Genomic DNA, 71,644 nt, shown 5'->3' on the forward strand with positions numbered 1-71,644 from the left:
TTGGATCAACAAAACCTTCGGGCTATATCATATACACGTCCTCATCCAAATTTCCATTTAGAAAGGCTGTTTTAACATCCATCTACCATATCTCATAATCGAAATAAGCAGCTATTGCTAGAATGATCCGGATAGATTTAAGCATCGCTACTGGCGAGAATGTCTCATCGTAGTCAATTCCTTGAACTTGCCAAAAACCCTTTGCAACAAGTCGAGCTTTATAGATGTGAACGTTTCCATCCATATCCTTTTTCTTTTTATAGAGCCATTTGCACTCTATGGGTCTAACCCCATCAGGCGGGTCAACCAAGTTCCAAACTTGATTGTTTCCCATGGAATCTATCTCGGATCTCATGGCACTTTGCCATTTCTCAAAATCTAGGTCCATCATTGCTTCCGCATAAGTTGCAGGTTCATCATTGTCTAACAATAACAAATCCCCATGCAACTCACGGATTCTTGCCGACCTTCGTGGTTGTGGCGGTGTTTCTATTGCCACGGGTATCTCAACTTGTTCTGCTACATTAGCATCACTCGTAGAGTCCTTCCCAACTGGCTCATCTTGAACTTCTTCAAGATACACCTTCTATCCACTTTTCTCTCTTTTGAGAAACTCTTTCTCTAAGAAAACACCGTTCTGAGCAACAAACACTTTGTCCTCTGATCGGTTGTAGAAGTAATACCCTAAAGTTTCCTTTGGATATCCCACGAAAAAACATTTGTCTAATTTGGGTGTTAGTTTATCTATCATAAGTTGTTTGACATAAACTTCACAACCCTAAATCTTCAAAAAAGACAAACTGGGACTCTTACCAGTCCACATCTCATGTGGTGTCTTAACTACTGACTTAGATGGTACCCTATTCAATGTGAAAGCGGTTGTTTCTAGAGCGTATCCCCAAAATGATAATGGTAGGTCTGACTGGCTCATCATAGACCAAACCATATCCAACAAAGTCTGATTACGTCGCTCGGACATGCCATTTCTCTAAGGCGTTCCAGGTGGCATGAGCTGTGGAACAATTCCGCAACTCTTTAGATGATTGCTAAACTCGTGGCTCAAATATTCGCCTCCACGATTAGATCGCAAAGCCTTAATTTTCTTGCCACGTTGATTCTCTACTTCACTCTAAAACTCCTTGAACTTTTCAAATGTCTCAGACTTATGTTTCATTAAGTAGACATAGCCATATCTACTAAAGTCATCAGTGAATGTTATGAAGTATTGGAATCTGCCTCTTGCTATCATACTCATTGGTCCACACACATCAATATGTATGAGTTCCAGCAAGTCTGCCGTCCTCTCAGGAAAACCTGTGAAAGGCGTCTTGGTCATCTTGCCTAGTAGGCAAGCCTCACATGTCTCGTATGATTCAAAATCAAACGAAGTTAAAAGCCCATCAGAATGGAGCCTCTTCATGCGATTCTCACTTATATGACCTAAATGACAATGCCACATATAGGTAGGACTTAACTCATTAAGCTGAGGCTTTTTAGCACTTATATTATAGACAGGAGCATCTTCAAGATTTAAAATAAATAACCCATTCACAATGGATGCAGAAGCCACAAACATGTCATTTTTAGAGATCACACAACCATTGTCTTTACTCTCAAATGAATAACCATCCTTCATCAAACATGAAGGTGACACAATGTTTCAACTTAAACTAGGAACAAAATAACAATTATTCAACTTCATAATAAATCCTGATGGGAGGTGGAGTTGCATCGTCCCGACGTTCAACGCAGCAACTCTTGCATTATTGCCCACGCAGAAATCAACTTCTCCCTTTTCCATGCTTCTACTTCTTAGGTTATGGCTGTTTTACTGAACATCACTTTTTCTTGCACCCCGACGCCCGGCAGTAGATCCAATCTATCACCGTTGTGCATCACATGCGCTCGGCACTTGACTTAGGTTTGATTCGATCAATCTGATTGATCTCCATCTTGCCATGACTGGATTTGCATGTATCACTTAACTCGGATGGCAAAATTCTGACCGGTACGAGTAGATCGTTACAAGACCAACACGGTAAAATCACGAACCATGATCAGAGACTCATCTACAACCGCGCATATCTCCATACGCACTCATCTAAACCTATAACAACACAATAACAGCTTTGATACCACTATAGGGTTATGAGGATGCTACGCTAGCCAGAAAACAAAAATTCAACCTCATAAACTAGGATCTACTGCTAGTTATAGATCATGGGATTACCACTAGACACGCAGGTGCAGCGGAAGCAACTTGATGTAGTCGAACACGTCGTAGCAATGCCATGCAGTTGCAAGGTCATCCGTCCGTCCATCCGTCCCCTTCATGCGGTTCATCCTTGTGCTCTAGATGCAGCACCTCTGAGGTATCCACACGTACAGGGAGGAAGCGTCGCACCTCCGGACTGCTAGGTCCGCGAGGAGCAACAGGCATGGGCGTAGGATGGGCGGCGGCGGCTGCCAAAAGACATGGATTGCTTAGCCCCGTTGCTCACCCCACATATTTATAGGCGTCCCAAATGAGCTCCCAAGTAGGAGGCCCATTAGTAACCCTAAGCCTTGTCTAACTTGGATCCAATCCGAATTAGGTTTCCAGCCCCTTAAGCGTGCGACCCTATGGGTTCACGCACACATAGACATGGCCTGAGTACTTCTTGAAAGCATCTAGGCCCCTTGTTGGGTTTTGGTGATTAATGACAATACAAGATTACTATGACTAACGTGTGTTTTGAAGAGGCAATTAAGTTAGGTCATGGTAATGGAGATCAATTGGGCAATCAAGGTTGTCATGCCCCTACGATGGAAATCGTTTTGGTTTTTAAAGGATGGACAACAAGGTTAAGAATGACTAGTTCTAAGTGTTGATTGGAGTTAGAGTGACACTTAAAGTAGTTTAGGACTTTGTTTTTCCTTTGGCCGTACTATTAAGGGGGGTATGGACGGGTAGCTTGACCTAGATGAGTCTAGTGAGTTAGGTGTGGTGCACACTTGTTAAAACTAGCACTAGATAGCTCCACAATAGCCCTATGATCCTATGGAGCAAACTTCATTCACATATGTTCGAGAGTCGGAAGTGAATAGAGGGTCAAATGCAGACCGGACGCTAGCTTCGGTGCGACTGGACGCTGGCCACACGGTCCGGTCAGTTCATTTGATCAAGAGACTGTGTTTGGTGCGACCGGATGCTAGAGTGGTCAAGTGACCGGACGCTAGGAGGCAGCGTCCGGTTGACTCCAGTAAGGTTCCAGAGAAGGAAATCTGCGACCGGACCCTGAGGATCCAGCGTCCGGTCGAGTACAGTAAGCATCCAGTGAGGGTTTAATGCGACCGGACATGTCCGGTCAGTGGTGATCGGACCATGCCAGCGTCCGGTCAACACTTAAACACTGGAATGTGGGTTGAACTGACCGGAGCATCCGGTCAACATGACCAGAGCGTTCGATCACCCCGCAGAAGCTCATAACGGTTCGTTTTTTAGGCTGCCTTATAAATAGAAGCTCCACTCATGTGTGGAGTCACTTTTGCTCATTCCAACAGCTGCGAAACATGTTTGTGAGTGCTAAGAAGAGCAAAGTCCTAGTGAGGTGATTGAGATTCGTGAATCCAAGAGAGTAGCCTCATTAGTGAATCAAGAGTAGCAAAGTGTGCATCCACCATTCTTATTAGGCTTCGTGTGGTCAAGTGAGAGTTTATGCTTGTTACTCTTAGTGATCACCATCACCTAGATGGATTGGTGGTGATTGAGAGCTTGGTGATCACCCGACGGAGCTTGTGGGTGACCCATCTCAAGTTGTGAGCGGTTTTGGGTGATTTGCCGCGATGGAGTGTCGAAGAATCAACCCGTAGAGAGCACTTGATCCTTGCGTGGATCAAGGGGGAGCTACACCCTTGCGCGGGTGCTCCAACAAGGATTAGTGGGGAGTGGCGACTCTCCGATACCTCGGCAAAACATCGCCACGTTCCTCTCTCTCTATTTACTTTGAGCAATTCAATACTTGTCTTTACATTCATAGAATTGCCATGCTAGAGTAAGTTTAGAACATAGGTTGCAAGTCCGTTGTGCATTAGATTAATAGAAACACTTTTCTAGGCACAAGGGGTTAATTGGGCTAACCGTAGGATTTGATTATTGCAAGAAAATTTAGAATTACCCCAATTCACCCCCCCTCTTGGGCATCTTGATCTTTTTAATTGGTATCAGAGCCTCGTGCTCACGTTTTTAAGCTTAACCGCTTAGAGCAAGATGTCTCACGGGGATGGACCTCCTTCTATCTTTGAGGGAGATGACTTTCCATATTGGAAAATCTGTATGGAGGCATACTTAGAAGCTCTAGACGTTGGTATTCTTAGAGCCGCCTCACAAGGCTTTCCAAAACCTCAGGATGCTACTAACTTACAAGGCGATGAGGTTAATTATGAAAAGTAGAATGCAAAGGCTCAAAACACCATCTTTAGAGGCCTTTGCAAAGATGTGTTCAACCACGTAAGAAACCATAAAGACGCCCATGCACTATGGTCGGACGTTTGTGCGCTCTATGAGGGAACCAAGAGTGAGCGTGAGGAACGCTATCATCTTGTGATTAAAAAGCTAAATTCATTTGAGATGCTTCCCAAAGAATGTGCTAATGAGATGTATTCACATTTAAATGTTCTTGTAGAGGAAGTCAATGGGCTTGGACTTACTCAAATGTCACCATCCAATGTTGTGAGAAAAATCTTGAGTGTCCTCCCCATTGACAAATATGGGCATATTGTGACCGTGTTACACCAAGGTGATCTTTCCACCGCTACACCAACACAAATCTTGGGAAAGATCAATGCTCATGAGATGTACATGCACATCACGCCACAAGATGGCTCATCCTCTACCAAGAAGAAAGAGAAGGACTTAGCATTCAAAGCTAGCCAAGACAAGGGCAAAGCAAGACTTGAGTATGAGAGCTCAAGTGATGAAGAAGATGAAGATAAAAATCTTGCTCTCATGGTGAAGAAAGCCACCAAGATGCTAAAGAAACTAAATAAGAGTGGCATCAAGTTCGACGGCAAGAAGAAGAAGTTCTTCACAAGCTCTAGAAGAAAGCTAATCTCCAAAATGGATTGCTTCAATTGTGGTGAACTTGGTCATCTAGCACATCAATGCCCCAAGCCCAAGAAAGACAAGTTCAAGAACAAGAACAAGGGTAAGAAAGATGACTCAAGTAATGAAGATGAAGATGAGAAGAAGAAGAACAAACCATACAAGAAGAGAGATGACAAAAAGAGGGACTTCCAAAAGAAGAAGAAGAGTGGAAAGGCCTACATCATCGGTGATTGGCTCACGGACATTGATTCATCTAGTGGATCATCTGATGATGATAGTGACAATGAGAAGGTGGCCACCATTGCTATTGATCTTCCATCTTCACCGCCACCATCACCATCATCCTCTACACACCTATGCCTTATGGCCAAGGGTGAATGCAAGGTAACTAATAATGATGATGAGCAAGCTAGTGATGATGATAGAGATAGCGATGATGATGATTCACCTTCATATGATGATCTTGTCAAAATACTAAGAAAATACACTAAGATCATTAGAAAGAGTAGAGCTAAAAATGAAAAGCTTGATGCTAAAAATGATTCACTCTTAGCAAAGTGCGATACATTGGAAAAGGCTAATGATGAGCTTAGAGAAACAAATGATGCTATATCATCCAAACTCAAGGAGCTCAAATCTTCTAAGAAAGAGCTTAAAGATAAACATGATAAACTTGAGTGGGTGCACAATGAGCTCATCACTAGCCACAACAAGCTAAAAGATGAATATACCACTCTTAAGATCAATCATGATACTCTTGTTATTGTTCAAGAATTTTTACCAAATGAGCCACATGATGCTACTAACCATGTTGTTAAGATAGATATAGCTACATCATGTGATGATTTAATTGATGAGAGCATTGAGCAAGGATCTAGTGGCAAAGGCAAGCAAGTGGTTGAGTGCAATGACTATGATGAATATGTCAAGCTCAAGAACACAAATGAAAAGCTCATGAAAGATCTTGAAGAAATGAAAATCCACAACACCATTGTGCTAGAAACTCTTGATCATGACAAAGAGTTGATCCTTGAGAATGAGAAGCTCAAAGAAGAAAACAAGAAGCTCAAGAAAGAGAAGCAAGATGATGCTCTAAAGGAAGAAAATAAGAAGCTCAAGTTGGAGAAAGAGCATCTCAAGATTGGGTTGAGCAAGTTTGCTAGAGGCAAGCACCTCCAAAGTGAGCTACTCATGAACACCATCATGAAGATGGATAGAGGTGGCATTGGATATGTGGCAAGTGTAGAGAAGAAGAAGGCTCAAGTTCAACAACAACAATCAAAGCCAAAGCCAAAGCTAAAGAGATGTTTTGAGTGTGGACAAGAATGCCATTTTGCTCATGAGTGCCAAACTCCACTGCCACAACCCTTGCCCAAGCAAGCTAGACCCTTTGCCTTCAGTGCTCACTACATGCTTAGAAAGGATTCTAGTGGAAAGATGAAAGTCATGTTCTTAGGCCCCCCTAACAAGAATAGGCCTAAGAAGATTTGAGTGGCTAAGTCACTTGTTGAGAAGGTGAAGGGCCCTCAACAAGTTTGGATTCCTAAAGCTTGAATCTCTTGTATGTAGGTGAACTACAAGACCGGTGGAAGTCATTGGGTTATTGATAGTGGTTGCACTCAACATATAACTGGTGATCCTCGTATGTTCACCTCACTAGATGAAGAGGTAGATGGACAAGAGAAAATAACATTTGGAGATAACTCAAAAGGCAAGGTTAAAGGATTGGGCAAAGTGGCAATATCAAATGATCATTCCATCTCCAATGTGCTATATGTTGCCTCATTGAGCTTCAACTTGCTATCCGTTGGACAATTATGTGATCTTGGCTTCCAATGCTTGTTCACCAAGAAGGAGGTTGTTGTATCCAAGGTAGATGATAATCAAGTGATATTCAATGGATTTAGATACAACAACTTATATCTAGTGGACTTCACCTCCGAAGATGCAAATTTGAAGACTTGCCTATTTACCAAAACAACACTTGGGTGGCTATGGCATAGAAGACTTGCTCATATTGGTATGAGTTCACTCAAGAAGCTTATGAAGAATGATTTGGTGAGAGGGTTGAAGGACGTGAAGTTTGAAAATGATAAGCTTTGTAGTGCATGTCAAGCCGGCAAGCAAGTTGCAAATACTCATCCAACCAAAGCTTTCATGTCAACCACAAGAGTGCTAGAACTCCTACACATGGATTTATTTGGACCAACAACATACAAGAGTTTGGGAGAGAATCTCTATTGTCTTGTGATTATTGATGACTATTCAAGGTATACATGGGTATTCTTCCTTCATGACAAATTCAAAGTTGCATCTTGCTTCAAGAAGTTTGCCAAGAGAGCTCAAAATGAATTTGAAGTGAAGCTCAAGAAGATAAGAAGTGACAATGGAAAAGAATTTGACAACACAAACATTGAAGCTTATTGTGATAAAGTTGGGATCAAGCATGAAGTCTCCGCAACTTATACTTCTCAACAAAATGGTATAGTTGAGAGGAAGAACCGGACTTTGATCACTCTTGTAAGGACAATGCTAGATGAGTACAACACCCCCAAATCTCTATGGGCGGAAGCAATCAACACCGCATGCTATGCATCAAACCGCCTATTCCTTCAAAAGTTCCTTGGCAAGACACCTTATGAGTTGCTCAATGGGAAGAAGTCGGACGTCTCCTTCTTTAGGGTGTTTGGTTGCAAAAGCTACATCTACAAGAAGTGGCAACACATAGGGAAGTTCCAAAGACGTTGTGATATTGGTTTTCTTATTGGTTACTCATCAAAGTCCAAAGCATATAGAGTATTTAATCATGCCACCGGCTTGATTGAAGAAACATATGATGTGGAATTTGATGAATCTAACAGTTCCCAAGGAGCACATGAGAATCTTGATGATGTAGGTGATGAGCCATTGAGGGAGGCTATGAAGAACATTTTGGTTGGAGACATCAAGCCTAAAGATGATGAAGATGATGTACAAGTGATAAATCCACCCTCTTCATCAAGTGTGTCACAAGATGGTGAAAAAGATGGGAGAGTAGAAAATGAAGATACTCATATCTCCCATGAGCAAATGGTGGTACAAGCACAAGATGTTGATGCTCCACAACCTCCTCCTCAAGTGGTCAATAGAAGAAATATACCTCTCCTACAAGATTATCCACAAGATCTCATCATAGGGAGTCCATCAAAGGGTGTAATGACTCGATCTCAAGAACTTGCTTCATTTATTGCTCATCACTCTTTTGTCTCTTGCTATGAGCCTACCAAGGTAGAAGAAGCTCTTAAAGATCCAGATTGGATCAATGCCATGCATGAAGAGTTGAATAACTTCACTCGCAATGAAGTTTGGACTCTTGAAGAGCGACCAAAAGGTGCAAGAGTCATTGGAACAAAGTGGGTGTTCCGCAACAAGCAAGATGATCAAGGTGTTGTTGTGAGGAACAAGGCAAGACTAGTTGCAAAGGAGTTCTCTCAAGTTGAAGGTTTGGATTTTGGAGAGACCTTTGCACCGGTTGCAAGATTAGAAGCCATCCGTATCCTTCTTGCATATGCATCACATCATGAAATGAAACTATATCAAATGGATGTGAAAAGTGCATTTTTAAATGGTTTTATTAATGAACTAGTCTATGTTGATCAACCTCCCGGGTTTAAAGACCCTAGATATCCTAATCATATTTATAGGTTGTCCAAGGCACTATATAGGCTTAAGTAAGCCCTAAGAGCTTGGTATGAGCGCCTTCGAGACTTCCTCATTGAGAAGGGCTTCACCATTGGGAAGGTCGACACCACACTATTCATCAAGAAGCTTGATGGGCATATCTTCATTTGTCAAGTATATGTTGATGATATCATCTTTGGATCATCAAATGATGACTCATGCAAAGAATTTGGTGAATTGATGTCGAAAGAGTTCGAGGTGTCCATGATTGGTGAGCTTACATTCTTTCTTGGTTTTCAAGTCAAGCAAATGAAAGAAGGCATCTTCATCTCTCAAGAGAAATACACAAAAGATCTTCTCAAGAGATTCAAGATGGATGAATGTAAGCCAATCAAGACACCAATGCCTACCAATGGACATCTCGACCTAGATGAGGGAGGTAACCCGGTTGATCAAACTCTCTACCGTTCTATGATTGGTAGCTTGTTATATTTAACCGCGTCTAGGCCCGACATCATGTTTAGTGTATGTATGTGTGCTAGATTTCAAGCTAATTCTAAGGAAACACATTTCATTACCGTAAAAAGAATCCTTAGGTATCTTAAGCACACACCAAGCATTGGCCTTTGGTATCCCAAAGGAGCTATATTTGAATTAGTTGGCTATTCCAATTCGGATTATGCTGGTTGCAAAGTTGATAGAAAGAGCACATCCGGAGGGTGCCATTTGCTTGGTAGATCACTTGTGTCTTGGTCCTCCAAAAAACAAAATAGTGTGGCTTTGTCCACCGCTGAAGAGGAATACATTGCCACGGATGCTTGTTGTGCACAAATTTTATACATGAAACAAACTTTGCTAGACTATGGTGTAGTTCTAGAAAAGGTACCTCTTTTGTGCGACAATGAAAGTGCGGTAAAACTTGCAAATAATTCGGTTCAACACTCTCGTACCAAGCACATAGATATCCACCATCACTTTCTAAGAGATCATGTTGCTAAAAATGATATATCACTAGAAGGTGTAAGAACCGAAGATCAATTAGCGGATATCTTCACTAAACCGCTAGATGAGGCTACATTTTGTAGATTGCGTAATGAGCTCAATGTGCTTGACTTTAGCAACTTCACTAAAAATTGAGCTTGTGTTGTCCCTTGCATTCATTGTAATATACAACATGTTTGATTTTTGGTAATGCATATAGGGCTTGTCTAACATGGTTAAGATAACCACCAAAAAGCATGTGAAGAAGCTTAACCTTGGATCAAACTTGACAAGCAACTAGATTTACTTACAAAGTATTGCATATGCATAAATGTTGTTTTATCGTTTTGTTCCATTTGCCCTCTTATTGCCTATTTTCTTAAAAAGAATTATAGCCTAAGGCAAAATATTTTGAAAAATATGAGGGTTTGAGAGAGGTCACTCACATCAGTCCCAATTGGTGTTTATTTAGATCTTATTCATGTTGGGACTTGATTGGGAACAGGCAGCACGGAGGAACATTGAAGATTTGCTGGAAAAGAGTGACCGGACGCTGCACCGGACTCTGTAGTCCAGCGTCTGGTCAGTTCACAGGAGGTGAACAGAAGCTGAAGGAGTGATCGGACTCTGTGTTTGTGCGTCCAATCAAGAAGGGTTCTAGCGTCTAGTTGATCTACATGGCGTTGAAGGCAACTGACCAGACCCTGTCTGCGTCCGGTCATGGACCACCGGACGCGTCTGGTCGTGATTTCAGAGGATCTGGACCTCTCTGGAATCGATTGGACCCTGAGTGGTAGCGTCCAGTCGCTACTACCAGAGCATCCGGTCAATAGATCTCGTGCAGCATCAGGTCTCTTATCTCTATTTCCATTTCTGTCATGAGGGGGACCCTCATATAACCCGATTCATCTCACGTCGTTGACCTAACCCTACGCCGCCGTGCTCAAATCGACCAGTCTTCCTCATTCCATGCCGCCACACACCCTTATCATCGGAGTGTAGCCCGCGCTCGCCCCTGCTCCACGACCGAGCGCCACTGCAGCCATGTGCCACCATAGTCGCTCACCACTGTCTGCCCTGCTCTTGCCCGCGCCAAGCACCGAGCACCACTGAGTCACCATGCAGAGCACCACGGCCGTCCACTTCTCGCACGCTTGCCGTGCTCCCTTGCTGCCGAGTCACTGCAAAGCTCTCACAGCGTCGGTAAGGCCATGCCCTAGCATCCTTTTTGCTTCATCTAGATCATTTTCAATGCATTGACCTAAATCACATCTAGGGCCACCGATTCATCGAAGTGCTTCGCAAACCCTAACCCTAGCTGGTTCCAAAGGTTCCACGCGTGACGTCGCTCCTTTTCTTTTCATCGGATCGTCGGTTCATCAGGTAGCAAGCCAGTAATTTCAATTTCACATCTAAATTGCTTGCTCTCATAGGGTCTCATATCTCTTAGATATATCGTATTTACTCATATATCCATCTATTCCATCGTGCAGTGAGTTGGCGTTGTTGAGGTGTCAGTGGTAGTTGACAGTCAACTCGGAGCCAAGCTCACGAGTACGGATCGAGGCCAAGCCTTGAGAGTGTTAGTGGATAGTTGGTCTTGTCAGCGATAGTTTTTCTCTTATCAGATCAGATGGCTCGCACAAGGAAGGTTGGTGGTGGTCCAAGAGATGACGATCGGAGGCCCCCGCCTCGCTTGCCCACAGGAACCAAAGGTAAGGCGATGAAGCAGGTTACATCTAATAAGCAGAAGTACCCCAACACAGAGACAACGAGAGCAGCAGCAGTTGCTGAGGCTACAGAGCATGCCGAGAGAGGCGGTGCTCGTAGTGGTGTTGTCATTATAGATCAGCAGCTTACACCAGCACAGAGGGCAGCAATTGAGGAGGCTGAGCATCATCATGGTGGTCCACCTAGGACTGTCATGATGGCAGGATGTTGTCTGGCTATTGAGAAGCCTCAGCCTCAGGGAGAGTCCTAGCAGGAGCCATAGAATCAGCCCCCACCAGCAGAGCTTTAGCCAGCTCAGGAGACTCAGGAGGGCTAGCAGGCCGAGGAGGCCGAGGAGACCGAGCAGGCACCCCAGCTACGCCGCTTTGGTCATACCCATGTTCCAGTCTCACCGAGGCTGCCAACACAGCGGAGGGGATCGCGTCCACCGCCTAGACCATAGGGTCTGCCTCCAGTGGTACATCTTGACTTGAGGGTCGCCATGGCCAGGCAGGTTCGGCAGCTAAGATTTGTAGAGTTTGAGGTGTGGTTTCCTCCGAGGAGGGATGAGAGAGCAGCAGAGGGTTTCTACACGCCACTGCAGGAGGATTTCTACAACGCTTATTTCAACAGTGGGGCAGTGTTTAGATCTCAGAGAGTCTGTAGTATTGAGGCTATTATGGCAGCAGCCGGAGAGCATATCCGTCCCTACTTATCATATTTGTTGAGGCTGATAGATCTGATTGGCTAGACTGGACTGTATGTACCATCTTGGGTTTGGTAGTTTTATGCTTCGCTCTACGTTGACCCACAGCATAACTTCATACACTTTGCATTCAGAGGCAAAGACTACAGGGTGATGAGTTTTAGGGCCAAGGAGATACTGAGGCTACAGGAGTAGCCTGTCAGATTACATGAGATATGTTATGGACAGCAGGAGCCTCCTAGGCGTCCTCATGGAGGTATGGTGCCCCCTATAGATCTTGTGCGCTATTGCTTCAAGGAGCCCTTTGGTGAGGGGTCGAGGAGGAACCCTAGTGACCTTACTCCTACAGCTCGTGTGCTAGAGGCTATCATCAGGAGGACACTACTTCCTAGGTTGGGATATAGAGAGGGTCTGACTTGCCTACAGCTCTGGCTCCTCAATGCCCTGATGCAGCAGACCGTGTTCGACATTTGGGACCTCCTTCTATCAGAGATGGAGGATACTATAGCTGAGGGCTTCAAGGGTCATAGGCAGCTTCCATATGCACATTGGATCACTTTCCTGATGCTTAAGGCTATGCAGGTTAGGACCCCTGAGATGGTTGCAGAGTACAAAGGTACCACCACTGAGTTTCTAGCTTATAACATGGCACATAGGATCAGGTATAGCACACCATAGGCTCCCACTTAGCCTTGCTGTCATCTAGATGTACCAGAGTCAGTAGCTCAGTAGGATAAGATTATCAGAGGCATAGCCGCTACTGAAGAGGAGCAGCTTGAGGCTCAGGAGGAGAGGACCGAGTCTAGTGATAGTTTGGATGATGACTATCGGCTGATTCCTCAGATACCTCTACGCAAACATGATGCAGAGGCCGGCAGTTCTAGCTTAGCTCCACATGCACCGCAGACGGACCCCGCCTTGATTGCTATTCTTGAGAGAATGCAGTAGGATTAGGCACGATAGGCTCAGGAGACAGCTGCAAACTTTGCACAGTTTCAGGCTCGTCAGGACGAGTTCCAGCGATAGCAGCAGATCCTCCAGCAGCATCAGTAGCAGTTACTCATGTAGCAGCAACTTATGGGATTTATGCAGCATGTAGTAACAGCACTTAGGGCTCCACTACCACAGCCTTCACCCTAGCTTGCTTAGCCTACCACCACTTCGACGACTCCTGCAGTACAGCCCAGTGGGCTTCAGAGTCAGGGATAGCCTCTAGCTCTGTTTGCCTCCCCCACAGTATAGGTGTCCTAGTGGTTATCCTCGCTAGTGGTAGCTCCACAGTTCACACCATATCATACGGGATTCTCACGGGATCAGTCATCCTCGCTATTTGTGCCTGACACGTCAGTCTCTAGGAGTCTTGGAGCATCCTTCAGTGAGTTGATAGGCATGCCTACACCACCACATATGCATACCGCCGGTCCTTCTACAGCAGCCCCTGTCGCCATGACTACTTAGAGGCTCCCTTCATCTGTCGCCTCTTCAGATCCTACGATAGACGTACCAGCAGCATCCCAGGCCGCACCTGTCCTAGCTCAGACCCAGACCGCTTTAGTGACACTTCCAGCCATAGAGGGTCAGTTAGTATAGAGCTCAGGGTTAGATGATGATGGTGCCTAGTTTCATCTTGCTCCTCGTACCTTAGCGCCCAGCTCATCCGCTGCAGCCCCGCCGACCGACCCTTAGGTTTTGGTGTTTGACGCCAAAGGGGGAGAGGGTTTGAGTATGTAGACTTAGGGGGAGCGACATTTAGGGGGAGCTAGTTATCTAGTATTAGCTTATTATATACATTTGGAGTTTTATTTGTGTGATACACTATTACTATTATGCATTTGTGTGTTACTTTCATGCATATTATTATATCTATGTGATAGTGATATCTACGTGATTGTGATACATGACATGTGTGCTCTCTACTTTGTATTCATTGGTATGTCATATCACTTGTGTTATGCTCATTTGCTTTGCTTCCATGTTTATACTCCGATGCAAATGAGCTTTACTACTTGTACTCATGCTTATTTCATATCTTTTGAGTACATTGTGTTGGCTTGGGTCATATAAGCTTGACTAACTCTTTTGTTCTTATTGACAAAAGCTTATATGAACCAAGCATAACAAAAACCTCACTCTGTCACATACTCGAGGTGGTATTGTCATCAATCACCAAAAAGGGGGAGATTGAAAGCATCTAGGCCCCTTGTTGGGTTTCGGTGATTAATGACAATACATGATTACTATGACTAACATGTGTTTTGCAGAGGCAATTAAGTTAGGTCATGGTAATGGAGATCAATTGGGCAATCAAGGTTGTCATGCCCCTACGATGGAAATCGTTTCGGTTTTCAAAGGATGGACGACAAGGTTAAGGATGACTAGTTCTAAGTGTTGATTGGAGTTGGAGTGACACTTAGAGTAGTTTAGGACTTTGTTTTTCCTTTGGCCATACTATTAAGGGGGTATGGACGGGTAGCTTGACCTAGATGAGTCTAGTGAGTTAGGTGTGGTGCACACTTGTTAAAACTAGCACTAGGTAGCCTCCACAACAGCCCTATGATCCTATGGGGCAAACTTCATTCACATATGTTCGAGAGTTGGAAGTGAATGGAGGGTCAAATGCTGACCGGACGCTAGCCACAGGGTCCGGTCAGTTCATTTGATCAAGAGACTGCGTTCGGTACGACCGAACGCTGGAGTGGTCAAGTGACCGAACGCTAGGAGGCAGCGTCCGGTCGACTCCAGTAAGGTTCCAGAGAAGGAAATCTATGACCGGATGTGTCTGGTCACTACTGACCGGACCCTGAGGATCCAGCATCCGGTCGAGTACAGTAAGCATCTAGTGAGGATTTAATGCGACCGGACGTGTCCGGTCAGTGGTGATCGGACCATGCCAGTGGCCGGTCAACACTTAAACACTAGAATACGGTTTGAACTGACCGGAGCGTCTGGTCAACATGACCGGAGCGTCTGGTCACCCCGTAGAAGCTCATAACGGTTCGTTTTTTAGGCTACCTTATAAATAGAAGCTCCACTCGTGTGTGGAGTCACTTTTGCTCATTCCAATAGCTGAGAAACACGTTTGTGAGTGCCAAGAAGAGCAAGGTCCTAGTGAGGTGATTGAGATTCGTGAATCCAAGAGAGTAGCCTCATTAGTGAATCAAGAGTAGCAAAGTGTGCATCCACCATTCTCATTAGGCTTCACGTGGTCAAGTGAGAGTTCGTGCTTGTTACTCTTGGTGATCGCCATCACCTAGACGGCTTGGTGGTGATTGGGAGCTTGGTGATCACCCGGCAGAGCTTGTGGGTGACCCATCTCAAGTTGTGAGCGGTATTGGGTGATTCGCCGCGACGAAGTGTCGAAGAATCAACCTGTAGAGAGCACTTGATCCTTGCATGGATCAAGGGGGAGCTACACCCTTGCGTGGGTGCTCCAACGAGGACTAGTGGGGAGTGGCGACTCTCTGATACCTCAGCAAAACATCACCGCGTTCCTCTCTCTCTATTTACTTTGAGCATTTACTTTGAGCAATTCAATACTTGTCTTTACATTCATAGAATTATCATGCTAGAGTAAGTTTGGAACATAGGTTGCAAGTCCATTGTGCGCTAGATTAATAGAAACACTTTTCTAGGCATAAGGGGTTAATTGGGCTAACCGTAGGATTTGATTATTGCAAGAAAATTTAGAATTAGCCCAATTCACCCCCCCCTCTTGGGCATCTTGATCTTTTCACTCCTACTCGGCCATTAGTTGATAGCGGTCTCTAGCAAGGCATGTCAACTCCTATGTGTATGCAAAGATCATATCAGACGAATCACAACAAAACCACATGCTTGTTATTCCCTTGCCTCATGATATTTGGTCCAACTCATAGGTTAACACTTAACCCAAGCACGGCCATGCATTTCTTGATCTAATCATTAGAGTGATCTAGTGATATCTCTCTCATATATAGAGAGGGGCAAATTCCATCTTGATTGTCTATGTCTCATAGCATGTTTCCCAACAAACCCAAAAACCACCTTTTATAACTACCTTGTTACGGAGTAGCGTTTGATAGTCCCTGAGTAGGTCGTTTCACATCTTGAATACATACAACAATCTCAGGTCTAAGGACATAACGTATATGACGTGAATAGAGATAATAACGACATCTCATGTTGGGTCAGTCTAGCCCCATGTCATACATGTGCCCACATTATTAGTTTGACATCTCCATGTCTATGACTTGTGAAACATAGTCATCAACTAATAATGTGCTGATCCATTATTCATGTGTGTCCTGACACGAACTCTAACTAGGGACAACATTAGAATAACCATACAAGTAAAAGAGTTTCACAAACAATTCACATAATTGCTAATCGATACAGGTTATCTTTAATGGAAATTCAATAAACTCATAATATATCATGGATACAAGGCAATATAATCATCTCTATGGTTATCTCTAGGGCATACTCCCAACAAACTGGAGGATCATCGAGGATGATGAAGCACTCCTGCTCTTTGCCCGAGCGAGCTAGAACATCGTCGCTGCGATGGCCTTGCTTCGGGGGCTTTCGGGGCCCATAACGCTCGAAGACCATTGGGCCCATCGTGCGATTCGCACACTACTCGAGCGTGCGGTGGCACAACAGGCCAAGAGCTCACTGTCTCGACGATGCAAGCTCGATGCCAGCCAGCGCACACCCTCATAGCCACTCAACAAGGATGCGTCAGTCCACCAGGCACCACAAGGCGGCAGGCTATGCACTGTGGTCCTGGTCCATGAGCGTCTCGGCTGCAACTGTGACACGCATGACACCCTCGACTCCCGTAGGCATGCCCACAGTGATCCGAGGGAGGGAGCTAGCCGCGGCTACCACCCTTATCATGGTGGATGCTACGATAGCAGCGATGACCGAAGCCTGAGGCCTAGCCTGTTGGGACCTTAGGCCTTCGTCCGACACATCCTCAACGCTACCTTCCTGCCACGGTACCGACCACCAACCAACATCCCAAAATACTTCGAGGAAACAAACCCTGGACTGTGGCTCAAGGATTATTGGCTTGCTTGCTAAGCTAGTGGAGCAGATAATGACAATTTCATTATCTGCAACCTTCCTTTGTTCCTGGCCGATTTAGCGCGAACATGGTTGGAACACCTTCCATCCAATAGAATCTAAAGTTGGGCGGACCTAAAAGAGATCTTCGTGGGAAACTTCTAGGGCACGTACAGAAGGTGATGAGGACATCACTACTTCATCACATACAAGCCAAGTAGAGGAGGACGTCCAGCATGGGCGTCCAATTCATCTTTTTTGTGGTGGAAGCCGAGTCCAACTCAAGTTCGAGTCTGGTTCGGGCTCCAAGACCAGTCTGCCTTAAACTGGTCACCCAGGACGCATCCAGACTCCGTTTTCAATGATCCACATATGGATGGAAAGCTAATTTGATAAAGAAGCCAATCCAAGTGGTTTCATGTCAAAAGCTCTTCGGAATCAACAGGAATCGTCGAAACAAGTTAGCATCTAGAATCTATCAGGGTGCTGTGACACCAGTTTTTGGTCCGTTGGACCATGTATCATGTTTGGGCCCATTAGGGGGCGCGTCTAGGGGGGTGATGCCCAAGACTCTATAAATACCAGCCATCGCTTTCCTTAGGGTTTGGGTTTTGTTTAGTTCTTGATTTCCTTATGAAACAAACGTCGTTTTGCTGCAACCGTCGCCACCAAGGCCGCTTGCTGTGAACCAGGGCCCTAGTTCTTGATCTTGTTCGCCTGTGGTGATTAGTCCTTTCGAATAAAGACTTGAACCCCTTCTCATTATCATAAGCCTCATATTTATTTGCAATTTCAGATTGCGTTCATCCCATTCTTGCTTGTGTTCTCGATTCGCTTGCAGGAAAGCCTTCTCAGCGAGGTCAATCGCGTTCGCATGGTTGATAACCAAAGGAGCAGTGGTGTAATGGTTGTGGGGGTCCGAATCAATCTTGGTTCGAAGCCTAAATCGTGAATGTCAAGTCTCCACCAATCGATGCTATCATACCTTTCGGAAGATCGGGCCTTGTCTACATCAGAAGGCTAGAGAAACCCTTCATGGATACATCCAACACTTCTCCTAGCAGTGCAATGAGGTGCCCAACATCGTCAATGCCGATGTCATAGGAGCCTTCCTGTCTAGGACTACCTGTGAGTCCCTGGTTCACAAGCTAGGACATAAGGGTCCGTGAACCACTAAGGAGCTCCTCGACATCGCCATCAGCCATGCCTCGGGCAAGGAGGCGGTCAGAGCAATCTTTGATTGTCTCAAGGGCAAGGCAAAGTGGGATGAGGACGCCGGCAATGGCGCCTCCAACCATCCCGATAAGAAGAAGAACAAGCAGCAACACGAGGCCTTGCTTGTGGCCGCCGCTGACCGCATGGGGGGGGTCAAAAGCCCACCGAGGGCACCCCAGACCACTTTGAGAAGCTACTCGAAGGGCCATACCCAAACCATGCTTTCCCCATGAAGCATCTATACAAGGACTGTGGACTCATGAAGTGGTTCTTGTCCGAAGGCTTCAATAAGGGAGGGCATAGGAAGGACCCTGAGTTGATCATGGATGATGCCGAGGGGAGGGACAACGGCTTTCCGATGCTGGATGGCTGCCTCATGATCTTCAAAGGGTCAACGGCCTATGACTCCAAGCACCGCCAGAAGCTCGTGCACCGCGAGGTCTATACGATCAAGCCGGTCACACCTACCTTTGTTTGATGGTCAGAGTCTGCCATAACCTTTGATCGGACCAACCATCCAAAGAGCATCCTGTAACTGGAGAGATATCCGCTCATGGTCGACCTGATCATCGGCATGAAGTGGCTCACCAAGGTACTTATGGATAGAGGTAGCGGCCTCAACATCATATACGCCGAAACGCTTGACGCCATGAGCATCGACTGATCACGCGTCTGACCGATCAGAGCACCTTTCCACCGCATCGTGCCTAGAAAGCAGGCCGTGCCGCTTGGGTAGATTGATCTACCCGTCACCTTTGGGCATCTATCCAATTATTGGACTGAGACCCTCACCTTCGAGGTGGTCGGGTTCCATGGAACCTACCACGCCATCCTGGAACATCCATGCTACGTGAAGTTTATGGTCATCCCTAACTACACCTACCTAAAGCTAAAGATGCCGAGACCATGCGGGGTCATCACCATCGGCACCTCCTTCTAGTGCACCTATGAATGCGAGGTCGAGTGTTGCGATCATGCCATGACAATCATCGCCTCCAAGGAGCTTGCGGCCATCGGGAAGGAGGTCGCCGAAGAAGCAACCGACCCCAAGTGGTCGGCTGGGTCGTTCAAGCCAGTGGAGGGCGCCAAGGAGGTCCTCATAGACCCCAGCGGCTCCATGGGCGAAGTGGTGCGCATTGGTACCACACTTTCCTCCGAATAGGAATGCAGGCTCGTTGGCTTCCTCCATGCCAATAGAGACATCTTTGCATGGAAACCCTCGGACATGCTGAGCATTTAGAGAGAAGTCACCGAGCATGCCTTGAAAATTAGGCTTGGCTCCAAGCCAGTGAAGCAGCGCCTGCGTCGCTATGACGAGGGGAAACGTAGGGCCATCGGCGAGGAGATCACGAAGTTGTTGGTGGTAGGGTTCATCAGGGAAGTATACCACCTAGAGTGGTTAGCCAATCTTGTCCTTGTACAAAAGAAGAGTAGGAAATAGAAAATGTGTGTTGACTACACGGGTCTCAACAAAGCATATCCAAAGGATCCCTTTCCTTTGCCATGCATAGACCAAGTAGTCGACTCTACCTCAGGGTGCGAAACCCTTTGCTTCCTTGATGCATACTTTGGGTACCATCAAATCGCAATGAAGGAGTCTGACCAGCTCGCGACATCTTTCATCACCCCGTTCGGATTGTTTTGCCACGTCACAATGCCATTCAGTTTGAAGAACATAGGGGCTATGTACCATCATTGTATGCTCAATTGTTTCGGAGACCTCATCGGGCAAACCGTTGATGGCAGCGACAACTTCGCTCTATGGCAAACAAGGGTCAAGGATTTTTAGATTGGTCAAAAAGTGGTCACAAGATCCTCGTTTCGTGGTCACAAGGTTTTTGTCGATTTTCATTCAGTTTTCTGAAAATTCCACAGGCCACGTCTTACACTTGTTTGAGCTCATATTTTCTGTGGTTACTTCTTTTGTGCTCCTAAGTAAAGGAAAAATATCAAAAAAAAATAAAATAAAAAAGTCAAAATTTCCCAAAAAAACAACGACAGCCCAAAAAATAGAAAAAAGAGAGGGGCAAAAGAGGAACAATATCTAGAGGAGCACATAGAGAGCGACATTTGAGCTGTATTTGCGTGTGTTGATTTCTACCTTGTTCCTAATCATATTCTTGCTGTCCACATCACTTGATACATCTGGTACTTGGAACGTGAGCAGGCCAGCAACTAAGACAAGTACTTGGGATACTTATTCAGCTTTGCTATTCAGTTGCGAACTTTGTTATTCCTTGCTACTATATTGTGCCTATCTAAGCTCCACTTTCTTCTAACCAAGTATAGATTCACCTTGCAACTGTTACACTCAAGCTACAACGGTATCACAGTCACCGACCGATTGCATCGCCTATTGCTTTGGTAAGAACACTTGTAAGACCGTGGTAAGACGCTTGAGAGTTGAGTGCCTTATTTTTCCTTATCCACAACCTAAGTAGTTGGTAGGGATAATACTATTTGTGTTGTCTTTTTCTTTCTACTAACCATGTCAGGAAAAGCCAGCGGCAGCGGCCAAGGAAACGAGGACGCGCCTATGGATTTCAATGACTGTGTTTCTAAGAATGAGCTCCGTGCCATTCTTGATGACAAGTTCAATGAGATCCTTCAACAAATCACCAATTTGGCCAAGAGGATTGAAGATGTTGAACAACGACATCCGGAACCATGTTCTAAAGATGATGATGATGATCTCTCTGAGGAGGACGATGGCGACGCGGAGGCTGAAGCTGAAGCTCAACGACGTGCTGAGGATGCACGTAACCATAATCGGTTGAACTTTAACCGACGCGGTATGGGAGGTAACAACCAAGGTAATAATGATCTTTTCTCTAAAACCAAGTTTAAGATACCTCCTTTTTCTGGTTCTGCTGATCCTGAAGCATATTTAGATTGGGAGATGGCTGTAGATCAAAAATTTAGCTCCCATCAAGTACTTGAAGAATATAGAGTTAGACTTGCTACTAGTGAGTTTACTAGTTTTGCTTTTTTCTGGTGGAATGATATTTGCAATAATGCTAATGCTAATGCTAATGCTCAAATACCTCAAACCTGGACTGTACTTAAACGACAAATGAAATCAAGATTTGTTCCTCCATACTATCAGCGTGATCTGTGATTAAAACTGCAATGTTTAAATCAAGGTAGTAAAACTGTTGAGGAATATTATCAGGAGCTTTTAATTGGTCTAGCACGTAGTAACATACAAGAGGACGATATGGATAAGTGTTCTAGATTTTTTGGAGGTTTACGTTGTGAAATACAGGATGTTCTTGACTATAAAGAATGGACTAGATTTTCCTAATTATATTATTATGCTATTAAAGCTGAAAGAGAAGTACAGGGACGACAACCTAGGCGATCCATGACTCCATCCGTGACTCCATCTGTTCCTTCACGTCCAACCGAGGTGAGTAAATTTTCTAATGTGCAGACACCACCAGCGCCTGTAAAGAAGAATTCTCCTATCATACCTTCTTCTAGTGGATCTGCTACACCTTCCTCTAGCAGCTCTTCTAAAGTTGTGTGCCACCGCTACAAGGGCATGGGACATATTGCTAAAGAATGCCCCAGCAAACGCACATATATTGCTACTAATGATGGTGGGTATGCTAGTGCTAGTGATGAAGAGAATGAATTTGCACTTGTAACTGATCTTTATGCAGATAAATTTGCGGATAGTGCTGAAGATCCTAATGAGGTAATTGATAGTGTGGCATGCACTAAAGACTACAAATCAATCCTTGTTCAGCGTGTTTTGAGTACACAAGTTGAGCCAGTAGACAAGCTACAACGCCATAATTTGTTTCAAATGTTCCTCATTGTCAATAATTTCCGTGTTCGTGCTATAATTGATGGAGAGAGCAGCAATAATTTAGCAAGTTCTGAGCTTGTCAAGACTCTTGGTTTATCTACACATGCTCTTCCACATTCATACCATGTTCAGTGGTTCAACAAGAGTGGTAAGGCAAAGGTAACACAATCTGCTCATGTGCAATTTTCTATCGGGTCATACCATGATTATGTTGATTTTGATGTCGTGCCTATGCAAGCTTGTTCACTTTTGTTAGGCCGCCCTTGGCAATATAATAATAATGTTGTACATCATGGTAGGCAAAATAGATATACTTTTATGTTTAAAGGAAAGACCATTGCTTTACTTCCTTTATCACCTGCTGAAATTGTGCAATATGAAAAGGAACTTGCTAAAAAGAAAAAGAAAGGCCATGATAAAGACTTTAGCAAACCAACAAATGAACCATCAAGTAACATGAAAGAAGTTTTATTTGCTCTTAAATTTATTCTTGTTGATCATGATAAACCATGTTATGCTCTAACTTGTACATCACCGATATGTCCACTTGGTCCTACTCCTAGTGCTATGCCTCTTGTTGGTACTAACCTTTTACAGGAGAAGGAGGACGAATTCCCAATAGGGAAGCCACCATGGCAGCCGCCATTGCGAAGGATGGGGTGCCAAGATGAACATCTTCTTCTGGAACCATCGTTGTTGTCATCCAATGGAGGAGACGATCTACTTCAGTCGAGGACGACTTCAATTCAAGAAAGGGAGGATCATGAGGACATCACTACTTCATCGCATACAAGCCAAGTAAAGGAGGACGTCCAGCATGGGCGTCCAATTCATCTTTTTCGTGGTGGAAGCCGAGTCCAACTCAAGTTCAAGTCTGGTTCGGGCTCCAAGACCAATCTGCCTTAAACTGGTCACCCAGGACGCATCCGGACTCCGTTTTCGATGATCCACATATGGATGGAAAGCTAATTTGATAAGAAAGTCAATCCAAGTGGTTTCACATCAAAAGCTCTTTGGAATCAATGGGAATCATCGAAACAAGTCAGCGTTCAGAATCTGTCAGGGTGCTGCGACACCAGTTTTTGGTCCGTTGGACCGTGTATCATGTTTGGGCCCATTAGGGGGCGCGTCCAGGGGGGTGACACCCAAGACTCTATAAATACCAGCCGTCGCTCTCCTTAGGGTTTGTGTTTTGTTTAGTTCTTGATTTCCTCGTGAAACAGACATCGTTTTGCTGCAACTATCGCCGCCAAGGCCGCTTGCTGTGAACTAGGGCCCTAGTTCTTGATCTTGTTCGCCTGTGGCGATTAGTCCTTTCGAATAAAGACTTGAACCCCTTCTCGTTATCATAAGCCTCATATTTATTTACAATTTCAGATTGCGTTCATCCCGTTCTTGCTTGTGTTCTCGATTCGCTTACAGGAAAGTCTTCTCGGCGAGGTCAATCGCGTTCGTGTGGTTGATAACCAATGGAGCAGTGGTGTAACGGTTGTGGGGGTCCGAATCAATCTTGGTTTGAAGCCTAGATCGTGAACGTCGAGTCTCCACCAATCGACGCTATCATACCTTTTGGAAGATCGGGCCTTGTCTACATCAGAAGGCTGGAGAAACCCTTCATGGATACATCCAACGCTTCTCCTGGCAGTGCAACGAGGTGCCCAACATCGTCGATGCCGATGTCATAGGAGCCTTCCTGTCTGGGACTACCTGTGAGTCCCTGGTTCACAAGCTAGGACATAAGGGTCTGCGAACCACCAAGGAGCTCCTCGACATCGCCATCAGCCATGCCTCGGGCAAGGAGGCGATCAGAGCAATCTTTGATCGTCTCAAGGGCAAGGCAAAGTGGGATGAGGACGCCGGCGATGGCGCCTCCAACCATCCCGGTAAGAAGAAGAACAAGCAGCGACACGAGGCCTTGCTCGTGGCCGCCGCTGACCGCATGGGGGGTCAAAAGCCCACCGAGGGTACCCCAGACCACTTTGAGAAGCTACTCGAAGGGCCATGCCCAAACCATGCTTTCCCCATGAAGCATCTATACAAGGACTGCGGACTCATGAAGTGGTTCTTGTCCGAAGGCTTCAATAAGGGAGGGCATAGGAAGGACCCTAAGTCGATCGTGGACGATGCCAAGGGGAGGGACAGCGGCTTTCCGATGCTGGATGGCTGCCTCATGATCTTCGGAGGGTCGACGACCTATGACTCCAAGCACCACCAGAAGCTCGTGCGCCGTGAGGTCTATACGATCGAGCCGGTCACACCTACCTTCCTCTGATGGTTAGAGTCTACCATAACCTTTGATCGGACCGACCATCCGAAGAGCATCCTGTAACTGGAGAGATATCCGCTCATGGTTGACCCGATCATCGGCATGAAGTGGCTCACCAAGGTACTTATGAATAGAGGTAGCGGCCTCAACATCATATACGCCGAAATGCTTGACACCATGAGCATCGACTGATCACGCGTCTGACCGATCAGAGCGCCTTTCCACCGCATCGTGCCTGGAAAGCAGGCCGTGCCGCTTGGGTAGATCGATCTGCCCATCACCTTTGGGCATCTATCCAATTATAGGACTGAGACCCTCACCTTCAAGGTGGTCGGGTTCCATGGAACCTACCATGCCATCCTAGGACATCCATGCTACGTGAAGTTTATGGTCATCCCTAACTACACCTATCTAAAGCTGAAGATGCCGAGACCGTGCGGGGTCATCACCATCGGCACCTCCTTCTAGCGCACCTATGAATGCGAGGTCGAGTGTTGCAATCATGCTGTGACAATCATCGCCTCCAAGGAGCTTGCGGCCATCGGGAAGGAGGTCGTCGAAGAAGCAACCGACCCCAAGTGGTCGGCTGGGTCTTTCGAGCCAGTGGAGGGCGCCAAGGAGGTCCTCATAGACCCTAGCGGCTCCATGGGCGAAGTGGTGCGCATTGGCACCACACTTTCCTCCGAATAGGAATGCGGGCTCGTTGGCTTCCTCTATGCCAATAGAGACATCTTTGCATGGAAACCCTCGGACATGCCGAGCATTCCGAGAGAAGTCACCGAGCATGCCTTGAAAATCAGGCTAGGCTCCAAGTCGGTGAAGCAGCGCATGCATCGCTATGACGAGGGGAAACGTAGGGCCATCAGCGAGGAGATCACGAAGTTGTTGGCGGCAGGGTTCATCAGGGAAGTATACCACCCAGAGTGGTTAGCCAATCCTATCCTTGTACGAAAGAAGAGTAGGAAATAAAAAATGTGTGTTGACTACACGGGTCTCAACCAAGCATATCCAAAGGATCCCTTTCCTTTGCCATGCATAGACCAAGTAGTCGACTCTACCTCAGGGTGCGAAACCCTTTGCTTCCTTGATGCATACTCCGGGTACCATCAAATCGCAATGAAGGAGTCCGACCAGCTCGCGACATCTTTCATCACCCCGTTTGGATTGTTTTGCCACGTCACAATGCCGTTCAGTTTGAAGAACATAGGGGCTATGTACCAGCATTGTATGCTCAAGTGTTTCAGAGACCTCATTGGGCAAACCGTTGATGGCAGCGGCAACTTCGCTCTATGGCAAACAAGGGTCAAGGATTTGCTGGCTCAGCAAGGGGTCCTGAAGGGTTTGCGGGAGAAGAAGCTGGACAAGATAGATGATGAAGACTGGAAGGAGATGCAGTCGCAAGCAGCCGCAACCATACGACTGTGTGTCTCAGATCAGGTCATGTTCTATGTCATGGATTTAACCTCACCAAAGGAAATCTGGGACAAGCTGACCACTCAGTACATGTCCAGGACACTGACCACCAAGTTGTATCTGAAGCAGAAGTTGTATGGGCTAAACATGATGCAAGAGGGGTCAGATCTAGTGGAGCACTTGAACGTCTTCAATTAGTTGGTTGCTGATCTAGCACGTAGAGAGGTAACTGTTGATGATGAAGACAAGACAATAATTCTTTTGTGCTCTTTACCACCATCCTATGAGCATGTGGTTACCACACTGACATATGACAAGGAAACAATCAAGATTGAGGATATTACTGCAGCGTTGCTTGCTCAAGAACAGAGGAGGAAGAACAATGCAGTGGAAGTACCTCAAGCTGAAGGTTTGCTGGTCAGTGAGCCTAGCAGGAGGAAGGTGGAGGCCAAGAGCAAGAGAAAGAAGAAGGTGCAATGTTTCAAGTGCGGAGATTGGGGACATGTCAAGGAGTGTCTAGGAAAGAAGGAGGCAAGTGCTAATGTTGCAGCATCAGTGGGTGACTCGGACAATGACAGTAATCTTCTCTAGTCGGTTGAGAGGATGGCATTTGTGGCTATACAAGTTGCAAGGGTGTAGTGCCGTAGGTGGAGTCACTGGGATGGAGTTGCATGGTAGCAAGGTTTCCTGAGGCGCAGGTTTGAGGCCAAATCAAACTCGTCGGGCTGCTCTTCGTGAAGCAGCAAAGTCAACAACTCAAGTCCAAAGTACATGGTTGTTCGCGTATGACAAAGCTTCAAGGTGGTGAAATATTCGCCAAGGTGGATTGTTAGAAATGTGTCGAATATTTATTTGTACTAATGGGGTTATGGTGGACTTATGTTGTAATTAGCAGTATAGGGTTAGGTGAGCTAGGTGTTGGCTCTTATAACCCAGCCCCTCTATAAAAGGAGGAGGGGGCTGTACTTGTAACCCACCACTCGAGAGTAGCAACACAAAGGTGACAAGCTCGCGGGCCGGGGTGGGGGGGGGGGGGGGGGGTTGTTGCCGGCGCCCCGGGCGTCCGGTGTCGTGGTTTCGGGGAGGAGCGCCCGTAAGCATGCCCCGGGGACGTAGGCTTCGGCCGAACCTCGTTACCAAACATTGAGTCTCCTGTGTGGTGTGTGCGATCTCTCATGAGCATCTCGTCTAGGTAGATTCAAGCAATCGCTTCCATATTAAAGACCGATATCACAACACCAAAGCATGTGGAGCAAAGCCAACGGAAAGATGCATAGAGGCCCAGCAAGATGTAGGACCTCCTTAGGCGTTCGTCGTTCTTTGCTTCCCTCTCTTCAGTTGATTTAGGGCTCGGTCTAGTTCTTTAATGACTATTACTAGTGTATTAACATCAGTTATGTCTACGCATGTATAATGAGGTGTAATCATCAATATTGGGTAAGAGCAATTTTTTCCTCCTACATGTGCGAAACTGTATTGACGTAGTTATATCTGTTGTTTAGCCGTGCTCCATGTCACCCACAAAGCGATTCTTTTTTTTTAAATAATGGTAGGAGCTCCGTCTTTCAATTAAGAGAAATATAATTGACCAGTTTATAAGGAAAATCAGGTTTGAAAACCTCTTATAGGCGCAAATTAAAACATAGAAAATATCCACCACTTAGAATATCGTAGCCCCGACGACTAACCACGAGGCCCATTTGGCCAGGCTCCACTCAGCTCTGGCTCTCACCCTGTAGCACTGTGCAGTCACTGTAAAGGAGCCAGGCGGAGCCACCCTACGCAGCTCCGGCGGCTCCTCTTCATTTGCTGTTGTTTCGAGACGGAGCCGGAGCCATTTCCCCAAGAGCTACAGGCATGTACAGGATCCTACAGTGCTCTAAAGTGCCATGGCAGAGGGAGCCGGAGCCATCCGAGCCGCACCAAACGGCCCCTAGCTCCAAATGTGCTACCCCTCCCACAGACACCTGCCCATTCGGGCATCAGTGTCGACGAAAACATATTACTTCGATTTGGTTCTTTGCAGACCAAGATAGGATCGATATGAGAGTGTCAGCGACGTGGTCAGTCAAACTGACAGGCAAATCGACAGGAATAGAAGTTAGCTGAAAGAATTTGCAAGGTCCTTGCCAGTTGCCGTGGACCTCACCGACAAGATCACTAAAACAACTGCAACTCTAGCACGAAGGCAGCTCGAATGCTCAATTATATGGACCACGATGGAGCATGTACCAGAGCAGACATGCATTACACAGGTGGTAGGATCAAAAGAAACGTCAACAGGACGTACCTTATTCCTTGCTAAACTCAATTCTCAAGTCTACGTCTCCGAGTGATAGCATCTTAAGAAAAATTGAACAGCATGACTATAGATTCAATAATCCACATGGAAGAAACCAGAGGCTACTGGTAGCAGTTTTCACTTTTCATTCCGTGCCTCCACCACGGAAGCTCGTCAGGACAAGATAACCTTACCACCAAGCCCCAGCAGTCCAGCACAAGCAAATGAAGCACTGGACGGGGCATGTAGCTTTCCAGATTAGACAACTGTCTGAAGGGGCCAGGGGAGAAGTTCCAACTCGTGAACACAAAACAGACACACGATTAAGCCCAAGATGGTGTGTCTTATCCGGTGTCTTCTCAGGAAAACACATACCACATCTGCAATGCACGGCTCAGAAGCCCTTATCTGAAGCACTACCCAGCGAGACAGAAGTCTTGAAACAAAACCTTTAAGAGCGTACTGAAGTTTGTTTCAGGTTTTTATGTAAAATTGTGCTACACCAAAGAAGCATTCCAAAAAGAAGTTTGTCACCAACATCCTAAATAGATGGGTGCTAAATATATACAAAATAAAACTAGGATGACGAGGCCTGTTTCAGAAAGAACTGCAGGGTTCTGTTGCTACTTTTTATGCACAGATTAGTTTAAACTTCGGCAGCACCTAACGAGGACAGGTGGAAAAGAAATTCAAATGAGGGAGGTACAATGTTATGTTGATCGATACATTGCATAACAGCTATTCCTTTTTTTTACTGCAGATTCTATGCATCAACGTCCATATCTTGTATCCCTACATCCACAGAAGAAGCATATGAAAAGAGTCAGATTCGAAAATTGAATTGAATTTTATCAGAGTTCCATTAAAAGATGCAAATACTATCAACAGATAATGCTGATTCTATAGAAAAGATCTAAATATTCCCTCAAGGGTGTAAACAAAATTCCAGCATTTTTGGGTGATGCATACCTAAACAACATACATTAAACTTCTACCCCACGAAAATGCAAGACAGAATAAATATTGTGATCCAGATGAAGCATTCATCATGCACATTAACACCAGCAGGTGCAACAGGAAACATGACAAAGAGTAAGATATGATTAAATATATGTATACATATAGCTGGACAGCTCAGGTAGGCATCATAGATGTATGACGAGAACAAAAAAAAGCATGCTTATGCTTGTCTTTCATGTTTCGTATTGTAGATCATCTGTGTTAAGAATTTTATTTGGTTTATTTGGAATAGCATGAGAACGTTGTGCAACTGTGTGTGTTTTCTCTTTTTGAAGGACCCTTGGTTCTTAGTACTACACATTTGTAATAGAATACTCCAACAGATGCGAGGAAAATTGAAAAAAGATTACTTCTGCATACCTGTAATGGAAACTAGCCATTCTTCCAGGTTCTGCAATACTAGGAATAGCCCCTATGACTATGTATTCATCATCAGTTTCATCAAATATAATTTCCCTTAATTCAACCGATTGTGTTGGAACCTCGAGATTAAAATTTTCCAGATTAGCCTGGTTCCCATTCCTCCTTCCACTGCCTCTTCTTTCTTTCTCTTGCTCTTGCTCTTCTACGATTTCTTGAAAATCTTTTTTTTTCTCGAATACGCAAAAGATTTGCGTATCATTGTAATTAGGAAGAAGAAGAGTTTAACCATACACACGACGCGCTTCTAATGAGCGCCCTAGGAGGTCTTTGACTGGACCTTCCTAGGTGACTGTTTCAAACTTGGATATTACATAAAAGTAACAACCGAACTACGAGCAGCGCAGTGACCTACGGAGCTTTGCGTCTCCGCTAATGGCCACGCGACTCTGTTCCGTCATCCGAGAAGAGCCTTGTACCAATCGTAGCAGCGGTCGCCGGGAACAGCTCTTCCAGCGCTTGCACTTCGCTTGACGTCCAGTTCCTTGCGAAAAAAGTCGTCGTAAGCTCTCTTGGACGCGGATGAGATCGGACCTGCCGGCGGTGCAAAGCCCATCCTCTGCATAAGGAGCACCTCGCCCCGCTTGGAGATCGGAATGTGCGCCAGCGGCTGAGCGGCAATCCGTCTGCTCCGCTTTGGCATGGGTTGCCCTATGGTTGGCACCTTCTGCCTAGGTGGGCTGGCGATTAGAGGCGGCATTTCTTGAAAATCTTGAAGATGCCTTGCAGAATATACATGACCACCAGTTCATTCTAACCCTGCGGAAAACTTCATAGTCCTCACCAGTGTCATCATCCCCATACTGAATCAGTCTCCCAGAACTTGTGCATGTATTGTGCTCAAGACATCTACAATATCAGTAGGTTGCTGGAAATTCTCCCAATCAACTTGCCTAGCAGGATGCCAGGATCAATCTCTGAAGGGCGTGAATCTGGATGCTTTTGTTGCGTGTGCTTCTGAAGCTCATTGAAGTTACCAACAAACATGCAGCACTCCTCTTCACAGCACCTTTTCTTCTGATTAAGATGCAGCTGAATCTCACCAATAACAATCCACCCAATAACATCACCTCTACACAGAGGGCAGCTGGGGCTGTTGTTTGCATTAGATGGCACAATATGAAAAATGCTATCAAGAGGAGGCACAGCTAAAGATGAAACTTTCACATTGGATGGCAGTTCATATGCAAATATAAATCTCTCAAGACAGTTTGAGCGGGTCTGGTCTGTATCACAAACAAACGGCCTGCATCCTTTCTCATAAGACGTGCATCTCAGTAGGACTGCATTGTGAGGGTACATATCTATGCATGATATTACAGTTGAAGTCCATTTTCACATCAATATTTGAAAAAAAAAAACAGAGTTAGTAAATCTATGCTAGTACTAATGGTACTGCAAGTCCCTTTTCTAAAATTCTTTTACATAAATTAAGTTGTGAGAGAAAAGAATGAGTGGTTACTGATACAGAATAAGAGGATGCGACTCTCGGGGATAGGAACATTAATTTTGGACTAAAGCCATAAAGAGTGCTCAAATGAGAATGCCCTGTGGATGATCAAATGAGAAGATTAGCCTAGATATCAGAGATATAAAAAATATACAGATTTCATTTATCTAATTCAAAGTCACAAGTAGCTGAACAATGTTGATCCATATACCTTAGTGCAATATGTACTATTGAGAGGAGAAAAATCAAATCATAGAAGCATACCAGTTTGGGCAACAATCTTAGGCTGGTCTATGGATGATGATGTCTCTACAACCGCCACAATTTTCTTGCAAAACAGTAGCCGCAGAAAACAAAATCAGAATGAATGGAACGAAACAAGTTGGGTTTGCTTGGCCGCAATCAATCACAGCAAGACAAGGGAATCACACTCCGCATGAATTAGTACCAGAGGGGAAGTGCGGAGGCACACGTCGTGGTGCGTGCGGCCACCGGTGGTGGCGCTGGATCTGGCGGCACCTCAGGCTGACGGCATCAAACACAGAGACGGGGAGGCGGATTCCGTCTCCGCTGGCACTGGGGTAGGGAACCATCGAGTTGTCGTCTGCGAGGAGGATGGCGGCGGCTGTGTCGCGTCAATCCCGGTTGGATGGGCACCCGTCCGGTGGCGAGGATCCCCGATGGCGAAAACTAGAGGCATGGCTCAGCTCAGCTGGAGGAGGACGGAGATGCTGATGGGGCAATGGCCGATGGATCTAGCGCTCCCAGCCTCCATCCTGGCCCGGTGCAGTGCCGCCTTCACCAAGTATGGCGGTGTGTATGTACTGGATTTTTTTGGAGAAAAAAAATAAGCATTTTTTTTTACGTCGAGTCGGATTCGATTTTCCGGAAACGCGTCCACACACCCAGTCGGACTCGATCCCACCACCTCATATATTCCGGTGTTCAGCTCCTTCTTCCCAACTCGAATCTCGCAAGGTTACGCACCTACGCTGCTTGCCCGCATCCCGCCGCCGCCATGGCCAACGAGGAGAGCGGGAGCCCCCTCCGACGCTGGAGGCCGTTCTACAGCACTTTCGGCGCCATCGACGAAGCAATCGAGGCAGCCGGCCACCCGCGCGCCGCGTTCCGGGAGGTGAGGGTCCGGATCGTCCAGCTGCTTCGCGGCGCCGTGCACGACGGCGTAGCCGAGCAGCTCTGCGCCGCGCTCGACGACACCATGGTGGAAGCGCTCGATACTCTGCGGGTGGCGCCCGTCCCGCACAGCGCGCTGGCGTCCACCGACCTCGCAAGGGCCGTCGGCGCGCTCGGGAAGCACGGGTCGGCCCGGATCCGTACCCTCGCGGGCGACGTCGTGCGCGGGTGGAGCACAGCCATTGACGGAGCTACAGCTACAGCAGAGAAGGAGCTCGACAAGCTCTCTGATGATCGGATCCCACGCCAGGTCATCTCTACAGCAGTCAAGAAGCCGGTCGACGCTGAAAGCAAGAAGACGGAGGCCAAGAAGCCGATTGTCACTCAAAGCGAGAAGATCGAGGCTAAGAAGCCGGTCGCCGCTCAAAGCGAGAAGATGGAGACCAAGAAGCTGATCGTCACTCACAGCGAGAAGATGGAGAATACTAAACGGAAGCTACGTGAGGGTTACGAAGAAGCCAAGAAGATCAAACGTCTTCACACGATTCAGAAGATCGAGGATAAGGAGGCGCCAAAGCTTTTGGAGCAAAGCCAACGGAAGATGCATAGAGTCCCAGCAAGATGTAGGACCTCCTCAGGCGTTCGTCGTTCTTTGCTTCCCTCTCTTCAGTTGATTTAGGGCTCGGTAGTTCTTTGATGACTACTATTAGTGTATTGATGTCAGTTATCTCTCTGTATGTATAATGAGATGCGATTATGACTACTGGAAAAAGAGCAATTTTTGTCCTGCTACATATTGAAGCGAAATTCGATATTGTTTGTCATGTTTACTCCAAAGGCGCATGCATGCATCATTTAGCACATAAAAGTGTCATATTATTCTAGACGCGCACGACGTATAACACATATACATGCTGAAAAAAGACTCAGTACAGGTTTTGTTGAAACAGCGCTACTCAGACGTTAGCTGAAAGATAGGATCGATATGATAGTATCAGCGACATGGTCAATCAAACTGACAGGCAAATCGACAGGAATAGAAGTTAGCTGAAAGAATTTGCAAGGTCCTTGCCAGTTGCCGTGGACCTCACCGGCAAGATCACTTAAAACAACTGTAGTTCTAGCACGAAGGCAACTCCAAAGCTTAATTCTCTACAGGTGGAGCATGCACTACCAGACATGCATTACACAGGTTAGGGTCAAAAGAAACGTCAACAGGACATATCTTCGCTGCTCATCTGAAATCTCAACACGTCTCCGAGCGATAGCATCTTAAACAAATCAATTAAGCAGCATCACCATGGATGATCGCCAAATGGACAAGCGGATGGGTGAGGCAGCCCTCGCTTGCCTAGGTGGTCTGCTGTCCAACATAGATTGTTGATAGCCAGCCATATCCCATATGAAAATTTTGCAGCGAAGCTGAGCCCAACTTCGCCAAATTCTTGAAGGAAAGAAACTGACAGATCCCTCAAAAGAGGCAGCATATGCAGATTTGCTGTTGTATGTTCCAGATTGGGAGAATTTCCAACGATATTGATCCTTAACATCGGGTTCCACTTGATCCCAGATTAACAAATATTCAATGAGAATCTGTACTGTTAAGGCCCCCTTGATATCATCCACCCAGCTTCTGTGATGGAGCGGCTGAGCTACTGTCCGGCATTTAGCGACCCTTTTTGGAATCAACTGGATCAAATTTGGAGCCAACTCAGCAATGGAGTACCAGAGCCACCGATCCGACCAGAAGCGAGTAGATTCACCATTGCCAATCACATGATCCACAACCACATCAAACAGAGCCTGTGCATTTCTTGGAACTTGAATTGGGAGTCCAGCCCAAGGTCTTGTTGTTTTCTGAACCCAAAGCCACCGGATACCGCCCAACCAAAAGTCTCAAGATTGTGTATACCCAAACCACCAGATTGCAAAGGCATTTGAACCCTTTGCCAAGCCACAAGACAATTTCCTCCATTAACTTGTTCTTGACCTTTCCATAGAAAACCTCCGCGTTTCTTGTCAATATTGCTTTAGTTACTCACTTAGGCCAGTCTCAGTGGGGGTTTCATCTCCCAGTTTCCAACACACTCATATTTTGGAAACAGTGCCGAAGAGTTTTATCCCCATGAAACTCTCTCTACTCCCATGAAACTTTTATCTTCTCTCTCTTCATCAAGACAGTGCCATGTCAACATATTTAATGCTCATGAAACTCTATGAAATCCCCATTGAGACTGGCCTTAGGGAGGTCAAGGGCAGTCATGAGATAAATGGGAGTAGCAGTTAACACCACTCGGACCATTATGAGATACCCAGCCCGGTTTAATAAGGATGCCTTCCAACCTGGGAGATGATCTGCATCCTTGTCAATGAGAGGTAAGAATTCCGTCTTAGTAGGCTTTCGCAAGGAGAGAGGAAGGCCTAGATAAGTGCATGGGAAATCCTTGACTGGGCATGACAGAATTTCTGAAGTGAGCAACAAATCAGTTTCAGAACAATGAATAGGAGAAACTGAACTTTTTGCCAAATTTATTCGGAGACCAGAGGCGTGCCCAAAATAATCAAGGATGAGTTTGATGGTCTGAAGATCAGTGCAGGATGGTCTCAGAAACATCACAGCATCATCCACAAAGAAAGAAACCCGGTGACTGACATGGTACATGGCAAGCGGCTGCAAGAGATGAGGCGACGGGAGCATTCCAGTTCTGCTGAACAGCATCCAGAAAGCCAGGGATTTTTGTCCAGAAACTTCCGAAATGAAAAAGCCGTTTGCCTTTTGTGCTAACCTTCAAACCGAGAATAAGAGGGCAATGATCAGAAACAACTGAGGCGGTGCTCTGCAGAACAGCATCAGGGAAAATGTCCTCCCATTCTGAGCAACAGAAAGCCCGATCCAACCTAACAGGAGTTGAAGACCTTTCATTTGACCAAGTATATTTGCGTCCCAGGAAGGGGATTTCCTTGACTTCGAAATCATCTAAGAATCATCGAAATCGTCCATCAAAGCTCTGTCCAGATTACCAAAGATGAGAGATCAATTTACTGAGGGGGTCCACGCATTGAGCATCTGCGTTTTGCAAATAAATAAATGAATAGAAATTGGCAGGCCTACATCTACAACATGAAGAACTGCTTGTTTTCTGGTTGATCAAAGGCATCACCAAACTCAGTAGTCAGTAGCACTAATGCATCTGGAAATCAATTGATCAGAATGAAGCTGAGAAATAGTAGTTATTTTTTGTCTTGATCACGCAGTAGAGCTATGTATCTTTGTATCAAAGAGAGAAAAATGGGAAACAATCCCATACAATACAAGGCAATCCTATAGTTGGACAACAAACGAAATCAGTTAACCAAACTAATTACACGGGTATGTTCCTTCTCTGATTATCAATTCTAGCATCATTGTTATGCAGTTGCACTCTTTGCATTACTCACAGACACAGCCTCCTCTCACCATCCACCAGTAATACCTGAACCAGAAGTGCAGGACCAGGACCACTAAACAGATTAACCTAAAGCTGCACAGGCATATAGTTTCTGATTTGCAGTAAGAAGAAAGCAGACAGATTCTATGGAGTGAACTAATCCGTTCAAACTATTATCTATCAAAAAGGGGTTCATAAATTTGCAGTCTTTAGTTATTCTGCATTCACAGCTTCCTGACTATTACAAACCGAATTACAGAATTTGCTTACCTTTTGTAACCACTGGTAAGACAGCATAGTATCAAACACTTTATTGTATTCTTGGATGAATCCTGATGAGTGAAGACTATTTAAGAGTGTCATGCACTGATCCTCAGAAGGACAAATACCCATCTCTTTCATTTCTTTTAGCAAATTTAAAGCTTCAATCAGTTTGCTCTTCTTGCAAAGGCCATCCAATAAAGCAAGATAAGATGTGCAGCCCGCAATAGCACCTTTTGCAACAAGAGCATCATGTAGCATCAAAGCCTTATCCAAATAGCCTTGTTTGCAATGAACCTGGATCATGTTATGTACCACATCTCGAGGAACTAGTCCTTGATTTATCATGTCTGTAAACAATGAGGACAAATGATCTGTATCACGATGTGAAGCATTCTTCTGTTGCAGCTCAACAAAAATTGTATGCGCTTCACTGAGTTTCCCAGCCTCACCGAGTCCACTCACAATATTTTCGACAGTCAGCAGGCTAGGTACTATGTCTTTGTCCATCATCACATGGAGAAACTTCACAGTTTCCTGTAATTTTCCACGTTTACAGAAGCCATGGACCAAGGTGTTGAAAGAAGAAATACTTGCATATCGCCGAACAATCATTTCCTCAGTTATAAACAGAGCTTGTTGAAGGTCTCCGGAGTTTGAGCAGCCAGCAGCAAGCACACTATAGACAAAAGCATCTGGAGTTACCCCATCTGTAAGCATTTCATTATACAGATCATCACGGATATCACCAGCTCTGCAGTATCCATCCATCAAAGTTGTATATGTCACACAATTTGGGAGTAATCCCTTACGTGATATGCTATTGAAGATATTACGGGCATGAGAAATATCATCATACTTACAAAACCCATCGATCAGGGCATTATAGCATGAAATACCAGGCTCTATACCTTTTTTAGCCATCTCATCAAGAAGACCAACAGCTTTCTCCATGTCAGCTGCCTTGCAAAAACCAGATATCAAGGAACCATATATAAGCGAATCAGGAACTAATCCATTCTTCTCAATCACTGAGAGAACACTAACAGCAGCTTGCATATGTCCAGAGCTGGGCAGATTGTGAATCACGATTCCATATAAACGGTTGTCTGGCATTAACCCCTTTTCTAACATGGATTCAAGAGTAGAGGAAACCTTTTCAAGATTGTCTGATTTGAAGTAAGCTTCTAGGATGTGGGCATAGATAAAATCCTTGGGGTTTAGTCCACTGTTTCGCATCTGATGGAGTAACTGTTCAGCCTTTTCTAGATCCCCAGTCATACTATAGCCATGAATCAGACCATCATATGTGAATTCATTAGGATGAAACCCTTTCTCCAGCATCTGGTCGTAGTACCCTATGGCTTCATCCATCTTTCCCACCTTAGACAGTCCAATTATAAGAGAATTGTAGCAGTACAAATCAGGGGTTAAGTTTGCCCTGGTCAGCTTTTTGAGAGTTTCACAAGCCAATGAGAAACTACCTTCCCTGCAATAGCCTGAGATAAGAGGTGCATAAACAAACGCATTGGGCTTTAAACCATCTGCAATCATTTGCTCAAGGAGACCACTTGCTCTTTCTCTTTCTGATTCACCAATTTGGCATAGCCCGTTGATGATTATGCTGTAAGTGTATACATTAGGTGAAATACCACTATTCCTCATTTCATTAAGCAGTGAAAAAGCTTCTTCTTTGGAGAAAATTGAATATTTGACACCCAATCCGGGCGCATGTGAATATTTGACATCCAATTCGCGCGTCGTTGAAAATTTAACACTCTGGCTGCGAATTCGTTGAAAACAGGGGTTTTCTCCTCCTTTTCTCCATTTAACATTTTTTTCCAAGGCAACGTACGAACGCATCTCTCTCCCGTACTCATTTTTCGTCGGCTTTGTTCGTCACGCCGCCGCCGCTTTCTTTGTTCTTCACGCCGCCGCCACTGGGTGCCGGAAGAGGCACTGCCGCTGGCTGGGCGCGCGCGGGGCCAGGCTGGTCGCGGGGCCGGTCGCCGGTGCTGGACGAGCCGGCCATGCGTGCGCGCGGACGGTTGCCGGTGCTGGGCGCCGGCGCTAGCCAAAGCCCGCCGTCTTCGGCTCCACCGCTGATGGAGGCCGTCGGCGCAGGCCAGAGGCGCCACAATGGTCGAGCAACAGCAGGCCAAGGTACTTTGGTCATTCAGCGTGGGCTTGGAAAGCAAAAGAAAAAAGAAAAAATGTTAAATGGAGAAAAGGAGGAGAAAACCCCTGTTTTCAACGAATTCGCAGCCAGAGTGTTAAATTTTCAATGAAGCGCGAATTGAATGTCAAATATTCACAGGCGCCCGGATTGGGTGTCAAATATTCAATTTTCTCTCTTCTTTGTTATGCTGTCGGAGATGACCTTCAATGATCAGATTATAAGTCATAGTGTCAGCCATATAACCAATCTTAGCCATTTGCTTCAGAATCCTGGAAGCCCCGCCCATCTGCCCCAGTTTACAGAGATCCCGGATGAGATTGTCATAGGTGATCTTGTTCGGCTGCACCCCAGCAGCAGACATCTCCTTGACTATCTTAAAAGCTTCATCTGCATTGCCCTGCCTCATGAACCCATCAATCAGAGTTGAATAAACAACCACGTTAGGCATCAACCCAGCACAAGACATCTCGTCCAGCAAGCACTTTGCCTGATCCGGCCTGCCACGCTTGCACAGACCGTTAATGATTGCGCCATAAGCAGGGGCGGATCCAACGGTGGGGCGGGGGGCTCGAGCCCCCCTACCCATACCGGAGCAGTGGACCCCCTGTGGAGCACCTATGAATTTTTAGGCAAAGTTCTATAGTGTAGGGGGGCTAAGACTTAAGATTGAGCAGCAGTGTTGTTCAGCCCCCTGAAATATTTTCTGGATTCGCCGCTGGCCATAAGTGAACCCATCTGGAACCAGCCCATAATCCTCCATCTCATATTCTCCTTCTTGTATCCAAACGCCTCTTCAACGGCTCCAGTTCTGCACAGACCACCAATCAATGTATTGTAGGTCACTACATTCAGGCTACATCCTGTCTCACGCATTTCCTCAACCACCTTCTTGGCAGACTCAAGTCCCGGACCTTGCAGTACGCCTCGATCAGCGTCGAGTACGTGTAGACATCGGGCGAAATCCCGGCGCCGTCCATGAAACCGCGCACCTTCCAGAGCAGATCCAGGGCGTCAGCGCGCAGCAGGTCCTTGAGCAGCCCGTTGCAGCAGCGAAGGCTGGGCGCCAAGCCGAGATCTTTCATCAGCAGGACAACCTCGGCGCTTTCCCGGACCCTCCCGATCTTCTTCTAGGTGTCGACGAGCACGTCGAGGACGACAGGCCGGCGATGCTGGTCGGAACCGGAGAGCGCGCGGTGGACGGAGCTGAGGACGAGGGGAGGGGTCTGAATTTTTTACAATTTGACTCTTTTTTTTCGAGAGTTTCTCACAAATAGGCTCCTGATGAAAAGAATTTAGGAAATTGATCCTTAGCTCGGCGCCATTGATGCTAGCGCCGAGCTCCCGGGTACGGTCGGTGACCTGCCAGGGGGCTCGGCGCCTCTCCAATCCCCATTTGTTAAGCCCAACATCGATCGGGTTACAAATATCGCGCTGTCTAGCAAACTCACGCATATTTTCTTTGTGATGTTTAACGAATATGTTGACGTAGTCAGGTCCATATCACATCTTCCGTGCAATTAGTCGCCTCTTCTTCAGTTCATCCAAGAACTTAGCTTGACCATCATAACATTTCCAACCGCATTTCCTAATGCTCTGTTCAAAAGAAATATTATATCATATATATCTTAGCAAAACAAACAAAATACGATTTCATGTTTACTAGAAAAATAATGAACCTCATCATACTCAATCATATGGCCGCAATAATGGCATATTCCAAGCTCTGAAGGGACTAGGCCATAGTTGGATTTTACACCACATTCGCACATGACAGGAGGTGCTTTATAGATTACCCTTTCTTTCTTCTTTTCCTTAACCCTCCGCGGTTCTTTCGGCCATTGATTCTTAGGACCATACAACCACTCCTTGAAACGACACTTCACCATTGAAAACACCTAAATAATGAGACATTAGTACATGAATACATACAGCTCAAGATTTCAACACATACACTTTGCACTTACTTCATGGTTGTTTGGACACACAAACTCCAACGTATTCTTAGGGTTTATCACAGCTCGATCCCTACAATCGCACAGAAGAGGTTTCTCGAGTCGTCTAACTGTGGCTAGGTGCTTCTCCTTAACCGTCATTGGCGGAGGGTTAGGGGGGTGGAACCCACCGTTTGAAGTGCTCACGTGGATGTCTCCCTCTAAACCAATCGTCGAAAAAGAGGTACCTAGGATCAAACTTGTCTGCACCAACGATCCACTAAAAGAAAAAGCACCTCTCATGGTCCTACACAACGAGATTCCAACAAAATATTAGTACCATACTTACACAAATAAAGAAAACAGATAGTGCAAATAATTTCTTACATTAAACCGACTACATGTGTAGATGCAACACGCGGCTGTGTCCGGATGTTTCGATTAAAAAACATGGGCCGGGAAACCACAGTCACAGTTAGGGACAGGAAGGTCAGGAGGGACGGGGGCATCTTTGCTAGACGCGTCGGGGTATAATTCTCGAGGACGACCCCGTTTTCGCCAAAACTCCTCCCGGAACATTTCTTGCATCTAACAAAACAGATGTAATTTAACAAACATAAATCAAAACATCACAAATAAATATCAATGAGAACCATAACTACAATACAACTAATTTCGTTCTAAGAACCGAAAGCAGTTAACATTAAACCCTAAACCTAGGGTTTCTCATTTGATCCACAACAATGAACCCATAACATAACTACATGCGCCTAGGTTCGCTAACTTTTTCCACGCCTTGGAATCAACCTACGGCTGTATAATATATATATTGAGGGATACAATAAAACCCTAAGTGATGACGATTTTTAGGTTCAAAAATCCGACTAATATATACCGAATCGATGCGAAAAAACAAGGAGGTGAGCGAGGATACCTTGCTCTCGAAGATCTACGGATCAAATCAAGTTTTTCAAGGTCCAATATATCGATTCGTGAGGTAGGGTGAAGTGGGGAGAGAAAGAAGAGGAAGAACGCTCGGGCAAGAAGGTTGGGCCGGGGTTAAATGTAGGGAGCTCGGCGTCACTCACTACGGCGCCGAGCTCGGCGCCAAGATCTACGGCGCCGAGCCCCCTGGCAGGTCACCGACCGTGCCCAGGAGCTCGACGCCAGAGACGGTGGCGCCGAGCTCGGCGCCAGCATCAATGGCGCCGAGCTAAGGGTCCATTTCCTGAATTCTTTCCGCCAGGGGTCTATTTGTGAGAAACTTTCAAAAAAGGGACAAATTATAAAAAAATTCGGGAGAGGGGTGGGGTAAGCGCAGATCATCTGGTCGAGGAGCCCGTTGGCACGCGCGCGCGAGGTGGAGCATGTTGAGTACGACTAGAAAGAGAGGATGCGAGGATTGTTTGTGAGCTGTTTGACGTATTGGGTCATCGGTATTGCTTGATGCGGCAGCGCAGCTGCAGCAAGCCTGAGAAACACCACCACGGACCCAAATCGAAGACTCATTTCATAATTTAGGTCACGCGCAGTAAAAGGATCACGCACCAAAAACTCGCATTCTCTGACAGCCTACCCAAAAGCCCGTCCCTCTCTCCTCACTCTCTCTCCCCCGCGCTGCTCGTTCCCATCCCTCTCTCCCTCTCTACCCCGGCGCCGCCCGTCCACTCTCTCCTCACTCTCTCTCCCCCGCGCCGCCCGTTCCCGTCCCTCTCTCCCTCTCTACCCCAACGCCACCCGTCCCTCTCTCCCATCCCTCGTTGAGCATGGCGTACCTCCCTCCCGGATCCGGAGGGTCGCAGACGAGGAGGACCCCGGATCCCCGCCCTCGATGGCCGTGCCCTGCTCCCTGCCTCGCCGCAGTACCCGTTGGCCACACCCCGAGGCGGACCTCGCCGCGTCGGCTCCCCGCCGCAGTCCGCCTAGCCGTGCCTCGCCGCGCCCCGCTCCTACGTGCCCACCACTACGACGCCGGAGATTTGCGTTGGTATCTCTCGACGACGTAGATTTGCGTTTCGGCAAGCATCGTATGCAAAATGGGTGAGATGTTTAGGTCTTTTTGTTGGAGCGTTGTTTTTTATAGGCAAAACACCGTGAATGGCCTATTTTGCATTTGGGTCATGGTTTGCCTGCTTTGTTGTAACAGTCTTACAGACTTAGATTTGCACAGATGATGCTCTGATGCCATTTGGTGATACTGAACATCTAGGATCAGTTATTAGGCAGGGAGGCGGTTGCCTTTGTCAGGCTAGTTCTGTACCTCTTGACGGTTTACTTGCATTCTGCTAGTACTCCTACAAGCCCCGTTTCCTTCGCTGAAAAAACAAGCTGAAACATTATTCCGGCTGATTCGTTGTGAGAGAAAAACACTCTTCCGCCTGAAAAGACAAGCCAAAAAATACGGATTATAAGACAAGCGAATAGGGCTACGATAACCCAAGCTTCAGTGCACTGATATTGGCAGAATATGCGTCCCCTTGTATATCTGATACATTTCAGAGTTTATAACTCAACATCTTTATGTTTGTAGTTGTGAGTACTCTTATGGTTCCCTCGCTTGCTTGGGCTCACCTTCATATGACAGAGAATGGGCCAAAAAATGTCAAAACCGAGAGCTAAATAAAAAAAGGGTATTGAACCACTTTTGTGAGAATCCAAAAATTTTCTTCAACATTAGCAGTAACAGCTCACGTCAGTGACCATTAAAAAAATCTACAGCACTGAACTGAAGATTTAGTGACCTAAAAAGAAAGGAAAAACTCTTTGACAAGCTGATCAGCTCCTAAGTTCTACAAAAAGAATGAAAATCAGCCTTCCACTTGAAGGGCATACCATGCTTCCCTGCTACTGTGAGTTTGTTTCCCTATATGCAGTTTCTATTATGTCTCTGTTTTCGAGTGATTGATCGGCCCAGACGAATCCGCCTGGCAGTGAGAGCATCCAGCAAGATATCCAACGAGCACTCCACTGCCTCAGCTTGCTTTTCCAACTCAAATGCGCTGAGCTCAGGCTGCAAGTTCAACTCCCAGAGGAGGCCAGCTGCGGCTGCCGCAGTGCAGGTACGATCCCATGCAGGCTGCGGTCTGTTCAGTTTATGAAGGAACATAGTATCCACAAATAAGCATTTGAAAAGGGGAAAAAGGTTATGACAAATGAAGGAGACGATAAGAACAAATAAAGCTTTTAGCTCACCGTAGTTTATGCATCACTGAGGCACTAAGTGTAGATAGTGCGATACAAGGTATATCTTCATCTCCCCATATTGCAGTCCATCTCTCCTGTACAAGGTAACAGATATAAGTCATATTTAGCTACTTGTTTCTCACATGTGAACATACCTACTTGGTAATTTGGAGTCCAAATCTCAAAACTCCTGATTGGATAGTGGCAAGTGCCTTGCAACCCAACCCTATTCTACATCAATCCAACTGTAGTCTGCTTTTGGATTGTTCTGAATGGTTTTTGGTCAAGGATTTGCAAGTACATATTTGTAGGAACTAATCAAGAATCATCTACGAAATTATACAATCTAAAGGCTTAAGGTAAAACTTTTGATGTGAAACCTACAAGATTACCATGCAGCTCTTTAGGTATGAGAAATGCCAAACTATTGTATGTCTAGTTCCATCAGACAGCATTTATCATTAAACCTCTACTTAAATTGAGCCAATTTCATAAAATTATAAGTATTTGACATAATAGTCAAGAACTAAACCTTTGGAAATTGACGTTCATTAAGCTATACTCCCTCCGTCCCAAAATAGATGACCCTTCAGATATGAATCTGGAGGGAGTATGTACCTAACTTTGGAGTCTTGGCCAAATATTTAATAATGTACACATCCAGCGATTTAGTTGAATGTGAATGAATTCAACTGGTGGGACCAACATGTCTGTGTAAATGTAATCTACATGTCAGACCCAGCAGCCAGCTGAAGAAATAGGAGCAGTTCTGCGTTTACTGGTAGTCTAGACAGCCTAATAAAGGAATGCTTGGGCCAAATGAGAAATGCATTGAACTGTACCTTCAACCTTCTGTACAATGCAGCAGAATTACTCCAGGTACCATCAAGCAAAACAAAATTGAAAGGTTCGTCCTGCAGACTCTGCATTGCAAAAGTTAAATCATTACCATTTACCCAGATGTTGAAAGTTGATAGGTGTTAGTTGCCAAAACCACTAAAGACTCAACGAATTGAATTATTATGGATACTTGATATGATGGATGGAAGGTGCTCATGGAAAAAAAATCTACATGGAAAATGTATGTATAAAAGAAGGGAGCACTTCATGAACAAAAATCCACATGAAATATATGTATAAAAGAAGGGAGCACTACTACTTTGCTGCAGTGGAAATCATGGAATGCCATTGAAAAATAAACACCACCTCATGAAGGTCAGAAGTCAAGGACAAACCATCAAATTCAAGGTCTTTAACTGACTTGGGGGTGCTACTCTTGTTTGGATATAGAACTGAGATCTTCCCCTTTCCTGAACGAACACCACATCAGAATGGAAGTGAGACATTTAACGATGAAGAGAAGGAAAAAAAAAACACATGTCCTAGCTGAAGATAGAAATATGACTTATGCTGAATGATTGATTAGTGCTGAAATCTTCTGCAGATCATACAAAACTAAATGCATTCTGCAATCTGCATTCGTTTATATGAAATATCAATTTGTCCCATAGATAATCAATGCATCAAAGGATGCAGTTTCAAGCTGTTAGGACCAGGTCAAGCATACAATGCATCAATAGAACAGTTCACAGTGATCAAAATAGAAAGGAGCACATGCAAACAGAAAAGAACAAACAATGCACAGAATTTCAATGTGAAAACTACATTAACAGAACCATAGAATCCTGAATGTCAGTAAATATGGACAGTTACAGGCCCCAATCTCCATTTCTCATAAACATGACAACCCACTGTGAAAGAGGTAATACAAGTGACACGCTCATTTAAAATATGTTGAATATTCCAAATTAGTCCATACATTATTATATATCATGTTACAAATCAGCAAGTGCACCTCCCTATAGTGGTAAGCAGACTGGAAAGCATAAATATTTGCATGTGCCATATGAGTTAAAAAGAAAAGTAGAAATGTAAAAAAATTGGGTCAGAAAACACATCATAGTGCAATGTGACATGATGCTAGTTACTACTAACGTGATTTCAGGAAAGTGAACAGAATTTAAGTGCAATGTGACCAAAACAGCATAAGAGACACTTTAGAACTGTAACCCTAGGGCATGTTTGGATCCTTCACACGGCCCGCCTCGCCTCGCCCATCTCACCTCGCCAGACCAGGACAGACAAAGCAAGGGGAAGCAACCTATTTGGTTTCCTTGTGTAGCTAGCTCTTTCTTTCACTTCCTCTTCTCAAATGGAACAGAGCGAGAGTACCAATCTAGCACAGTAGCACTGGCCTTCCTGCAGCTGCTAAAACAGGACGAGACGCTGGTTGAAGATGATTGCTACCTTGCCGAGTAAGTGGATCAAATCCATGTCCGCTGCTGTGCTGTGGTGTAAAAACAAGCAAACAGAGCAGACGATGAAAATGGATTGCGCAAACGCAGAGGTCCTTAGCTTCTCATGTGGCAATACCATTTAACTATTTAAGGCATTGGGCCACCGTCAGGCTTCAATTCGAGCACCCAGGACTTATTGTGCCGCCTTGCGATCGATTTGCCCTGCATGGGGCTGGATTTTGCACCGTCCGTGCTTAAACTTCTGCTGCAGGTGACGATTCCGAGGTCATCTTCTCGATTGACTAGAGGGAGAAGGAAACAAGAACCAACGCCGCGTGACCTTTCCCACGCAGGAGAGCTGATTTGGCTCTCCTGCGCTGGCAGGGAAAACCTTGCCATGACAGGCGAGATTGCTCAGCAAAGCAAGGGTCTTTTGCTGTACCAAACAACTATCCTCACCCAGTAAGGCGAGGAGAGGCAGAGCGATAGATCCAACAACCCCCCCCCCCCCCCCCCCCCCCCCCCCCCTCATATGTTGGTCTAACCCACACTCAAAAACCAAGGTGGGACTAGATCCCCACAATCTCACATCAACATATACACATGGGCCTATATGGCCCAAATTCCAAAGTGGGCCAGATGTCACATAGACCTACGACCAATGATAATGGAGACTATCAAAGTTATCAACGCCGCTACTTAGAGCTGTGGGTTAAGCTAGCACATGCCCAACTTTTGGTAATCAAATTATTAGCATGACTCTTATTTGCATTGTTTCCGTATTAAGCAATGACAGCATAACCAGCAAAATCACAGATCTAAAAGCATTATTACGTGCCTCTTTCCTAAATAGGATTCAATATACTAGGTGAGTTTAGTTGACAAAGTATGCTTTGCTCATCAAACAAGAAATTTACAACTCTTGAGAGGATCAATCGCAGCAAGTGAAAGCTAATCTAAACTACCAAACAGAAAAATGACTAAATCAAAGTCTAGCAAGCTCTTAAAACAATATCATTCAACAATTTATATGTTTGAGAAATCAAGGATGGTTCCAAGCACCTGAACTCTGAAATGCATCCCACATGATATCTTCATGCTCTTGGATACCAAAGAGGCATAACTGTGCAGCTTGGATGCCAAATACTTGCCAGAGTAACTTTCCTGTGTTATTCTGGCGCAAAAAATCCTGCAGAAAGAGATATGGTTACACATAATAGGAGGAAACATAAGAGAGTACTGCACAACCCTCTATGGACAGACCTTTGGGTGCATGTATAGCCAGAATTTCATCCCCTTCCAAAGATTGCAAGGAACAATATTTGTGCACATACAGTCTTCAGTTGGTAGCCAGCACTGCAATTTCAGAGACAGACGGATCACTTAACCACACTCTGGGAAGGAGAGGAATCAAGAAGGGTAAAATGCCAGTAAATCAGGGTTCAGCCTAGTGGAAATTAAAATCGCTGCGTTGTTTTGCAGCACTGCTCAAGCGCTTGCATAGCTCAGGTTGGACACCACAGTACCTTCTGGCACAGATACCCTCTGCACCCTAGCAAACGGCAGCCAATCTGCCGCGCGGAGAAGTACTGCAGCTTCTGGTCGGAGTCGGCGAGCCTCTCGTAGACAGCCCTGTGCTTCTTGTCCTCCACGTCCTTGAAATTGCCCTGCAAAATCCAGAAGAAATCAAACCAAGATGCATCAGTTCGACTCCTGCTGCGCTCGCACGGAAGCCTGAAGAATCTCCAAAATCTGAGGGTTGGTAAATGGTAATAAATAAAACAATAAGGGAGGAAGATGACGTCACCTTGAGCTTGGAGCCGACGCCGCCGAAGCGCATCTTCTCGCCGGCGGCGGCCTCCATCTCGAGTAGCTCGTGGATTACACCGGCCACCGCGGCCGGGAGCGTCGAGGAGGTGCCCCAGCGCCGCCACTCCTCGTGGCTCACATCACACCAATCCCCGCCGCCGGCGACGGCCGTGGGGAGGGCCTCGTCCTCCGCTTCCACCTTCTCTTCGACCGCTGCCGGATCGGTGGAGAAGGCCATGAGGGAGCGCGCGAGGGGAGGCGCCCGCCGCAGTAGGGGATCCCGCAGTAGGAGGGGCAGTGGGAGGCTGCGGTGGAAGGCGAGGGCACCGATGCAGCAGACGGGAGGAACAAGAGCAAGCATTTTTTTTTCCTTCGCTATAGTCTGCCTTTATTTATTTTTATTTTTTTTGCTCGTGCGCAAATGAAAAACGGCGGGCATTTGCCTGGGCGTTCATTTCAGACTAGTGGCCAGACGGAATACGGACTGTGTATAGCTACAGTATTTATCATATTCGGTTACAGATTTGAATCGATAATATCGATGTCATATGTATATAAATTTGAGTATCTAAATACAAATATGTGGCGACACATGCGTTCTGTATGTGGCTGAACCCTGTTGAATAGCCTGTTAAAGAAGTGTTGGATGTGTGATTACGACGCAATGCGAAAGAAAGTAAGAGCATCTCCAAAAGTGCCTCGTATTTCTTCCTCATCCATCTTTTATGAAAAAAAAAGAAAAACTCATCTTCAAGAGTTCTCCATACCCCTTTCTTATCTTTTTGCACTCGGCAAACCCGCCTCCTCCGTGCGTAAAAATACGCGGAGAGGAATCGCGCGCATCAGCCCTTCCCCGCGCCGCCTCCTCCTTCCCCCGCTCAACCGCGACTCTTTCCCGCGCGTTGTCTCCTTCACGCCATCGTCCACTGCTTCTCTACGGTGCTTTCTTGGTCGCTAGGGTTTGTTGCTGTTCCTTGCCGCCGCCTGTATGCCATGGCCGTCGCTGGCCAACGGCAGCGGCAGCCATAGCCGGCCGCAGCCGCGTCCTGCACGGGAAGGCCCGCCCGCTGGCGCGTGTGGCCTAGCAGAGGCCGCGGCTGGGTGCCCCTGCCTGCCTCCGCGTGGATGGCGATGGCCTGGCCATGGAAAGCTGTACGTGGGCACATGAGTGTAGATCTTAATTTTATTTTCGTTCCTTCGTCGCTTGCTAGATTGTATATGTTGCTTGCCTGTTGATACTGTTGCCTGAATGTATATGTTGCTTACCGGCTGCTGCTGAACGCTACTTGGCCGACGTGCATGCTACTGTGCCTGCTGATGGGAAAGAGAAGATTGCTACTCTGGTGCTGGCCGGAAATTTGCTCTGCTGCTCCCGATGGCTACCTGTGCTTGTCTGCTAGCTGATGGCGGCCGGCTGGGAGGTCCGGTGGCAAGGCTGGGAGGAACACCGGCGACCAGCAGGGTGCGGACCTAGCCTGGCTGCCACCGGCTGCTGCTCGGTGAAGAGCGAAGGCGTGCGGCGGCGACGTAGATGGGACGGGAGTCGCGACCTCGCGACGGGGGGAAAGAAAAACCGGAAGGATTAGTGTGTGGGTCTACAAATCTGATATTTTGAAAGTCAATTATGGGTACTCTTAGAGATGGTCTTTTTTTTTCCTCCCCATAATTATTTGGGAGTTGGCAAACACCATGTTTTGGGAGCCAAATATGCCAAACTCTTGGAGATGCTCTAAATGGGATTGTTATCTTACAGTACTGGCCAGGGTATGAACTCTGTTACTTTGGTAATAAAGTCGATGACATCTAATTATTGACAGAAATTTAATTTTGGCTTACCAACACATTATGGAAATATAAACGGTAAACCATCATTATACTTTTACGCAAAAAAAAAAGAACTTACTCAAGAAATTACTTTTGGCTGAATGCATTTCTAATTGAGGAAAAGGTACAAGGTTGTAGACATACTGTGCAAATGTGGTTGGAGAATTTGTTGCAGGCTCAATCTCGGTGTAGCAGGTAAGTTCAATCGTATTCATATTATCATATAGCATGCTTCAAGGCAATGATACTTGGATTTAGCATTTTTAACCCTGAACCAACTTGTGATGTAAACATTAACCTTTTGTATTCGAGGGTTGTTAGTGCAATCGTATAGCATGCCATGCTGGTTTTGAAACCGGCTTGAGCCGGTTTTGATAGTCTAAGCCCAGGTCGGTGACAGTGCATGAAGCTCGTCGGTGCGGCAGCGGCGCGGGCTACTCGCTGGCGGGGCGGCGTCACACAAAGCTCCTCCTCTCGTCTGCTTGCTAGAGCATCCGTTGTGGAGGCTTGCCGGCTCGGTGGAGGCGGCCACGGCAAATGGGCAGCACAGTGCAGGTGAGTGGCGCGGTGGAGAAAAAGCACAGTAGAGAGATTAATTTTCCCTGCTAGGAGGCACGGATGGGAGCGAGCGGACACGCGGTAGCGAGTTGGGAAGCCGCGTCCGCCCCTACGAACGCCCTCACGACCCGCGAGAGCATTAGCAATAAGTGAAGCCATGTTGTGGCAAAAAAAAATGATGCCACGAGGAGAGAGAAATCATCTTAGCACTGATTTTTGCCACTGTAACATGCGATGGTAGAAAATTTTCTCTGTCATCGATGGCTCGATGCACCAACAAACCATTTGCTGTGATGGAATCTACTCACCTAATTTTTAAATTTTCGATTTGACAGAGGCTCATATTTTTCTGAAAGATTAAAGGATAATTTTACGGTCTCACTGATACTCTCTGCCAACACAATTTTGGGAAGAATAAATAGAACGTTGACCTTGTACTTACATAGGAACCTAATGCAATAATGCTAGCTCCTTTCAACGGTACAATTAACTCCGTCATAAAGAGCCTCAGCGCACGGACACGAACGTGTAAACAGCCGCACCGTGCGCGAGGGAGACACCGTGGCGCTTGCTTGTCCACGCACCGACACCGTTCGATGGCCATGGCCATGACCCCGGCCCGGCACAAGCCGACCGGGTCACACCATCGCGTGGCAGATCCACTTGCGCTGTAACCACAGGCTGATGCAGTCCGCGTGGTATACGTGCCCGCACGGCCGCAGGCGCCGGCACCGGCCCCAGCTCGCGTCGGCAAGCCGCGCCTTGCAGATCGCGCACAGATCCACGTCGCCGTCGCTCGGCTCCGGGCCCCGCTGGCCGGCCCCACCCGGCTGATGAGGGACGGCGACGACGACGTCGTCCTTGTTCTTGTTCAACAGCGCTTCTTGCTTCCCTGCCGCGGACGAAACGCCGCCGCCCTTCGCGCTTCCCGCGCCATCCTGGCAATGGCGCACAGCACATATGATGGTGCAGAGCACCACGAGACCCGCGAGTACGCCTAGAAATGTCGCACCAGCCATTGGTGATCGGATGTTCCCGTGTTGCGCAGCAAGATGTGCGGTTAGATGCGGCAAGTTGAGAAACAGGCTACGGTTTCGGTTAAGTCTGTCATTACGATTTCAGAATTCTCAATAGTCAATACAATCCAATAAATCTTTTTCATCGAGGACAGTAAATAGACTGGTTAAGTAATCGGATTCCATGGCAAGGGCTCCTCTGCAGATTCGATTCAAATTTTAGTCCGAAAAGGAGAACGAAACAAATTACAAAACGTTAGGACGCCTCTGACAATCAGTCTGTTCGCTTGTTGGTTTCAGCCATGACTTATTAACTATAGTACAATATTTTTCTCTCACGATAAATCAGCATCCGTCAAACTTATCAGCCCAGAAACCAAGCATGTCGTTCGGCTTTTCCGACAGACAGACGAGCTACACATCAGCTAGCCAATCCAATAGCCTCTAGGGCGACTGTAATTTAGGACAAGTCTCGTTGTACACTTTAAAGGCTATCGGTAAAGTAATACTCCGTACCTCCAATTAGCCCTATTGGTTTCGGTCACTGAATTAGTCAAACTTGCTACAGGCAGAATCCTAGAACTTTACAGGTCGGGCATTCAGTGTCCGGGATCAACGCCTTGTTCCATATGCAATTTACATATTTCTCACAGGATCGTAATCGAAAAAAGGGAAAACCCCTTATTTCGTTGCACTCCTCGTGTTGGAACTTGGAAGTGACGAGAGGCCATGGGTGCTGCTCTTGGCCGACCGAGCCAAACGAGTGTTCCGCCGTCCAGTCCTAGTGGCCTCCGGTGTTGGCACTTGCGGTCGACGACGTGGTGCTTGACCAGTTGTGACCCCTGGCAACAGTGACAGGCGGCCCATACGTCGCCACCGGCATCTCCAGCGGGAGCTCCGGCAACGGCGCCTCGAACTGGAGCACGCTCATGGCCTGTCGGATCGATGCCCGGGACGCGTAGTCCGGATGCACGCACCAGAGCCCCCCGCATAGCACCCGCTCTATCTCCAGCGGCTGGAACCCGCCGTCGTTCAGCCGGGGGTCCGCCGCTTCGAGGAGCTCGCCCCTCCCGTACAGATCCCAGACCCACTGCACGATCAGCACTCTGCTCTCGTCTTCCTCCTCCAGGACGACGGGCTTCCTGCCGCAGGCGACCTCGAGGAGGACGACGCCGAAGCTGTAGACGTCGGACTGGACGCTGGCGCGGCTGGTCACCACGCACTCTGGGTCCATGTAGCCCATCGTGCCGGCGAGCCACGTGGTGTGCGCGGCGCGGCTGTGGTTGACGAGGCGCGCGAGGCCGAAGTCGCCTAGCTTCGCGTTGAACGACGAGTCCAGCATCACGTTGCTCGGCTTGATGTCCCTGTGCACCACGCACTGCTCCCATTCCTGGTGAAGGTACAGGAGCGCAGAGCCCATGCCAAGGATGATGTTGTACCTGATCGACGCCCAAAAAAGAAAATTGAACTTGTAATATCTGACAAACTATTCTTATAAAAAAAACAAGCATAAACTATCAGCTCCCTTGATTGATCAAGTTCGTTCTTACCTGACTTGCCACGTTAGAATGTTGTCTGTGCTGTAGAGATGCTTGTCAAGGCTGCCGTTGCTCATGAGCTCGTAGACGAGCAGGAGCTCGTCGGCGTCATGGCACCACCCGACGAGCTGCACAAGGTTGCGGTGTCTGAGACGGCTTATGATCGTGACCTCGGAGACGTATTCCCTCCTCCCCTGCTTTGACGTCTTGGAGACCTTCTTGATGGCCACATGGAGACCTTGATCCTGCAGGTACCCACGGTAGACTGATCCGAAGCCACCTTCGCCGAGCTTCTCCTCGTCGGAGAAACCCCGCGTCGCCTGTGACAACTGGTTGTAGGTGAATCTCCGAGGCCCGGCCCCCATCTCGAACTCATCGTCCATTTCTCCATGGAGGTGGAGAGGAGACCCTTGCGTTTGGTTGGTGCCCTTTCGTTTCAGGTATTTGTTGTAGCTGAGCCATGCTGCTACAATGAGTAGTATGACGATTCCTGTAGATGCCAGTCCGGCTATTAGGCCTATGTTTCGCATCTTTGATGTTTTGGTTCCTGTCATTTAATAAAGATGCATAAATACCAAAACCACTGATTCAAAAAAAAAAAAACACTGCAAAAGCTTATAAAAACACACATCATTGGCTTATGAGCATACACATCCCCCCCCCCCCCCCCCCCCCCCAGTGATTTGTCAACAACACTGTGCACAAATCATGCATCGAAGATAGATAAAAACATTGTTCCCAGATTTATTTACGCATTTGATTTCAGCGAAGCAATGCACACTTATGTTCACAGATTACATAAGATTCATATTATATATTGAGCAACGCGAATTTCTAATCTAATAGAGAGAAAAAAAGGAGAAATAACAAAGCTACAAGCAGGGAAAGGCACTTGCCGGTCGTGTTGACAACGGCGACGCTGACGAGAGTGGACTCGAACGACCACGAAAGGATCTGATGCCGCTCGACTAAATCTCCGGTGGCTCCGGAGAACCCGACCGCCGCCTGCTGCGGCAGCCCAGCTTCCTTGAAGTCGACGGTCGCGCTGACGTTGTAGAGGCCCAGCTCCGGCAGATGGTCGAACCGCAGGGACACCGAGAGCGTGCTCGCGTTGGCGTCGTACCTGACCCACGCCGACATGGTCCCATTGAAGCTCGCGTCCGGCAGCGCCGCGTACGCAAGGGACATGATGCTGTTGACGTCGACGCCGACGTGGTTCACGGTGTTCTCCGGGTCCCAGGCGTTCTTGAACGCGTCAAACTCCACGGCGACGGTCGGCGGGAAGTAGGCGTTGGCCGTGTTGTTGGGGTTGTTGAAGAGCCCCAGGAAGCCGCCGTTGGAGTCCTGCGGCAGGCTCCGCGGGTACGGCGCCACGAAGAACGCCATGCCGTCGCCCTGGCCGGTGCTGTTGCGTGGCGTGATGGCGAAGGTGAAGTTGGAAGTGAAGCTGGCGACCTTACCGGTGCTGCTGTTGTCCCAGAGCGGCACGGGCTGCCCGTACGCCACCCGGCCGGTGCTCCAGGTCGTGTCCTTGGTCAGGTCGATCCGGCCGCTGGCGGCGGTGGCGTTGGACATGTACGTGAGGTCGGCGCTGGTCAGGACACCGGGGTTGGAGAAGTTGTAGCTGAAGCTAAGCGAGGTGGCATGGGGAACACGGCAGAGCATCAGGTAGTACGAGGACAGGCTGAGGAGGAGAAGGCTGTTTCCTCCCTGCTTCTTAGCCATAGCCATGGCCGAGGATACGGCTTTGCTTGTGGGCTAAAGCTTTTAATCTGTGAAAGTACAACGTCAAAGTGTGTACCTGGCTGCTCTGCTGAACGCAGGGGGCGTCGTTTCGTCCGATTTTTTTTTTATTTTTAGTCTTTTTTTTATTTTTTTTTCACAAATATGTCCTTGAGGAAAGATTTCAAAATCTATACCCTTAGCTCGGCGTCATCGTTGCTGGCGCCGAGCTTACACGTCATGGCACCAGCGTCCCTGACGTCGAGCTCTTAGGCTCGAAGCAGACGTGGAGGTGACATGACAGGAAGCTCGGCGTCAGTCACCCTAACGCCAAGCTCGGCGTCGTAGATCCTGGCGCCGAGCTCAGCGCAAGGGTGACTGGCGCCACCGAGCTTGTGTTTTAACCCCGGCCCCAACCTTCCTGCCCGAGCCTTCTTTCTCTTCTTTCTCCCTCCTCTCGGTTTTTTCTCTCACAACTTCGCTCTACCTCACGAATCGGCATATTAGACTTTAGAAACTTTGATTTGATCCGTAGATCTTCGAGAGCAAGGTATCCTCGCACCCCTCCTAATTTTTTTCACATCGATTCGGTATATATTAGTCAGATTTTTAAACCTAAAAATCGTCATTACTTATGGTTTCATTCTATCTCTCAATATTTGTATTATACAACCGTAGGATGATGCCAAGACGTGAAAAAGCTAGCAAATCTAGGTAACCGCAGCGCATGTAGTTATGTTATGAGTTTATTGTTGTGTATCAAATGAGAAACCCTAGGTTTATGATTTAATGTTAATTGCTTTCGGTTCTTAGAACGAAATTGGTTGTGTTTATTTGTGATGTTTTAATTTTTGTTTGTTAAATTACATCCGTTTTGTTAGATGTAAAAAATATATCGGAAGGAGTTTTGGCAAAAACGGGATCGTCCTCGAGAATTATACCCCGACGCGTCTAGCAAAGATGCCCCCGTCCCTCCTGACCTCTCTGTCCCTAACTGTGACTGTGGTTTCTCGGCCCACGTTTTTCAATCGAAACATCCGGACACAGCGGCGCGGTGCTTCTACACATGCAGTCGTTTTAATGTAAGAAATTGTTTCCACTATCTTTTTTCTTTATTTGTGTAAGTATGCTACTAATATTTTGTTAGAATCTCGTTGTGTAGGACCATAAGAGGTGCTTTTTCTTTCAGTGGATCGGCGGTGCAGACAAGTTTGATCCTAGGTACCTCCTTTTCGACGATTGGTTTAGAGAGAGACATCCACGTGAGCACTTCAAGCGGTGGGTTCCACCCCCCTAACCCTTCGCCAATGACGGCTAAGGAGAAGCACCTAGCACAGTTAGATGACTCGAGGAACCTCCTCTGTGCGATTGCGGAGATCGAGCTGTGATAAACCCTGAGAATACGTTGGAGTTTGTGTGTCCAAACAAGCATAAAGTAAGTGCAAAGTGTATATGTTGAAATGTTGAGCTATATGTGTTCATATACTAATGTCACCTTATTTAGGTGTTTTCAATAGCGAAGTGTCGTTTCAAGGAGTGGTTGTATGGTCCTAAGAATAAATGGCCGGAAGAACCACGAAAGGTTAAGGAAAAGAAAAAAGAAAGGGTAATTTATAAAACACCTCCTGTCATGTATCAATGTGGTGTTAAATCCAACTATGGCCTAGTCCCTTCGAAGCTTGGAATAGGCTATTATTGCGGCCATATGGTTGGCTATGATAAGGTTGGTTATTTTTGTGGTAAACATAAAATCGTATTTTGTTTCTTTTGCTAAGACATATATGATATAATTTTTCATTTGAACAGAGCACTAGGAAATGCAGGTGGAAATATTATGATGGTCAAGCTAAGTTCTTGGATGAACTGAAGGGGAGGCAAGTAATTCTACGGAAGAGGGGATATGGACCTGACTATATCAACCTATTCGTTAAACATCACAAAAAAAAGATGCGTGAGTTTGCTAGACAGTGCGGTATTTGTAATCCGATCGATGTTGGGCTTGACAAATGGAGATTAGAGAGACGGATGACGTTAGAGGAAGAGAGGGCAAGGAAGGAGGTAAGGGATGAGACAAGAGTACATATGCAGGTCTTGAATGAGCATGTTGTTGCATTATATGCCAGTAAGTGTTTGAAAGCTTTTTTTCGTTGCCTGATTTTAAATGTAATATAATCGCGTTGCTAACTGATTGTATTTTATACATGAATGGATTGGATGGAGCGAGGAACATGTCGTAGAGGTGGCTCATGCAAGGTATGAGAAAAAGAAGTTAGATGAGCACAGATCGCGAGCTGGTCGCACCGTTCAATCACCGATTGTGTTGATTGATGAGGGGGACGAGGATGAGGACGACACAGGCAGACTGCGTGAGCTCATCGCTCTAGCAGAGGCGGGCTTGTAGGCAGAGGAGGCTGAGGACGACACTGGCAGACTGAGCGAGCTCATCGCTCTAGCAGAGGTGGGCTTGCAGGTGGAGGAGGCTGAGGACGACACTGTGGGGGTATTAACCCCTATACCCTTATGGCTAAGCTTGGGCTGGCCCGGATCGATGGGTCCGGTCCATCAAAAGACGACGTGTGGCCCAGCCAACCTGATCGGAGTCCCGCACAAGGAGTCAAGGCGGATTTGACGATCAAGCAAGATCCTGGTCGGTTAGAATAGGAATCCTTATCCGGCCACATATGGCAATTGTAACTGGCTAGGATTAGCTTCCAGATCTGTAACCCTACCCCCCGGACTATATAAGGCGGGCAGGGGATCCCTCTAAAAACATCTCTCATTGACATACAACAATACAAATCAGACGCAGGACGTAGGTATTACGCCTTCTTGGCGGCCGAACCTGGATAAAACCTCGTGTCTATCTTGCGTCACCGTCTTGTTTGTGGCTTGCGCATCTATCTACCGACAATGTACTACCTTGGGCATACCCCTAGGTAGATTGCCGACCATATTTCGTCGACAGTGGCGCGCCAGGTAGGGGGTGTGCATACTGCTCTCCAAGCAAACAAGATGGTCATCGTCTCCGCCTCCATGGCTACGCCGAACGGCCTCACGTTCACCATCGGCCAGATCACCTAGACCACCAGCTCCGACGACTTCATCGCCGTGACCACGGAGGAGGCGTGGATTCAGTCTGCGCCGACCACTGCTTCACCTGCATCGGCTATGGCTCCGACCACGACGGGTACGGCTCTGATCACGATGGATCTGGCTTCGACCATGGTACATCTGGTTCTGACCATTCCTGCATCATCTTCGGCCACGCCGACAACTCATCGTCCGCTTCCCCGCTACAAAGGGAAGCAGATCGACAACACCGACCTGCTCGACTCCATCGATCGGGTCAGCACCAAACTCGCTGAAACCCTAGCTCTAGTAAGTATGATTCAAAGTCAACCTAACGAGCAGGTAATCGCTCCCCACAACAGGTCTACCCGACCAGCTCAGACCAGTCATCCTGCACGACTTGGTACAGATCTTATGGTCATATCTACTCCTGAAGGGCAGTCCGCTCGTCGCCGGCCAGCCTCTGCGATGGGTCTTCAGCTCTTCGAGTATGAAGCCTCGACGGAAAACCACCAGGTCTAGCCCTACGGCCTGCGAAACGCTGCCTCCAGCTATGCGTATAACCTACAACGTCGTTTGGATCTGTGTTTTATGCACTAACCTCGGCCGAAGCCGCGCAACTTCGTCAACATGATCCAGATTGAAGATTATCAAGAAGGATCCGTCCACATAGTCCAAGAGGGCGACTCCAGCTCCTCGTCTGGCATCGCATCTAATGCATCTATCCACACCGAGCTTCAGCATCACGAAGACAATGGTGCCAAGTACGATCTGGATCTACCAGACCACGCCCTGGGGTTTTCACAATTCCCATCTTTCTCGCCAAGACGAGGGGATTTGATCCATGTTGTCAGCAATGATGAACCGCCAGCGGTTGGTGAAACAGAACAAGAAAAGACTGTGCGCGAAGCATGTCGTAGAACCGACCAATTTATAAGAATACAAGTACAATGGCAATCTGCAAGCGGTCACACTATCATACTTGAACCCATATAAACCCGGTAGTCCGTCGAGTACCATGACGGGTCTCGATAAACGATTTACAACAACCAAGATCGTACAGGATTCAACATACATGCCACATATTACATAAAGTTCACAGATACTTTTCATCATCAGAGTACGAATAAAAGTTATTACAAACCCAGTTTGATAAATAGAGCGGAAGCAAATAAGTTCGAAGATAAAGTTTCCAACATAGTTTGATACAGTGCCAAAACAGATCACGGTCCACAAAAGCAAAGATAGGAATTACTAAAGAAGCCTGCCCAAGGCTTACTCCTCATCCACAGCGGGATAGAAGCAACTCTTGCAATAACCATGATACACAGTGCCATCTGCAACAATGGGAAATAAACCCTGAGTACAAGAAGGTACTCAGCTAGACTTACCCGTCATGAACCAGAAATAAAATGACTCCAAGGATTATACAAGGCTGTATAAGTGGACGTAACTTGACAACATTTTGCGTAAAAGGCAATTTACCCATTGTACAATTATGATTCCTTTATCAAGTTAATTATAACTATCCATTTCTAGATTAGCAACTATCCTGTGCCAAATATGTGGTATATCATTTAGAAGCATACAATAGTAACCATAGCAGGTATTGTAATTCCATATTCATCTAAACCATCATGTTTCATAATATAGTTACTACGATGTTGAGACTAGCCAAGTTTCTCACTATCTAGGAGAGACGGCGATTCGAATCGATTTCAACCAGCTGGGAATTTATTCCTAACACAAACCCAGATCTACCAGCCACGATAGTCTTAGGTCACCTTTGGTACAACTCAGGTACACATTTCGCGGGTCCGTACCGCGCCGCACAATCTGGAACACCAGATGCCAGGATGCTCAGGCCAAGCCTGCCCTTGGGCTCAGTCTGATCATTCCCCGGAAGGAGCGCACAACAGAACGGTTCCCGGCCTGAGTTGAATTACTCGGCTTCGCGGTCGAAACGAGTTATCCGGCCAGCTAAGTGAGAGGCATGCGTTCAATCTTGTCAAAAGCGCCAACAACGGTATGGTCCTTAATCGACACAGACAGGGATAAGTCCACACCCAAGACCTCCATGTCTTGTTGCTTCTCTATCGACTTCCCGTCCGGTCTCGATTTACTTTTACCACATGGTTCTGTTCCATGATAGCAGATATAGCCAACCGTGCTCCGGTATCCACCTATATCTCGTAGGTGACAGGATATCACCCGACTTCTACCGGTCTAAGCATGGCTAAGCATATATTCGATCCTGGACCTATACCGGTTAAAGGGTTAATATCTAGACAAGGAATGTACATGCATCAAGTGGTTTCATTCAACTCTTATAACCTAATGCATCAATCATAAATACGTAAGTAAACATTTGTAAATTACTGGGAGACTTATAATGCTCCGGGGCTTGCCTCGTAGAAAGGAAGTAGGGCGGTGGTCAGGACACTCCGGAAGCTCTTCAGGGTTCTGCTCCATGCCTTCGGGAGCTGCGGCTTGCGGATCCTCCTGCGGGTTCCCTTCCTCTGCTTCTTCGAATTCCAACAACGTGATCTCTTCCTCCGATCCTAGATGCATGAGTATGGTATGAGTATTACGAATGCATATATGTTAACAAGTGCATCACGTTGTTTGAGTAGGTGCATATCTCTTCTCAATTATTACTTAACTACTTCTACAATGCACCGACTATGCCACAAATAGTAGCTACTTGTTTCACTCATAACTGGAGTTCTACAAATCCAAAATCAGTGATCCTAGACTTTCTGGAAAGCTTATCAAATTCTCTACAACTTTGTTATTAACCATTTTTACAGTACACATCAGTTTCAACATGCAACTCATCACATTCTAGAATCAGTCCGGAAACTATTTAACATGCAATATAAAGTAATAATACTTCTACTTCATATAATCATTCGAAATTTGACAACATAGAATCTACCAACAGTTTAAACATACCAAATACATTTAAGATAATATAATGGTGAAGTCCAAACTATTTATTTAAATGCCTTTATTATTTTATTTAGATATCTAGGTTAAATAATAAACATATATCAGATGTACTTCATAAATTCTCAAAAATTTACAGTGCCTTACTAATGCTATCAAAGGACTACCATAAAAATTTCATGTCATTTTACCAAGTAGAACATCCTATACAAAAATGACAAGGAAGCAAGGCTTGAAATAGCATAAATAGAAAACCCTATTGAAAAGTGTCAAGCAACAGATTTCCTATTTTTCTTAACATCCATATGGTACTAGGATTACCTCCAACAAATTTCATGAATTTTGGACTCATAAATAATTTATAAAAATCATGCAAGGATTGACTAGCCATAAAAGAAAAATCTATAACTATAAATCTACCCATGCACTGGTCCTCAAATTTTTACCCAAGCTCATATGTGCTAAGACTAGTTTACCACAAAAATTTCATAATTTTTGGAGCACAGGAATTCTAGATATAAAATAAACAAATTTGAATGCATTCAAAAGCACATTTTAAATCCTTATTTAAATCTCTAGAAATTTCTACTATTGAAACCAAGAACATATTTTTCTTAAATACTACACTTCCTAAGCAACACAATCATATTTATTTCACAATTTTTGGAGCTACCAAACTGAAGATACAAAATTCACCAAACAAATCAAAATCTAGAATATTTGAACTAGCCCTCAACACTGCTGTCGTTGACCGGTGGGACCCGGTGGTCAGGGGACCCCACGCGTCAGTGACACGAAACAGGGCAGCGGCGCTGCACAGCGCTGGCGCGGCCAGAGCTCGCCGACGGCGAACTCCCCGGCGGTGACATCATCATGGCATGACCTAGGTGACCTGGCGCATTGATTGAGCTACGTGGGTGGCCTTCTCATCGGAGCTAGCGACTACGGTGGCTACAATGGCGGCACGGCAGGGCGGAACGACGGCGACACATCGGAGGAGGCCACGGCGGCTCGACCTAAGGTGCGGACAAGCATCTATGAATGCTGGGGGACCTAGCGCGCTAGCTAACGGAGCGGGAGGAGGACTGTGGCGGCGTGGCCACGACGACGGGGCTCACGGCGGAACTCCGGCGAGCTTACACGCGCTGCGGTGGCTTACTGGGCTCTGTCAGCGGGCACGGGGAGAAACAATGGGGTGCTGGGGAGACGGTGGAGCTATCACGGTGGTGCGAGAGTGGCTAGGCGCGAGCTGTGCGTGGCTATGGCGACGGCGGAGCTGTGGGCGCTCGACGGCTGTTGCTGCGAGGAAGAAAGGCCGAGGCAACGCAAAAACGGAGTGCGGCTGAGTGCGGGCGGGCGCTGGCGTGAAGAAGGCGCGCTCGGGCGCGTCGTGGCCTGCGCGGACAGACCGGCGGTGACATGCGGCCGTTTCCCACGCCACGCGGCGGCAATGCTCTGCGCCGGTCGGCCACTGTGCCGGTCGATTCAGTTAGTCAGAAACGCGATGGCCGAGCCTGACGATGAGTTTTGACACTCCTTTAATTGCTAATCCGTAGCTTCTCAGCGAAAACGATCTACATGGTTTTTGTAGCCCAAAGTACCAGGTACAACTTTGGTTCAAGCACCTCGTTCTAATTCGCAACAGAGACGGAGTAATATCGTGCTCAACATCGGCTGTCAGTCGGTCAATCGATCAACCACTTAGAAAATTTGCTAAGTGTGGGAAGCTAGATTTTGCTGGTTTTTGTGGGACCCATTCAAGCATGTTAGAAGCTAAATCAGTCTCTGACCCAAAAATAAAAGTTGTTCCTTATGTCAAACACTACAACTTTGCTTTAGTGAACTCCTCCATGCAAGGTCTCTAACACCTAGTTCAACTTTAGTCAAACATGTCACCTTGAAATCATGATACATACTCAAACCATGGCTAAATGACCAAACTAGCCCTAGCCTTAAATACCAAAGTTGTTCATGATGATATCCTAAGCATGTTTGAGCAACTTGTAAGGCCATCCAAACATTTTATGCAGTGGTCACTCATAGAGCTACCTAGGTCAACACATGAAATATTACTTAAGTGCTTGATCATGAAAGGTGGCCTTCATGAACAAGGTTCCTTTTGTTAACCTAAGTGTAGCTAAGGTGTTTTAGTGACTAGCATTACCCACTTGCATTCAATTGTACAAGATCATATGCATATGCTCCAAGAAACACGAGATAACAAGCAATGTTTCATATGTTTCGATCAAATGTTTCAATTGTAAATGATGATTTATGAATGCTTGATGCCCATGCTCATGTTATGCAAGTCAAGTTATGCAAGGCTAACACCCGAGGTGTTACAAAGCACGCAATATTGACCGGTTTAATCGCCGACAAATCGAAGCCGAAGCAGACCAGGAGGCGCGACGCATAAGGGTCCAGCCACGTGACCTCAACGATGCTTTCGATAGGGTGGGGGACAAATAGGTCTTCAGGACTCCAAGTGCCAACATAGCCATCGCCATGGCGACAATGCAACGGCTACCCAACACCTCAGAAACCCAAGCGGTTCGCGATGAAATACAAGCCTATCTGACGGCTGCCATGGCCTAGACCACAGAGATTGTAAATCAAGTCCGGGCTCCATCTGTCTCAGTCGAGTCAAGCCATAGCCACCAGCTCCCAAGTCGCTCACAGCCACTCAACCCACGTGGCTCGCGCAACAACGACCCATTAGACAACCGTCAAGGCAGAAACGGTGGCCACGATGGTGGTCAGGATGACAACCGTTGTCGGGAGGACAACCGTCGCGACGTCTAGGACGATAATCGCCGATACAACCGTGACAATTGCCGCGATAACCATGGTCGTAGGGCTAATCTAGATGGCAATCGAGATCGCTGTGATGGCAATAACGATCTCCGCCATTACCTCGGTGGACGCGATCTGCGCGCTCGCATCAACCAGAGAGCCAACGATCGAGCATCCTACAAAAGCTATCACCGTATGGAGTATGACACTGCCCATGGTCTGTTAGGTTTGAAGCAGTTTACTCCACACCTTCGCCAAGTCATATGGCCCAAGAATTTCAAGCTCGAGAAACTTTAGAAGTACGACGGCAAGGAAAACCCCGAATTATGGGTCATGCTCTACGAAACCGCGTGCAGATCAGCCATGGCTGACGAGCACGTCATGTCTAACTACTTCCCAGTCGCTGTTGGCCATGCAGGTCACCAATGGCTGGTCAGCTTGCCGGCGAACTACTTTAATTCTTGGCAGGAGCTTAAGCAAGCCTTCATCGATAATTTCATCGCTACTTGTGAACAACCAAGCAACAAGTACGATCTGCAACGGATCCGAGATCGGAAAGATGAGCCACTGCGTGAGTATGTCCAGTGTTTCTTAGAGATGCGCATTAAGGTCCCATCAATCTCCGACAACGAGGCAATTGAGGCTTTCATCACTGGCCTCTGCTTCCACGACACCCTAAGAGACAAGCTCCTCCGGAAGAGACCTGAATCGGTCACAGCGCTCCTATCCACCGCTAAGAAATATGCGGATGCCGACGACACTAAGAAGATAATTATTGAAGAAGCAGCAAGGGTTCCACGCTCCGACCACCCCCCACACCATGATGACTACCACAGCAACCATGGTCGGAACGACAATTTTGATCACCGCAACCAGCGCAATGACTCCCATGACCACCGCGACCAACGTAATCAGCGGCGTAACCGCCGTGACGATTACAGGAGCAAGCGTGCTCGGGAAGACGACGGCGAGGTCAATACCATTAAAAAGGGTGGCGGACATCGTAATTACGAAGACGACTACGCCAAAGCATTGAAGGGGCCCTGCCAGCTCCATCCTAAGTCAAACCATACCATAGAGAATTGTCGCGTTCTCAAGTCTATCTATACGTGTCAACAGGCTCCGGATACATCCGACAAGCCTAACGATGCAGGGGAACAGCACAACGAGGATAACAATGACGACGATGCAGACCCTCGTCACAAGTACATCAAGCCAACCGATCGCGTGCACACCATCATCAGAGGCAAAGTGTCCATCGAGACCAAGCGGGAATGCAAGCTGCTCGCCCATGCTTGCTTGAACGTGGCCAACGCCGACAACCTCCTCGCCGATCCATGGCTCCCTCCGTGGTCTCACCGCGAAATCTCTTTTAGTAGAAAGGACCAATGGGCTGCAATACCTGAGCCAGGATATTTTCCCCTGGTCCTCGATCCTTGTATCAACAAGATCCAATTCGATAGAGTACTGATCGACGGCGGCAGCTCCATCGATATACTATTCAAGAACAGTCTGCCCGCTCTGAAGATAGCTCAGGCGGATCTTAAGACATATGAGGCACAGTTCTGGGGTGTTCTCCCCAGACAGAGCTCTACACCTCTCGAGCAGATCACGCTACCTGTGTAGTTTGGGACCCTGGACCACTTCCGCACCGACTACGTCAACTTTGTGGTCGCTGACTTTGACGACACCTACCATGCTATTCTTGGTCGACTGTCGCTCACCAAATTCATGGCCATACCTCATTATAGGTATCTGGTGCTCAAGATGCCTACCAAGAAAGGAGTCCTAACCCTCCGAGGTAATGTGTACGCCGCTTACACCTGCGAAGACGATAGTTTCAAAATAGCAGAGGCCCACGACCTCTCTATTCGCATGGCTAAGACCATGCTCGACGCTAAGAAGACCTTAGCCAACCACCTGGAGATCCCAGAGCTCGAGGCTCCACACAAGAACATCAAGTCAAAGGAGCACAAGGTGATCCAGCTGGTCGACGGCGATTCCAGCAAAATGGCCCTTATTGGGGCCAACCTGGATCCCAAATAGGAAGACGCGCTCATCGAGTTCTTGAGGAACAACATGGATGTGTTCGCATGGAAACCTACCGACATGCCCGGTGTACCTCGGAACTTGATCGAGCACTCCTTGAATGTCAATAGCAAGGCCAAACCTATCAAGCAGAAGCTACGACGGTTCGCTCACGACAAAAAGGAGGTGATTAGGGTAGAAGTTACATGGCTTTTGGTAGCCGGATTTATCAAAGAAGTGTATCATCCGGAGTGGTTAGCCAACCTGATTCTTGTACGCAAAAAGAATAATGAATGGAGAATGTGCGTTGATTACACTGATCTCAACAAACACTGCCCTAAGGACCCCTTTGGCTTACCTCGCATAGACGAGGTCATAGATTCAGCCACTGGTTGCGAGCTCTTTTCCTTTCTCGATTGCTACTCTGGTTATCACCAGATCGCTCTCAAAAAGGACGATCAGATCAAGACGTCTTTCATCACGCCTTTCGATGCCTACTGCTACATGACTATGTCGTTTGGGCTCAAGAACGCCAGGGCTACATACCGACGCGCCATTCAGGCCTACCTCACAGACGAGATAAAAGACGACCTTGTAGAGGCCTATGTGGATGATGTAGTTGTCAAAACCAAGGAAGCACATACCCTTGTTGACAACCTAAAACGCACCTTCGCAGCCCTCAATACATTCCAATGGAAGTTAAACCCAAAGAAGTGCATCTTTGGTGTTCCTTCTGGTATATTGCTAGGCAATGTCGTCAGTTATGACGGCATACGCCCTAATCCAGAGAAAGTCAAAGCTGTCTTAGACATGAAGCCCCCCAAAAAGGTGAAGGATGTCCAGAAGCTTACCGAATGCATAGCTGCTCTCAGCCATTTCATATCAAGATTAGGAGAAAAAGGACTACCATTTTTCGAACTGCTCAAAGCATCTGAGAAGTTTGAGTGGTCGGAGGAAGCAGATGCTGCCTTCACGCAGCTAAAATAATACCTTACATCACCTCTGGTCCTCACTGCTCCCAGAGAAGACAAAACTCTCCTACTTTATATTGCGGCAACCAATTGGGTGGTCTCCACTACTATGGTGGTCGAGCGCGACGAGCCGGGCCACGCCTATAAGGTACAACGGCCAATTTATTTCATCAGTGAAGTACTCAACGAATCCAAGACCAGGTACCCACAGATTCAGAAACTGCTCTACGCCATACTGATAACATCCTAAAAGTTGAGACATTACTTTGACAGATATCGTGTGGTGGTTATGACCGAGTACCCTTTGGGGGACATCATTCCTAATAAGGATGCGAACGGGCACATCGTCAAATGGGCAATGGAGCTATGCCCCTTCTCCTTGGAATTTGCAAGCTGTACTACAATCAAATCTCAGGCACTCATTGATTTCATCATCGAGTGGACAGACGTAAGCATGCCTGCCTCTCCAAGATCTGACGAATATTGGATGATGTACTTCGATGGCTCTCTCAACATTGATGGTGCGGGAGCAGGAGTTCTTTTCGTGTCACCATCCAAGGAGCAGCTCCGGTATGTCCTCAGGATTTATTTCCCAGCGTCTAATAATGCCGCCGAATATGAAGCATGCCTGCATAGTTTACGCATTGCGATTGAGCTTGGTGTTAAATGTCTCTATGTCTATGGAGACTCGGCTCTGGTCATCAACCAACTCAACAAGGACTGGGACACAACCAGCGAGAAGATGGACGCATACTGCAAATTGATCAGAAAGCTGGAAGGCAGGTTCTATGGCATCGAATACATACACGTGGTCTGGGACAAGAATCAAGCAGCGGATGCACTATCAAAGTTAGGATCATCCCGAGCCAAAATCCCACATGGCGTATTCGTCCAAGACCTACTCACGCCTTCCATCGAAGAGGAAGTTTCCACGGTAGGTAAGCCTCCAGACCAGCAATTGGTGGCTATGGTTCTGGCGTCGAGCACCATCGGGCCACCTCCGACCACTCATGAGCCCGACTGGAGAATACCTTTCATCAAGTACTTAACAGATTGTAACACCTCGGGTGTTTAAATATTAAAATCTGACATGTCATCATATGTATTGCAAAGCATTTGGCATTTGGTGAAAACTTTGAGATGCATATACTAATACAAGTTTATATTTATGTGGTATGTGTTGCAATGTATTGTTTGACTCAAGTTCAATGTTTGTTTGGATTTTGAATTTTTCGAGAAAACCCCGCTTTTCAACATTTAAATCCTACCCTGAAAATCCATTTCAAAATCTAAGCATATTTTGGGGTTGGGCCCAAAATCAAAAGTGTAGAGCTTGGTAAGTTATACAAAGTTTATTTTTGGAGTTTTTCAAGTTGTTTAGAAAAATTTTGAGTAATTCAAAAAGGCGTAATTCGTTAAATTTCCCTATTTGAATTCAAAAGTTCATTTCAAAATCTAGACCGAATTAGGAAATGGTTATAAAAGCAAAGTTGTAGAACTTTTGATTTTGAACAACTTTTATTTTTGGAGATTTTTGAGTTGTTATGAAAATTTGGGAGTAATTTGTGAATTTTGGCGAATGGCAAACTTGTAATTTCGATGAACAGTGTTCACCGCTTGCGCTACACCGCCGGCGAGCTTCGGCTTGCTTCCAGTCGTGCGCGTGGCCGTCTGGGCATCGCGTTGGCGCACTGAAGGCTTCATCGTGGCTTCCTTGAGCTTCCTGGCCATCCTTTTAAGCCTGAGCCGCCATCGTCGTTGCCCTTCTCCCTTGCTCTGTTTTCCCGTCGCCGCTGCTCCACTCCGGCGAGCCCGTGCCATCGTTGTCGTGCTCCACCATCGCTGATAAGCTAGTCCCAGCTCCGCTTTAGCCTTACATGCTCAGCCAACCCATCAATTCAGCTTAATTTCGCTGGGAACCACCACTCGTCGTGTTTCTTCTCCACGACCGGTAGCCCCGCCGTCGAGCCCGCGTCGCCGTGGCCAGCGCGCTACGGTGAGTCCCTGCCCTTGCCGAGTCTTGCTTCGGCTTCGCTGCAATGATGTAGTGCTTTGTGACCCATTGGTTTCTCATTTTGACCACCACAGCTACCGGAGCATCGCCGTCATTGAAGATCGCTCCGCCGTGAACCCTGTCAACGTCGACCCGTGTCATCGTAGCTCATCCGGTCCCATTCTTTGCTCCAACGTGTTCGTGGTGAGCTACTGGACCTTCCCATGCCCTCTGTTTCCCTGTTTTAAGCTTCGTTTCGCCGGCGTAGCACTGCCGTGTCACCGCGTCCGCCATGGCCGACGACGAGCTAGTGTAGGGCCGTAATCCATGCTGATAGGGACGTCAATCGATACGCCTAGACTTGGTGATCATTTTGGTACGTTGGCCGTCGGCGAGATATCGCTGGTCAGAGCCGTCGCCGTCATGGTCAGAGCGCGAGGAAGGGGATGACAGGTGGGGCCACCATGTCAGTGACTCAGCGTTCAAATGGATTTTTCTATTTTCAGATTTGAATAAATAGTGTCTGTTTTTGTTATTTTTGTGTAGATTTATTTAGAGCTCCAAAAATTATGAAACTTTTTGAGTGACTTCTTTGTGATGTATAGTATTTAATAAAAATATGAAATAATATTTTTCAGTACTTTTTGAATATGATAAAAATTGCTCAATTTATTAATAAATGGATTTCCATAATTTTTCTAGGCTTATTTATTTATCCAAAAATTATGAAATTTGTTTTGCCACTTAGTTAACATGTAATAAACATGTACTAAAATTTTGAGCTCAATTAGAATAAATTGATTTATTTCATAATTTTGAATTAAATAATTAATTCATAAAAGCAAATAGTAACCTTTAATGATTTAGGTTTTTGTTTGGACTTTTGGATTGAGTGATGACCTTGGGTCCTTAGTTGATGATGATCCTTGGCAATTGATGTATGTGTTATGAAAAAGGATTTAGTTGGTTGACTTGCAACTGTACCACGAAGGAAAGTTGTATTCAAATTGTTAATTTTGCATCCATCATCGAGCATCATGTTTCATATTCCACATCATGTTAAACATGGCATTGTTATTATGTGTAGTGAACGAAGGTGAAAACGTGGTAGTTAATCAAGCTATTGAGGAGGTTAATCCGTCTGTTGAGGTCGGATCAAATCCTTGTGTAACGTCGCAGGAACCGGACTTTTCCGTCAACGAAGGCAAGCCCCGGATGCATACAACCCTACCTTGTGTTTTACAAATTAATTTCGCTTTTGCTTTCTGTTACTACATTAAGTGATTAGGAGTTAAGTAAGAGCCTAATTGGTGCATTACCACCCTTGTTATTCCATATTTACCATATTACCAGTTTTAAACTCGTATATGCCTAGTTTTGCTTAGCTATGCGTAGAACGATGAAAGTCGGGTGACCCCCTGCCACCTGCAAGTTTTAAATGGGACATTGGTCAATATTGTTAGCATGTGATATGGGAATGTGGAGTAATAAATCTAGACCGGGCGGACTCGGTGTGTGTGAGCCACAAGACATGGAGGTCTTGTGAGTGGGTTCTTTCCGCCTGTGTCGATTAAGGCACGTCCGTTGTTGAATTGTATGAGGTGAGAATTTGTAGTACTAACCACATACTCCGGTAAGCCTGAACTTGGAAATTCTATTACGAGAATGGATACTCGCGCACTGGGAGTGGAGAGATGGCGGGAATAGCGTGTACCCACGTGGCCATGGGCTGGAATGGTGGAGTACTGTATTCTCGGGTGGCATGGACCCGTTCTTGTTTTAGAGGATCCGATGGTAGGTTGATATATGTGAGTCGGGGACCTGCATATGTTGTGTGGTCTGGAATCCCCAGCTGGGCTTAATCGGTTTGAATCGTCGTTGCTCCTCGGTTATGGAGACTCAACTCACTGTTCATCATCGTAGAATTAATAACCGGAACTTGAATAAGGCTTGTAAAGGTGTTGGATATGAAGTTTCATGATCTTAGTGCGGATCATGTCAGCTTTGTATATAATTCTTAAGAAGTTTTCTATATAAAGAATGTTGTTAAAAGAGCTTTTACACAAAAGAACTTTGATCATTGTTAAAGCTATACCTTGAATCCCTGAGCCTGTATTACTGAGTTTATCAGTTAATATTTCGGTTAAGTCTTGTTGAGTACTTTTGTACTTAGGGTTCATTGACCCCTTGTTGCAGGTGAGCTTCATGAGCAGATCTGTTTTGGATCGTGCTGCATGACTATCGTTCGTTCTGACGATGAGAAGTAAATGTGTGATCCTTGGGTAGGATGTTTATTTTGTGTGTTAAGTATATGTTCATTATGCCACTCCACTACTACTATGGTTTGTAATAATTATCGAACTTAGTTTGTAAGGTTTGAAACAACTGGTTTGTGAACTATGTTATCGTAAGACTTCCGCTGTTTTTACTCTAGTTTTGATATTTGAATAAATGTTGTAATACTGCAATGACTCTGTAACGTGATCCTGCTCGGAAATTATGGATGATTCGGGGTTCCCTGAGGACACCCGACAGTCTTTTTAAGTTATTGGAAACATATGCATAAATGTCAAAGGTCATCGGACAGTGACAGGTACATGTGGGCCTTATAACTTAGGAGGTTCTGCCACAGAATGGTATCAGAGCGATCGTTACAAGGTTTTTGTTGTATTGTTTTACAAAAACTTCAAAATGATTTGGATGACTAAATTTAACTTGTTAATTTGGTCCAAATTGCTTCTGACTTATCTTATTTCTTTCTCACCATTCCCTATTGGATTAAAAAGGTTTTGTGTGGTGGAGTAGTAATCATACTATGCCCTATATAAAAACAAATGTTGTTTATGTGTATTATAAACTTTGCTGTTTTTGTTCGTAAGAACGATTCATGCATCAGGAATAATTCACTCGTTACTTCCTTCACCTCTTAGTCTGGAATTAAGTAGTGAGTCTGGTTGGAGGAATGTAATCCATCTTAGCTACTTTTTGGATTTTGATCAAATGATCTTACTTGGATTAAATTGGCTTCCTACAGTATGGCTCGTGCCAAGATGACGCCCCGTAAGTCCACCGGACCCAAAGGAGATCCTCGTCACCAACTTGCCCCTAGAAATAATGGTGCTAGCAGTAGCAGCTCTAGGCCTGATCCCCAGGCAGAGATACTAAGGGTTTCTATGGAGTTAGCATAATCTACGAGAGATAGGGCTTTGGATGTTATACAAATAGGAGAATTACAGGGTCAATTGAGGCAGCTCACCACCACGCATAGGAACTACGAAAACATGTTAGTTCATACGGTGGAAGGAAGAAATGAAGCTTGGCACAGGGAAAATGTAGCTAGAGCTAGAACTCATGAGCTAGAATTCTATGTAGAAGATTTAGAAGAACATAATACGTATCTACATGAGGAGGTTCATAGGCTTAGCAATCTACTAAATCCGAATCATGAGCCTCAAGCTGATGCCATGGACCCCGGTGTCATCCTTGCCGATGATGATGAATCGGGAGAGGAAGAAGAAGAAGATCCTGAAGAATTAGTAATGATTGATGAAAGTGATGATGAAGGTGGTAATAATTCCGGAATGGATACCGAGCCTGAAGTTTGAAGAAATTGAGGAAAAGAGTAGAGTTGTATAATAGTAGCTTTAGTTTAAGTTATGTAGTTCTATTTTCGTACTCATGGGTTTGTTTGTACATTAGTAAACTCTATGTAATGTGTCTAGAGTAAGCTTTAGTACAATTCAATAAAGACATGTGAATAAAGTTTGGTTTGTTATGAGCAGATGCATCGTACACGGGGTTCGTTTATTCCGGGAACTTCACAAGATGAGGACGGTATTCCAGATCTGCCACCAATTCCAACCAATTTAGCTGATGCTATAACTGCACTTGTC

At 46.3% G+C, this 71,644-nt stretch overlaps 4 protein-coding genes and 2 pseudogenes across 4 annotated transcripts; 1 reads left to right on the plus strand and 5 right to left on the minus strand.

Moving 5' to 3' along the window:
- Positions 1-28,611: 28,611 nt before the first annotated feature.
- On the minus strand, positions 28,612-31,653 carry LOC136529210 (uncharacterized; annotated as a pseudogene).
- On the plus strand, positions 31,539-32,952 carry LOC136529209 (uncharacterized). The gene has a single exon (XM_066522300.1). The coding sequence runs from the start codon at positions 31,811-31,813 to the stop codon at positions 32,879-32,881; it is 1,071 nt and encodes a 356-aa protein (XP_066378397.1). The 5' UTR covers positions 31,539-31,810; the 3' UTR covers positions 32,882-32,952.
- Positions 32,953-35,435: 2,483 nt separating this feature from the next.
- On the minus strand, positions 35,436-41,755 carry LOC136526470 (pentatricopeptide repeat-containing protein At1g63330-like; annotated as a pseudogene).
- An 839-nt stretch (positions 41,756-42,594) lies between these two features.
- LOC136527300 (uncharacterized) lies at positions 42,595-47,685 on the minus strand. The gene is made up of 8 exons (XM_066519988.1): positions 47,289-47,685; positions 47,008-47,148; positions 46,745-46,837; positions 46,544-46,670; positions 44,391-44,494; positions 44,027-44,107; positions 43,194-43,279; positions 42,595-43,084 (listed from the first exon to the last, which is right to left on the minus strand). Exons 1-8 carry the CDS (start codon positions 47,649-47,651, stop codon positions 42,865-42,867), a joined length of 1,215 nt encoding a protein of 404 aa, XP_066376085.1. The 5' UTR covers positions 47,652-47,685; the 3' UTR covers positions 42,595-42,864.
- A 2,625-nt stretch (positions 47,686-50,310) lies between these two features.
- Positions 50,311-50,691, minus strand: LOC136526471 (E3 ubiquitin-protein ligase CIP8-like). The gene has a single exon (XM_066519131.1). The coding sequence runs from the start codon at positions 50,689-50,691 to the stop codon at positions 50,311-50,313; it is 381 nt and encodes a 126-aa protein (XP_066375228.1).
- A 489-nt stretch (positions 50,692-51,180) lies between these two features.
- LOC136528879 (L-type lectin-domain containing receptor kinase IX.1-like) lies at positions 51,181-53,957 on the minus strand. Its single transcript, XM_066521874.1, has 3 exons — positions 53,123-53,957; positions 52,239-52,773; positions 51,181-52,127 (listed from the first exon to the last, which is right to left on the minus strand). The coding sequence occupies exons 1-3, from the start codon at positions 53,955-53,957 to the stop codon at positions 51,470-51,472; spliced, it is 2,028 nt and encodes a 675-aa protein (XP_066377971.1). The 3' UTR covers positions 51,181-51,469.
- Between the last annotated feature and the right edge of the window lie 17,687 nt (positions 53,958-71,644).

This window comes from Miscanthus floridulus, chromosome 19, assembly GCF_019320115.1.
Source record: "Miscanthus floridulus cultivar M001 chromosome 19, ASM1932011v1, whole genome shotgun sequence".
NCBI classification, from domain to species: domain Eukaryota; kingdom Viridiplantae; phylum Streptophyta; class Magnoliopsida; order Poales; family Poaceae; genus Miscanthus; species Miscanthus floridulus.

What these genes read in the sequence shown, in the direction of transcription:
- LOC136529209 (XM_066522300.1), top strand. Translation starts at nt 31,811, where the DNA reads ATGGCCGATGGATCTAGCGCTCCCAGCCTCCATCCTGGCCCGGTGCAG.
- LOC136527300 (XM_066519988.1), bottom strand. Translation starts at nt 47,651, where the DNA reads ATGCTTGCTCTTGTTCCTCCCGTCTGCTGCATCGGTGCCCTCGCCTTC. An exon ending in GAGGGTATCTGTGCCAGAAG is followed by an intron (nt 46,838 to 47,007) that starts GTACTGTGGTGT and finishes CTGAAATTGCAG; the next exon opens with TGCTGGCTACCAACTGAAGA. An exon ending in GGATGCATTTCAGAGTTCAG is followed by an intron (nt 44,495 to 46,543) that starts GTGCTTGGAACC and finishes GTGTTCGTTCAG; the next exon opens with GAAAGGGGAAGATCTCAGTT.
- LOC136526471 (XM_066519131.1), bottom strand. Translation starts at nt 50,691, where the DNA reads ATGGCTGGTGCGACATTTCTAGGCGTACTCGCGGGTCTCGTGGTGCTC.
- LOC136528879 (XM_066521874.1), bottom strand. Translation starts at nt 53,957, where the DNA reads ATGGCTATGGCTAAGAAGCAGGGAGGAAACAGCCTTCTCCTCCTCAGC. An exon ending in CGCCGTTGTCAACACGACCG is followed by an intron (nt 52,774 to 53,122) that starts GCAAGTGCCTTT and finishes ATTAAATGACAG; the next exon opens with GAACCAAAACATCAAAGATG. An exon ending in ATTCTAACGTGGCAAGTCAG is followed by an intron (nt 52,128 to 52,238) that starts GTAAGAACGAAC and finishes GGCGTCGATCAG; the next exon opens with GTACAACATCATCCTTGGCA.